Below are 70,011 nucleotides of genomic sequence, written 5' to 3'. Positions count from 1 at the left end.
CCAGCAGCCGAGCATGATCCTGCTTCCAAACAAAACATAAAAAGATGGAATGCCCCTGGATTAAATCTCCAGTACCAAAACCAAGACAAAAGAAAGACAAAAGAAAAATAACGTAAAATGTGAAATTGGACGAAGATTAAAAAAACAATAAGGATCTAGCCTTTAAAAAAAATAAATAACAAGGACCTAGCCTTTTAAGCTGGAAAATTGGTAAACCTTATTCGCAAGGCCACAGTGTATCTGGCCAGACTGTCACCTGACACCTTAGGGTGCAAAATGGTGACAACCCGGCCTATAGCTTGAGAGGAAGGGCAAAAATAAATAAATAAATAAATAAATAAATAAATAAATAAATAAATAAAATGTTGGCCTGAGCTGGCTCTTAGGAATTTCAGCGCTGATCAACAGGGAAGGAATGCACTCAAAACAGAGCTCGCCAATCTGGAAGCAATATACAAAAATAAAGACAGCTGCTCTAAAAACAAGTCCAGTGCCCAGGGCCTGTAATCTGAAGGAGCCCGTAAAACAAACTTCTGCAGGGCTGGTCAGCACATTTCTATCTCCTAAGCATCTCTTCACTCCACTTGCTGCTCACAGTATTGAAAGCTAAGCCGCCGGGCGTGGGGGTGCACGCCTGGAATCCCAGCGCTTGGGAGGCTGAGACGGGAGGATCGCAGGTTCGAAGCCAGCCTCAGCTACTTAGTGAGGCTCTCAGCAACTTAGCGAGACCTTATTTCCAAATAAGAAATAAAAATAGGCCTGGGGGTGTAGCTTGGAGGTAGAAGGCCCCTGGGTCCCATCTCCAGTGCCTAAATAAATAAATAAATAAATAAATAAAATTTGAAAATAGGGTTGGGGTGTAGCTTGGAGGTAGAATGCCCCTGGGTTCCATCCGCTAGATAGATTAGATAGATAGATAGATAAGTAAATAAGTAAATAAAATTTGAAAATAGGGTTGGGGTGTAGCTTGGAGGTAGAATGCCCCTGGGTTCCATCCGCTAGATAGATTAGATAGATAGATAGATAGATAGATAGATAGATAGATAGATAAGTAAATAAGTAAATAAAATTTGAAAATAGGGTTGGGGTGTAGCTTGGAGGTAGAATGCCCCTGGGTTCCATTCCCAGTCACCACACACACACAAGTTAAGGTCTGTGTTTTGTTCCAAGATTATACCCTTTCTTTTTTCTTTGCTGGAACTGAAATTTTCTTTGCATGAAATGACAGTGCTATGCCGGGGGGAAGAGGGTGCACGCTTACAATCCCAGCATTCGGGAGGCCGAGACAGGAGGATCGCGGTTCGTGGCCAGCCTCAGCTACTTAGCGAGGCCCTTCACAACTCAGTAAGACCCTGTTTCAAAAATAAAAAGACCTGCTGGGCGTGGTGGCGCAAGCTTGTAATGCCTGCACTTGGGAGGCGGAGACAGGAGGATGCACAGGTTTGAAGCCAGCCGCGCTGGTTTAAGAGACCCTGTTTCCAAATAAAAAGTATAAAATAGGTTTGGGAGTGTAGCCCGGAGGTAGAAGGGCTTCGAGGAACCCCAGTACCACCAAAATAAATAAATAAATAAATAAATAAATAAATAAATAAATAAATAAAAAAGACCTAAAATATAGGGCTGGGGTGTAGCTCAGAGGTACAATGCCCCTGGGTTCCATCCCCAACACTGCAAAAAAAAAAAAGAAAGAAAGAAAAGAAAAGAAAAAAAACAAATGACAGTGATAGTCAATGGTATTTCCAATTTCTTCTTTTTTTTTTTTTGAGATTGAACTCAGGGGCAATCTACCTCTGAGTTACACCCCTACTCCCAACCCCACTTGTATATATATATATTCCATACTGGGGATGGAACCCAGGGGCATTCAACCTCCGAGTTATACCTCCAGGCCTATTTTTTATTTTTTATTTTTTATTTTTTATTTATTTTGGGGTGGTACTGGGGGTGGAACCCAGAGGCTTTCTACCTTCTGGCTATACTCCCAGACCCATTTATATTTTATTTTGGAAACAGGGTCTCACTAAGTTGCTGAGAGCCTCACTAAGTAGCTGAGGCTGGCTTCGAACCTGCGTGATCCTCCTGTCTCAGCCTCCCAAGCGCAGGGATTACAAGCGTGCGCCACCACACCCTGCTAGGCCCAGTCTTATTTTTTATTCCTTATTTAGAAACAGGGTCTCACTGAGTTGCAAAGAGCCTCACTAAGTAGCTGAGGCTGTCTACGAACTGCGATCCTCCCGACTCAGCCTCCCGAATGCTGGGATTACAAGTGCGTGCCACCACAACCAGCTTCTATATATTTTTTTAAACAGTGTCTCACTAAGTTGCTGAGAACATTACCAAGTTGCTGAGGCTGGCCTGGAACCTACGATCCTCCTGTCTGAGCCTTCCAAGTACCGGGATTACAGGTGTGCACCACTGCTCCCAGCTTCCAGCAATTTGACTGAAGCAGCCAGGTCACGGGCATCACCAAGCAATTACAATTTTATCAACAAATAAAAATGTTTATTGAGTACAAAATTAAAAGGGATAGAGAGTCCTCGGACGCAGGAAGCCCTCGGACACTTCAGTGCTGGCCTTGGGAGGCCTGGAAGAAGTCATTGCTCATGACGGTGACGAGAGCCAGGAAGACAGCGTACTCCTGGAAGTCCACCTGCTGGTCACTGTTGTCGTCCAAATTGCCCATCAGCTTCTTCAGCCCCTCCTCGTCCACCTTGTCCTGAAAACGAGAAGAACAGGAGTCACACCAAGCTGGCCCCGGCCGCCCTCCACACCAAACCCACACCCAGATCCACACACATAAATCGCAGCCCGGTTAACATTGAAAGTTCTCCCCCGCACTGGAAAAACTGGGTAAGTGACAGGGAGCCTCTGCAAGCCACCGAGAGGTCCCAGAGAGCAAGGACAGCTGGACACTCATTGCTGAGAGTCTCAGCGCCCCCTGCTGGGTGGAGGGCACAGGGCGCCCCTCTAAGTGCCTACCAGCTCATGGAAGCCCAGGGAGGTAGATACCACGATCCCTTTTTTTTTTTTTTTTTTTTTTGCTGATGAGGTTATTAAGGCTTTTCAGGAGCCAGGGGAAATAGCTGCAGCGAGAACTCAGAAAAAGCAAAGTTTCTTTGAGAGCCAGACGTGGTGGTTCACGCTTGTAACCCTAGTACTTGGGAGGCAGAGACAAGAGGATCACAGTTCCTGGACAGCCTCAGCTACTTAGTGAGGCCCTTTACAACTCAGTGAGACCCTGTTTCAAAATAAAGAATAAAAAATAGGGTTGGGGGTGTAGCTCGGAGGTAGAATGCCACTGGGTTCCATCTCCAGTACCACAAAATATAAAAATAAAAATAAAAAAATAAAGAAAATAGGGCTGTGGGTATAGCTCGGAGGTAGAATGCCCCTGGGTTTCATCCCCAGTACCGCAAAATATAAAAATAAAAAATAATTTAAAAACTAGGGTTGGGAGTGTAGCTTGGAAGTAGAATGCCCTGGATCCATCCCTAGTACCTCAAAAAGAAAAAAAGAAAAAGGTTTTTGAAATGCCAATCTCAATGATTAGAAATTTATAGAGAAGCAGAGTGTGGTGATACACTCCTGGAATCCCCAGTACTTGGGAGGCTCAGACAGGAGGCTGCAGGTTCAAGCCCAGCCTCAGCAACTTAGTAAAGCCCTCAGCAACTTGGGGAGACCTTATCTCAAATTAAAAAGGGCTAGGGGGCAGGGCGTGGTGGCGCAAGCTTGTAATCTCCGTGCTTGGGAGGCGGAGACAGGAGGATCGCGCAGGTTTGAAGCCAGCCGCTCTGGCTTAAGAGACCCTGTTTCCAAATAAAAAGTGTAAAATAGGTCTGGGAGTGTAGCCCAGAGGTAGAAGGGTTTCCAGGAACCTCAGTACCACCAAAAATAAATAAATAAATAAATAAATAAATAAATAAATAAATAAATAAATAAATAAATAAAAAATGGGCTAGGGTATGTAGCTCAGAAGTAAAGTGCCCCCACGAAGTAAGAGGAGGAGAGACCAGCTGTGTGGTGCTGGGCCAGTCACTACCCCTCTCTGGACTTTGAGTTGCTCAATTCCCCAGAGATGGAAATAAGACAGCCGCTGAGGATACGGACAGCACACAGCTCAGAGATGCTGCAGGGACTAGCCATTAATACCAAACTCCTAGCCAGGAGTGTTGGCGCACGCTGGTAATCTCAGCATTGGGGAGGCTGAGACAGGAGGATCACGGTTCACGGACAGCCTCAGCTACTTAGTGAGGCCCTTTGCAACTCATTGAGACCCTGTTTCAAAATAAAGAATAAAAATAGGGCAGGGGGTGTAGCTCGGAGGTAGAATGCTCCTGGGTTCCATCCCCAGACCCCCCCCACACACACACACACACAAAGCTCCTTAGGTGAAGCAAAGGCCAGGGGAGAGCGCTGGCCCCGCCCCATCATCAGACCTCCATGCTCCCCCTGCCACACTCACCCCCACAAAGCTGGGCAGCTCCTTCTGCAGAAGTTCCTTCATTTCTCCCTTACTCAGCTTGTACCTGTCGCCCTCTTGGCTGGAGTACTTGTGGAAGGTGGAGACCATGACTTCCATCGCCTGCTCCAGGGGACTGGACATCTTGAAACTGGGGCTGCAGATATGGGCCGTGAGGCAGGCAGTGCCAGGACCGCTTTCACTCGGCACCCCAAACTCCCTCCCCACTCCCTCTGGCAACCTTCCCTGTGTGTGTCTGGGCTTGTGTCTCCTCACAACCACACTGAGGGCACACCTTTGAGGGCAGGGCTCCCCACCCTTTTTGGGGGGAGGAGTAATGGAGATTGATTGACCCCAGAGGCATCCTACCTCTGACCTCTACCCCAAGACCTTTTAATTTTTTTTTTTTGCTTTTTATTTTATTTATTTATTTATTTATTTTTTGAGGTACTGGGCATTCTACCTCCGAGCTACACCCCCAGCCCTATTTTTTATTCTTTTTTTTTTTTTTTTTTTCCTGCAGATCTGGGGAAGGTACCCAGGGGCATTCAACCTCGGAGCTACACCCGCTGCCCTGTTTTTTATTCTTTTGTGTGTGTGTGTGGTACTGGAGGTGGAACCCAGGGGCTTTTCTACCCCTGGGCTATATTCCCAGACCTATTTTATATTTTATTTGGAAACAGGGTCTCACTAAGCTGCTGAGAGCCTTACTAAGTAGCTGAGGCTGGCTTCGGATCTGTGCGATCCTCCTGTCTCAGCCTCCCAAGCACAGGGATTACAAGTGTGCGCCACCACGCCCAGTTTTTATTCTTTATTTTTGAAACAGGGTCTCACTAAGTTGTGGGGGGGGGCTTACTAAGTAAGTGAGGCTGTCTGCGAACTGGGATCCTCTAGTCTCAGCCTCCCAAATGCTGGAATTACAACCATATGCCACCATGCCCGGCTCCATCTTTTATTCTTTATGTTAAAACACTGTCTCACTTTGGGAGGCTGAGACAGGAGGAACACACAGGTTTGAAGCCAGCCTCAGCTGGCTTAAGAGACCCTGTTTCCAAATAAAATATAAAATAGGTCTGGGAGTGTAGCAGGCCCTTGGGTTCCATCCCCAGTACCAAAAAAAAAAAAAAAAAAAAAAAAAAAAGCAGTGTCTCACTGAGTTGCAAAGGGGTTCACTAAGTAGCTGAGGCTGTCATGAACTGCCTGGCACATACTTGTAATCCCAGTATTTGGGAGGCTGAGACAGGAGGATTCCCGCAGGTTCGAAGCCAGCCTCAGCTACTTAGTGAGGCTCTTAGCACCTTAGTGAGACCCTGTTTCCAAATAAAATAGAAAATAGGTCTGGGAGTATAGCCCAGAGGTAGAAATCCCCTGGGTTCCATCCCCAGTTCCCCCCCACACACACACACAAACAGGGGCTCACTATTTTGCTGAGTCTTACTATATAGGGCAGGGGATATAGCTCGGAGGTCAAATGCCCCTGGGTTCCATCCCTAGACCTGCAAAAATAAATAAATAAAAAATAAAAAATGGGTCATGCATTGTGGTGCACACTTATAATCCCAGTACTTGAGAGGCTGAGACAGGAGGGTCGCGCAGGTTCGAAGCCAGCCTCAGCAGCTTAGTGAGGCCCTCAGCAATTGGTCTGGAGGTGTAGCATGGAGGTAGAATGCCCCTGGGTTCCATCTCCAGTACCACAAAAATGAGACAGACACACAGTCGGGTATTTCTCTGACTGGTGGGTTTAACACCTGATCTAGAGCAGGTAAATTTATGGGGCTGAAGGCAGGGGATGGTTAGAAGTGTCATGACACCACATCTGCAGTCTTTGTTCTCCACCCCCTCTAGCCAGGCCTCCCAGAAAGACCTCACAGTGGAGAGAGACAGAGACAGGCAAGGCATGCTGTGCCTCGGGAGCAAGGGACAGGAGCACTGATCTCAGAGTCCTCTTTAACAAGACCCTGCCTCTGAGCATGCTGGGACCAGCCTGGGAAAGCTGGGCTGGTCTCCGGAGAAGTCAGAGAAGCTGGTGCCGGAGGCAGGGAAAGCTTGGGTGGATCCTGCAGCCCTGCCCTGCCAGACGCACTCTTCCCTGGTTGAGAAAACCCGGGGCCCAGGCTTGGGCTGAGCTAAGCCACTACTCAGGCCAGGATGCAGGTGGGGCCACGCACCTGAGATCCCGGCCTCTTGCTCCTCAGTCCCTCCAGAATTTAAGACTTTGCAAAAAGCAAAACAAATTCAGGATACTTTGTGTGGGGGATGGAGGGCTACTGGGGAGTGGACCCAGGGGTAATCTACTACTGAGCTACGTCCCCATCTTTTTTTTTTTTTTTTTTTTTGAAACAGGGTCTCACTAAATTGCTGGGGCTGGCCTCCAGCCTGAGATCCTCCTGTCTCAGCCTCAAGTACTAGGATGACAGACACTGCACCTGGCTTATTATCAGGGGCATTCTACCTCTGAGCCACACCCCCAGCCCTATTTTTTATTCTTTATTTTGAAACAGGGGCTCACTGAGTTGCAAAGGGCCTCACTGGGCAGCTGAGACTGCCCGTGAATCTGCGATCCTCCTGTCTCAGCCTTCCAAATGCTGGGATTACAAGTGTGCACCACCACGCCCAGCTCAAACTCAAAAGTGCTTGATAAAACACCCCTTACATATCTCTCACCTAGACCCCAAGCCAGGACCCCCAAAGGAGGACCTCTAGGCTGAGATACCCTAAGCAAGAGGCTCCCCAAGACTGAGAGAAGACCCCAGAGTAACCCCTGAACTGACCTCATAGAAAAACCCAGAAAAGCACCCCTCAACCTGACACTTCACAGGAGGTCCCTCCAAATGAGAGACAGTCAGAGAGGCTAGAGCTGGCTCCACTAAGGAAGTCAGAAAGAAAAACATCAAGATCAGGATCAAGACAGAGGGTCAAGCCGGGCACACGCTTGTAATCCCAGCATTCGGGAGGCTGAGACAGGAGGATCGCAGTTCATGGCCAGCCTCAGCTACTTAGTGAGGCCCTTGACAACTCAGTGAGACCCTGTTTCAAAATAAAGAATCAAAATAGAGCCAGGCGTGGTGGCGCACGCTTGTAATCCCCGCGCTTGGGAGGCTGAGACAGGAGGATTGCACAGGTTCCAAGCCAGCCTCAGCTACTTAGTGAGGCTCTCAGCAACTTAGTGAGACCCTGTTTCCAAATAAAACATAAAAATGGGTCTGGGAGTATAGCCTGGAGGTAGAAAGCCTCTGGGTTCCACCCCCAGTACCACCAAAAATAAAAAATAAATAAAAATAGGGCTGGGGGTATAGATCTGAGGTAGAATGCCCCTAGGTTCCATCCCCAGTATTGCAGAAAGAAAGAAAGAAAGAAAGAAAGAAAGAAAGAAAGAAAGAAAGAAAGAAAGAAAGAAAGAAAGAGAAAGAAAGAAAGAAAAAAGCCGGGCATGGTGGCACAAGCTTGTAATCCCAGGACTTGGGAGGCAGGGAGGGGCAGATCCCACAGGTTTGAAGCCAGCCTCAGCTACTTAGTGAGGCTCTCAGCAACATAGTGAGACCCTGTTTCCAAATAAAGTATAAAATAGATCTGGGAGTGTAGCCCAGAGGTAGAAAATGGCCCCTGGGTTCCAGCCCCAGTACCACAAAAAAAAGAAAAGAAAGAAAGAAAGAAAGAAAAAGAAACAAAGATAAAAGAAAGAAAGGAAGGAAGGAAGAAAGGAAGAAAGAAAGAATAAAAAATAGGCTGTGGGTATAGCGCAGAGGTAGAATACCCCTGGGTTCAATCCTTAGTAATACACACACACACACACACACACACACACACACACACACACACACAAAGAGGAAATGACAGAGACCCAGCCCTCAGGAGGACAGTGTACTCACCAGACCAAGTGGCAAAGAGACCCAGGAGGACCCAGGATGGGGATTTATATGCAGCCCCACGGGCCCCCACCGGGACATTTTCAAGATGGAACCTGCCCCAACCTGCTCTCAGGGAGCCTGGCCTCCCGCCACCCCTCGGACTCCTCCTGTCCCCCTCCCCCAGAGCCTGCCAGCTCCTCTGCCAGCTGGAGGGGGCTTCAGGCCCGGGAGCACGGCTCCCAAGCCCACCAGGCCATGTGGTTAGGAACAATGGGGTAGAGGCTGCCCGGGCCAGGAGCCAGGGGACACAGCCCCAGTTCTGGGGCCTGGAGGCTCAGGCCGGCCTGGTTCCCACAACACATCTGTGAGTCACCACGCTCTCCTGTGTCAGAGGCCCGGGGGACACAGAGCAGGCGGGGAGGTCACAGCCCCGCAGTCACATGTACACTCACAGGCATCCACGTGTGTGTGTGAGAGACAGACAGACAGACAGACAGAGAGGCAGGCAGGCACACGGTGCAGGGCCACCCTTAGAAAGCTGGGAAGCCAGGCTCACAGGCGTGTGTGTGTGTGTGTGTGTGTGTGTGTGTGTGTGTGTGTGTGTGTCAGACAGACAGACAGACAGATAGACAGACAGAGACACCGTCCAGGGCCACCCTCAGAAAACCAGGAAGCCAGGGAGGCATCTTGGGGTATCAGGAGGAGGCTGGGCTCAAGTCAGGGCCAAGAGACATACACGGAGTTTTAATGTAACTTTAAGGTAGTGAAGTGAGTGGGTAAGGTTAACAATGCCACGCCACAGCTGGGCGTGGTGGCGCACGCTTGTCATCCCAGCATTGGGGAGGCTGAGACAGGAGGATCAGGGTTCGCAGCCAGCCTCAGCTACTTAGTGAGGCCCTCTGCAGCTTAGTGAGACCCTGTGTCAAAAAAAAAAAAAAAGACTAAAAAAATAGCCAGGCTAGGGGGCCAGGCATGGTGGCCCACGCTTGTCATCCCAGCATTGAGGAGGCTGAGACAGAAGGATCACGGTTCATGGGCAGCCTCAGCTACTTAGTGAGGCCCTCTGCAACTCAGGGAGACCCTGTTTCAAAATAAAGACTAAAAAATAGGGCATGAGGTGTAGCTTGGAGGTAGAATGCCCCTGGGTTCCATCCTCAGTACTGAAAACAAACAAACACACACAAAAAACCAGAAGAATAAAAAATATATATATATAGGGTTAGGGTTGTAGCTTGAAAGTAGAATGCCCCTGGGTTCTAACCCTAATACTGAAAAAAAATAAAATAAAAAATAGGGCTAGGGGTATAGCTTATAGATAGAATGCCCCTGGGTTCCATCCCCAGTAACACACACACACACACACACACACACACACACACACACACTCATGCCATAAGGGAGCATGTTGATACGCACTTGTAACTCCAATACTTGGGAGGCTGAGATAGAAGGATCCCGGGTTCACCACCAGCCTCAGCAACCTAACGAGACCTTTAGAAATCACCAAGACCCTGTTCCAAAAATAAAGTCAGGCTGGGAATGTTGCTCTGGGGTAGAAGGCCCCTGGGCTCAATCCCCAGTAACACACACACACACACACACACACACACACACACACCCCATAAGAAATGGGGATTGCTGTGCATACACCCACAGCTGGGGCAAAAGGGCAGAGTTTCACCTCGGGCTCCTCTTGGAAGCTTGGGGGGTGAAAATAGGGATATGCACAGCTTCCCAAGCCAGGAGGCCCAGTTCCCCTCAGTGTCGTCTCCTCACACAGAGAAGCACGAATACTACGACCCCGGCCTGGGGGTGGGGGGCTTTCAGGGCAGAGCCCCCCCCACGCTGCCCCTCCAGGGTGCCTTCTCCCGCTCGGCTCTCTGTGCCAACCCCAGTTGGGCACCGCCCTTCCGGTGGTGCTCCCCCCTCCAGATGGCAAGCAGCTCCTTCCCCCTCCTACACCCCCATCCTAGTGACTCACCGCAGTTCCGGACCCTGATGCCCAGGCAGTGACTCAGCGGCGTGCCCTGCACCCCAGGCCCTGAGAGCAGCAGCCAGGAACCCGGCCAAGAGCCAGCTCGGAGACCCTTGCCCAGGGCAGGGGTCCTCGGGGGGTTAGGATGATGTCACAAACCATGAAGTTGACTGGTGTCTTGCCTGGGGGGCTTGGGAGGCAGCCTGAGCAGTGTGGATGACGGGGGTATGGAGCACCAGCATTCTGAGCTACTCTCTTGAACAGGAACCCGGTGGCCCCTCTCCTCGAAGCACCTGACCCCCTCGGCTGCTCCTTTTCCCAATCAAAGCGTCATTCAGTGAGGCATGCTGGCGCACGCTTGTAATCTCAGCATTTGGGAGGCTGAGACAGGAGGATCACAGTTCGCAGACAGCCTCGGCTACTTAGTGAGGTTCTTTGCAGCTCAGTGAGACCCTGTTTCAAAATAAAGAATAAAAAATAGGGCTGGGGGTGTAGCTCAGAGGTAGAATGCCCCTGGGTTTCACCCCCAGTATCCTCCCCACATATACACACAATAAAACCAAGCCGAACTCAATAAAAGTCTTTCAAAGCCAAGGTCAAGTATAAAAGGATGAAAAACACAGGTTCACAGCAATTCAATTCTTACTTCCGTATGTGGGGTGGGTGTGTGTGTGTGTGTGTGTGTGTGTGTGTGTGTGTGTGTGTGTGCAGTACTGGGGATTGAATCCAGGGGCATCGTACCTCCAAGCTACACCCCCAGCCCTATTTTTAAAATTCTTTCTTTCTTTATTATATACAGGGGATGGAACCCAGGGGCATTCTCCCTCTGAGCTATACCCCAGGCCCTATTTTTTATTCTTTATTTTGAAACAGGATCTCACTGAGTTGCAGAGGGCCTCAGTAAGTAGCTGAGGCTGTCTGTGAACCGCGATCCTCCTGTCTCAGCCTCCCACGTACTGCTATTACAAGCGTGTGCCACCACGCCAGGCTTGAGACCCTTGGCTCCTGCTGACCGTTCATCTGGGAATGTGCTACACTCCCACACGGCACCGCCTTCTGCCAAGATCCCATCAACCCTTCAAAGGCCAATTGGAAGCCACCTGCTTTGTGAAGCCTTCCCCGGACCCAGCCAGATTCCGTTTCTACCTGTCTGCCCCACACAGACAGACAGCCCTTGAGGATCATTTGTGTACTTAGGTCATTCCTATCTGGGCTGAGTCACCTGTGGACTTGTTTTCTTTCGCCCGCAAGCATCCCCTCGTGGTGAGCTCACTGAGCTGGTCTTAGTCATTTCTGCATGAGCAAGAGGTCTCGCCCACACCAGGTGCAAACAGCGTCCACGACGGCTGGGGGGCAGCGGGGGTCACTGAGGGTGTGTAGTAGCCAGGAGGTCAGGGGAGGTCCTTCTCGGCTCCTGAAATCACACTACTCAATAACCCGAAAATAGCAGCTTCTCCTCTGGGTCCCAGGAGTGGAACTGAGGATCGGGTCGGAAAACAGAGCTTCTGAGAGTTACAGATCCCCAAGGAGTGACGGCCGGAAACATCCTGCCACCGGGACCAACGAAGGAACTGAGCAAAGCCCCCAGCGGGCAGGGTTGGAGACAGGAAGCAGACAAAGAGGCAGAGAGGCCGTCCAGGCGGGGCCTGGTGAGCACGCTTGGAATCCCAGCATTCGGGAGGCTGAGACAGAGGATCGCAGGTCGAGGCCAGCCTCGGCTACTTAGTGAAGTCCTCGGCAACTCAGTGAGACCATGTTTCAAAATAAAGAATAAAAAATAGGGCTGGGGGTGTAACTCGGAGATAAAAGGCCCCTGGGTTCCATCCCCAGTACCACAAAAATAAAGTCAAAGAGAGAGGACTATGGAAGCAGAGAAAAGGCAAAGAGAAATAGAATAGAGCCGGACACCATAGTAACCAAGGGATGTAATCCTGATGCTTGAGAGGCTGAGACAGGAGGGTCACAGGTTCAGGGACAGCCTCAGCAACTAGACAAAGGGTGAGGAGATTTGGGCTCCATCCCTACTACCAAGGGGACAGAGGAAGCCAGAGAGGGACTGGAGACCAGGATAGAGACAGCTGTGTGGGGCCAGCAGCATCTGGAAGCCTCCGCAACCAGATGTCTCTTCTCAGGAACCAAAGCCAGGTTGTTCTGCAGGTGTGTGTGTGTGTGTGTGTGTGTGTGTGTGTGTGTTGTTGTTGTTGTTGTTGTTGTTGTTGTTTCTGGGGATTGGAACCAGGGACATTCCACCTCCAAGTATTGTTATTGTTGTTGTTGTTGTTTAGAAACAAGTTCTCACTAAGTTGCCGAGGCTGGCTTCAAACCTGTGATCCTCCGGTCTCAGCCTCCCAAGTACTGGGATTTTAGGTATTGCCACACCCGACTCCCAACCTCTTCTTAGATTTTCCAGTTCTCTACAAGGTGGAGAAGGCAGGACACAGGCAGACAGTGGGGACATTCGAGGCAAGAGATGTGGCCACACCCAGTGAGAGAAGCTGGACCCTCACATCCTATGTATCCTGGTGACCAGACTCCAAGCAGCGGCGTGAGTTTTGCAGGAGGGACCAGCTTGGTTTTGGCCCATCTGGCTGGTGCCCCCTGGTGGTGGAGATGCGTTACTGCAGGCCGGTTCAGCTTCCCTCCGCGGCCTGCTCTCATCCATCTGCGGCCAACCCTTCCCATGCCATGTTCCTGACTCACCCAGGAGAGGGCAGTGCTGACTCACCGCCAAGGAGCCTTCCCACACCCATGCGGCCTGCAGAGAAGGGGTTTGCTGGACAGCCCCAGCTGAGAAGCCCAGGCCCACTGAAATAGAAACCAGAAACCTAGGAGCTATTCCAAAAGCCGAGGGAAGTCAGACTTGATGGCGCACACATAACCCCAGAACTTGGGAGGCTGAGTCAGGTTCTAGGGCAGCCTCAGCAATTTAAGGAGACGCTCATCAACCCAGCAAGACGCTATTGCAAAACAAAAACTGAGCCCGGTGTTGTGGCACATGCTTGTAATCCCAGTGCTTGGGAGGCTGAGACAGAAGGATCACAGGTTCAAGGCCAGCCTCAGCAATTTAGGACCTCTGCAACTTAGTGGGACCCTGTTTCAAATAAAAAGAATAAACTCAGCCAGGCATAGTGGCACATGCTTGTAATCCCAGTTCTTGGGAGGCTGAGACAGGAGGATCACGCAGGTTCAAAGCCAGCCTCAGAAGCTTAGTAAGGCTCTCAACAACTTAGTGAGACCCTGTTTCCAAATAAAATATAAAATAGGTCTAAAGAATAAACTGGGTGTGGGGGTGGCGCACTTATCAGCATTCAGGAGGATGAGACTGGAGGATCGCAGTTTGCAGACAGCCTCAGCTACTTAGTGAGGCCCTTTGCGACTCATTGAAACCCTGTTTCAAAATAAAGAATAAAAAATAGGGCTGGGGCTATAGCCCAGGAGTAGAAGGGTTCTAGCCTGGAGGTAGAAGGGTTCTATCCCCAGTACCACCCAAAAGAATAATGATAATAATAGGACTTAAGGTGTAGCTTGGAGGGGGAGAGGAGAAGGAGAAGGAGGAAGAAGAGGAGGAGAAGGAAACTAAGGATGTGAAGATGCAGCTCCAAGTAGAATATACCTGGGTTCAAGCCTCAGGAACCCCCAACACACACACGCGCGCACACACACACACACAGACACACACACATCTAGGAAAAATGGGTATGGTGGCACATGCCTGTAATCCCAGTACTTGGAAGGCTGAGACAGAAGGATTGAAAGTTGGAAAACAAGTCTCAGCAATTTAGCAAGACTCTTGGGAATTTAGTGAGATCCTGTTTCAAAATAAAAAAAGAAAAGGGCTGGGGGTGGCCAGGTATGGCGGCACATGCCTGTAATCCCAATACTTAGAGGCTGATAAAGGAAGATAGCAGGTTCAAAGACAACTTCAGCAACTGAGTGAGGCTTTCAGCAATTTAGGGAGACCTTGTATTTAAATAAGAAAATAAAATAGGAGGTGTGGCTCAGAGATAGAATGTCCATGGGTTCAATCCCCAGTACCGAAAAGAAAGAAAGAAAGAAGAAAGAAAGAAAGAAAGAAAGAAAGAAAGAAAGAAAGAAAGAAAGAAAGAAAGAAAGAAAGAAGACTGGGCTGGGGGTATAGCCTGGAGGTAGAAGGCCCCCAGGTTTCACCCCCAGTACCACAAAAAAAGAAAAAAGAAATGAGGACTAGACACTGGTGCTACCAGTCCACCCAACCCAAAAGAGAAATGGCCTCGGGATCAGGCGCAGTGTATGTCCTGGCGTGACCTCCGCCTCACCTGGGTGGGTGGAACCCAGTGCTGAGCTCAGAATCTCTCATGCCAGGATCGCTTTGATCATCCCCTCCCCCCAAAAAAACACCCTGAAATATCCTTTCTTAACATTTTATGACCTGTTCAGTTCATCAGCCCCGTAAACCACCCCCTGGTGGCGTGATCCACAGGAACCCACCTTCTCGCACTGGGCTCTGGCTTTTCTGCATTTGCCGTTGACAATGGGCTGATGCATTCTCTTTGCTGGGGGACATTATGAGGCACCTACTGTATGCGAGGAGCCTTAACAGAGTTCATCCCATTAATCCACACCATCCTGGGAAGTTGGTACAGTTTTTGTTGTGATGGTGGTGGTGGTGGTACTGGGGATTGAGCCTAGAGCATTCTACCACTGAGCTACACCCCCAAACCGCTTTCTATTTTCTTGGGTTATTTATTCATTCATTTATTTATTTATTTGTTATTTATTTATTTATTTATTTTTAGTACTGGGGAGTGAACTCGGGGGCATCTCCAGCCCTATTTTGGTTTCTTATTTTGAAATAAGGTCTTGCTAGGTTGATGAGAGTCTCACTACTTGCTGAAACTGTCTCCAAACCTACAATCCTCCTGTCTCAGCCTCCCAAGTACTGGGATTACACACTCAGCTTCAGTTTTTGTTTGTGTGTTTGTTTGTTTTTGTTTTTCAGTACTGGAGATTGAACCCAGGAGCATTCTACCCCTGAGCATCCCAGCCCTATTTTATTTTATTTTATTTTATTTATTTATTTATTTATTTCTTCCTTTCTTTCTTTCTTTTTTCAGTACTGGGGATAGAACCCAGGGACATTCTACCCCTAAGCTCTACCCTTAGCCCTATTTTGGGGGGTGGGTCTGGGGATGGAACCCAGGGGCATTTGACCTTCGAGCTACACCCCCTGTCCTATTTTTTATTCTTTATTTTGAAACAAGGTCTCACTGAGTTGCAAAAGGCCTCACTAAGTAGCTGAGGCTGTCCTCGAACCTAGATCCTCCTGTCTCAGCCTCCCAAATGCTGGGATTACAAGCGTGCACCACCATGCCCGGCCTGAGCCCTATTTTTTTTTTTTTTTTTTTTTGGTGGTACCGGGGTTTCTGGAAACCCTTCTACCTCTGGACTACACTCTCAGACCTATTTTTTTTATATATTTTTATTTGGAAACAGGGTCTCTTAAGCCAGTGAGGCTGGCTTCAAACCTGAGCGATCCTCCTGTCTCCACCTCCACCTCCCAAGCATGGGAATTAAGAGCGTTCGCCCCCACGCCCGGCTCCAACCCTATTTTTTATTCTGTGTGTGTGTGTGTGTGTGTGTGTGTGTGTGTGTGTGTGTGTGTGTGTGTGTGTGAAGTGCTGGGGATTAAACCCAGAGGCATTCCGCCTCCAAGCTACACTCCATTTCAGTTTTTTATTCTTTTTTTTTTTTTTTTTTTGCAGTACTGGGGATGAAACCCAGGTGCATTCTACCTCCGAGTTATACCCCCAGCCCTATATTTTATTTTTTATTTTGACACTGGTCTCATTGAGTTGCAAAAGGCCTCACTAAGTAGCAGAGGTTGGCTGAGAACCTGAGATCCTCCTGTTTTAGCCTCCCAAGTACTGGGATTACATGTGTGCACCACCACGCCCTGCCCCAGGAGCATTCTAAATCCATGATACACCCCCAGCCTGTGTGTGTGTGTGTGTGTGTGTGTGTGTGTGTGTGTGTGTGTGTGTTACTAGGAATTGAACTCAGGGGCATTCTACCTCCGAGCTGCACCCTCAGCCCTATTTTTTATTCCTTATTTTGAAACAGAGTCTCATTAGTGAGGCCTTCTGCAACTTAGTGAGATCCTGTTTCAAAATAAAAAATAAGCCGGGCGTGGTGGCGCACGCTTGTAATCCCAGTATTCCGGAGGTTGAGATCAGAGGATCGTGGTTCGCAGACAGCCTCAGCTACTTAGGCCCTCTGCAACTCAGTGAGACCCTGTTTCAAAATAAAGAATAATAAAATAGGGCTGGGGGTGTAGCTCAGAGGTCGAATGCCCCTGGGTTCCATCCCCAGACCCGTAAAAAAAAAAAAAAAAAAGAATAAAAAATAAAAGGGCTGGGGCTGTAGCTCAGAGGTCGAATGCCCCTGGGTTCCATCCCTAGTACCACGGGGTGGTGTGTGTGGTGTGTGTGTGTGTGTGTGTGTGTGTGTGTGTGTGTGTGTGTGGCTTTCAGTGCTATGCATCACAGCCTATACATACACTAAAGAATTTTTTTTATATCCTGATGTCACCAAGAAAAACATGCTTTGTAACTTAGACTAAAGCCAGTAAGTGCTCAATATTTCACTGTCAGATTAAATCTCCTTGGGAGGAGTAGGAGTAAGAGGAGGAGGAGGAGGTGGAGGAGGAGGAGGAGGAGGAGGAGGAGGAGGAGGAGGAGGAGGAGGAGGAGGGGCAGGAGGAGGAGGAGGGGAGAAGCCGCAGCCACACAGCCCTGTTCTGGGCCATTCCCCTGCAGTACCAGATGTCAGGGGTGGGGACGTGCCTCCCCAGCCCAGTCCTCCTTACAGAAAGTCAGTGCACAGGCAGTCGTTCCTGAGTTCTGCCTCCTGACACTCTGGCTGCCCGTTTCCGGTGGCCTCTGACCGCAGTGCCTGGGCAGCCAGTGCGCGGTCCGGGTGTCAGGCAGGATTGAGTCTGCAGCCAGGCTCCACCTCCTACCTGAAGAGATGGCCAAGAACGGCCAGTGTCCCTAGGTGGAAACTGGTGCTGAGAGAAATCATAAATCAGAGCGCTCAACCATTTCCCCAGAAACACCCAACTTGAGCGATGTGTTCCAATGGGCGCTGATAGCCAGGGAACTTCTTGCATCTCAGAAAGGGGCTAAGAGCAACTTCAAAAAAAAAAAAAAAAAAAAAAAAAAAAAAAAAAAAAAAAAGGTGACTCAGGAGGGAGCAAGCAGTGATTTAAAAAATTATAGGGTATTGCTCACGAGGAAGTGGTTTAGAGAAAGATGTTTGAGGAGATCGACTTGTGATACCAGGGAACGGTCATTGCAGGGGAGTTAAGACTCTGGATTCTGGGTTTGAATTCTGACTCCATCCTATTCTAATTCTGTTAATGACAGTCTTGCAGCTATGAGAGACAGATGCGACTCCAGCTTGGGAAAGCCGAAGGGCGTGGTGCTACAAGGCACAAGGTCCTGCCCAGATTCCCAAGATCACCGAACCACAGTTTCGAGGACCCAAGCGGAGAATTCAGCCATCAGCCAGGATGTAGGGCAACACTTATACTGAACACCGCTCTTTACGAGCTAGAATCATCTCACTGTAGCAGAGCAGAGTCTCGTACAGAATGGAAAATGTGGCCACCAAGCTGTGTCCCTCTAGGCTGCAAACCCAATATCCAGCTGTAGAGACATATATACACATATGTTTGTTTATTTTGGGTTTTTTTTTTTTTTTTGCGGTACTGGGGATGGAACCCAGGGGCATTCTACTTCTGAGCTACACCCCCAGCCCTATTTTTTATTCTTTATTTTGAAACAGGGTCTCACTGACTCGCAAAGGGCCTCACTAAGTAGCCGAGGCTGTCCTCGAACCTCGATCCTCCTGTCTCAGCCTCCCAAATGCTGGGATTACAAGCATGCACCACCACGCCCGGCTCTATGTTTGTTTATTTTGTACTGGGGTTTGAACCCAGAGCCACTCTCCCTCAGAGCCGCACCTCCAGCCCTATTTTATTTTAATTTTCAAACATGGTCTCACAAAGTTACTGAGGGTGCCCTAAAACCTGCCATCCTTCTCTATCAGCCTCCCAGGTACTGGGATTACAGGCAAGAGCCACCACACCTGGTTTATTATTTGTATATTAATCCAGGGAAGAGCCCTGATTGGCTTTGCTTGGTTCATGCATTCTGCCATGGGCCCACCCCTGTTGCCAAGGAGACAGGATGTTATGATTAGCCAACATAGATTAGATACTCCACCCAAGGTCAAAAATCAATCTCTTTTCTTTTCTTTTTTCTTTTTTCTTTTTCTTTTTTTTTTTTTTTTTTTTTTTTTTTTGTAGTACTATGGATGGAACCCAGGGGTATCCTACCTCTGAGCTATACCCCAAGTCCTATTTTATTCTTTTATTTACTTATTTATTTATTTATTTATTTATTTATTTATTTATTATTTTGCAGTACTGGGGATGGAACCCAGGGGCATTCTACCTCCCAGCTACTTTCCAAACCCTATATTTTTTTATTCTTTATTTTGAAACAGGGTCTCACTGAGTTGCAAAGGGCCTCACTAAGTAGCTGAGGCTGTCTGCGAACCTCCATCCTCCTGTCTCAGCCTCCGCAGTGCTGAGATTACAAGCGTGCACCACCACGCCTGGCTTTGAGACCTCTTTTTGTCATCGACTAGTATCAGATTTAAGAAAAAATAGTTAAAGGAGGGAAATCTGTTCATTTGCTGCGTCCCTTGCCCCAGTTCAGAAGTGACGGTATTTGTCCCATCGTAATAGGCAAAGTACCTAGGTCCAGCTTCAAAGACAGCAACTAGCTAGGTGACACCTAGCTTCATCTAGTCCAGTGCCTCCCGTATGCCACTGTATAAGAAATCATTCCTACAGCCAGGCGCGGTGACACACACCTATAATCTCAGTACTTGGGAGGCCAAGACAGGAGGGTCACAGGTTCAAGACCAGCCTTGGCAACTTTTGTTTTTTCAGTACTGGGGATGGAATCCAGGGGCATTCTACCTCCACACTACACCCCCAGCCCTATTTTTTAGTCTTTATTTTGAAACAAGGTCTCCCTAAGGTGCAGCGGGCCTGACGGAGTAGCTGAGGCTGGCCGCAAACCTGTAATCTTCCTGTCTCAGCTTCCCAAGCACTGGAATTACAAGCATGCACCACTACATCAGGCTTCGGCCTTGACAACTTAGCAAGACCTTATTTCTTTTTTTTTTTTTTTTGGTGGTACTGGGGTTCCTGGAAGCCCTTCTACCTCCGGGCTACACTCCCAGACCTATTTTTTTATATTTTCATTTTGGAAACAGGGTCTCCTAAGCCAGCCGAACCTGCGCCATCCTCCTGTCTCCGCCTCCCAAGCGCGGGGATTACAAGCGTGCGCCACCACGCCCGGCTGACTTTATTTCAAAACAAAAAGTTAATCCAGGCATGGTGACCCACATTTGTAATACTAGTACTTGGGAGGCTGAAACAGGAGGATCCAAGGTTCGTGGCCAGCCTCAGCTACTTAGCAAGGCCCTCAGCCACTTAGTGAGACTCTGTTTCAAAATAAAAAAATTTAAAAAATAGGACTGGGGGTTTAGCTCTGGAGATAAATGCCCCTGGGTTCAATTTCCAGTACTGGAAAAAAAAAATAGAAAGGGGTACAGGTATAGCTTAGAGATAGAATGCTCCAGGGTTCCATCCCCAGTACTGAAAAGAAGAAGGAGGAGGAGGAGGAGTATCCACATCTATGCCTGGCACTGTGACACATACCTATAATCCCAGAAACTCAGGAGGCTGAGGAAGGAGGATCATGAGTATTGAAGCCAGACTGGGCAATTTATGCAGACCCTGTCTCAAAATAAAAAATGAAAAGGGCAGCCGGGCGTGGTGGTGCACGCTTGTAATCCCCGCGCTCGGGAGGCTGAGACAGGAGGATTGCATGGGTTCGAAGCCAGCCTCAGCTACTTAGTGAGGCTTTCAGCAACTTAGTGAGACCCTGTTTCCAAATAAAATATTTTTTAAAAGGTTTGGGAGTATAGCCTGGAGGTAGAAAGCCTCTGGGTTCCACCCCCAGTACCACCAAAAAAAAAAGAAAAGGGCTGGGATGTAGCTTAGAGGCAGAGCTCCCTGAGTTCAGGCCCCAGTACTGCAAATACAAACAAACAAAGAAAGAAGCAGCCAGGCATGGTGGTGCACTTTTGTAATCCCAGTACTTGGGAGGCTGAGATGGGAAGACTGAGCAGGTTCGAAGCCAGCCTCAGCTATTTAGTGAGACTCTTAGCAGCTTAGTGAGACCTTATTTCCAAATAAAATATGAAATAGGTCTGGGAGTGTAGTCCAGAGGTAGAAAGCCCCTGGGTTCTATCCCAGTACCAAAACAAAACAAAAAACATCCAGTTCCAGATTCTCTCCACCAACCCGGCCCTGGCTTCAAAACAAAAAGTAAATCAAAACAAAAAGGAAACGGTTTGCATTTGGGACTTTCCAGGTAGGAAGACACTGAGCTGATTCTTGGAGTGTTCACATGTACAATGCAGTCATAAGGACGGGCTAGAATTAGTCTCATGGACCAAGTTCATGGATCCTGCCTTGAACTGATTAATGACCTTCTGAACCTGCCCGGCTTCTGGCCAGATAAGCATCTGCTCTTGAGAAGAAACAGGCAGACCAGCAGGCAGGCAGGAGGAAACCAACGTTTAGGGAGTGCTGACTGCAGACACTGCACTAAGGACCGTGCCCACATTGTCTAATTTAATCTCCCAGCCACCCTATAACCTGGCCAGTGTCTGTGATGATTAAATCAGGAGACCAACAGCTTGGGGTTTGGAGCAGAGCTGGTCTCTGAACTCACACGGGCCAGCTGCCCAGCCCTGCAGCAGCTTTGCCCAGAGTCTCTGTCAGGCCGCCTCCCTGTCTCCTCTGTCTCTTCTGGCCCCAGTGGAAAGGCTAACAGTGGTCCTTCAAACATCCTCCAAACATTTCTCTCTTTTCTCAGATATTTCCCTCCGCCTCCTCTCTTTCCCTCTCTCCATTTTTTTTTTTTTTCAATACTGGGGATGGAACCCAGGGGCATTCTACCTCCTAGCTACACCCTCAGCCCTATTTTTTATTCTTTATTTGAAAACAGCGTCTCACTAAGTAGCTGAAGCTGGCCGCGAACCGCGATCCTCCTGTCTCAGCCTCTGGAGTGCTGGGATTACAAGCGTGCACCACCACGCCCGGCATTCTCAGCCCTATTTTTTATTCTATATTTTAAAACAGGGTCTCACTGAGTTGTAAAGGGCCTCACTAAATAACTAAGGCTGTCTGCAAACCGTGATCCTCCTGTCTCAGCCTCCCAAATGCTGGGATTACAAGCGTGCACCACCACGCCCGGCCTTTCTCTCTCCATCTGTCTCACCACCTCGTCAATCCTTAGTGTAGACAACTCCTAAAACCCAAGGATTTGAAGCTGCACTCAGCCAGCTCCACCCTCCCAGTCTCAGGCTTTATGATGACCTCACTGTCCCTCCTCCCCATCGAAGGTCCCCTGGGGCAGAATCTGCCTTGCATGCTAGAACCCAGATCTGACTGAGCTCCAGGCCCAGATCCTCCCTGAGCACACAATTGGTTTTCCCAGGGGCCTCTCCTCCTTGGTCATTTATCTCTGTCCCTGTAGCTAGGGCCTCACCCCAGCCTCCTGACCAATGTCCGCCTGCAGCCCAGGCTCTTACTTCTTCAACCATGATGACCAGAGCTGCCCATCCGGTCATTCACCTGCTCCAGAGCCCTCAGGGAGCTGGGTGCAGTGGCGCACACCTGTGATCCCACTACTTGGGAGGCTGAGACAGGGGGCTCTCAGATTCAAGACCAGCCTCACTCAGTAAATTTTCAAGACCCTCAGCAACTTAAAGATCGTGTTTCAGCCAGGTGTGGTGGCACACACTTGTAATCTCACCATTTGGGAGGCTGAGACAGGAGGATCATGGTTCGCAGACAGCCTCAGCTGCTACTTAGTGAGGCCCTTTGCAACTTAGTGACACCCTGTTTCAAAATAAAGACTAGCCGGGCGTGGTGGCGCACGCTTGTAATCCCTGCGCTTGGGAGGCAGAGACAGGAGGATCACGCAGGTTCGAAGCCAGCCGCGCGCTGGCTTAGGAGACCCTGTTTCCAAATAAAAAAATGTAAAAAATAGGTCTGGGAGTGTAGCCCGGAGGTAGAAGGGCTTCCAGGAACCCCAGTACCACCAAAAAAATAAAAAATAAAAAAAATAAAGACTAAAAAGTTGGGCAGGGGGTGTAGCTCGGAGGTCAAATGCCTCTGGGTTCCATCCCCAGACCCGCAAAAAAAAAAAAAAAAAAAAAAAAAAATCCAAAAATCCTGTTTCAAAAGAAAAAGAGGGCTGGGTTGTAGCTCAGACATAGAATGCCCTGGGTTGGAACCCCAGTACCAAAAAACAAAGCCTTCAAGATCTTTCTAGTGTTCACCATATCATTTAAACTCTTCAGAGGGGCTCTGGAGGATACAACTGTCCTATTTATTTATTTATTTATTTATTTATGGGTCTGGGGATGGAACCCAGGGACATTCTACCTCCGAGCTACACCCCCTACCCTATTTTTTATTCTTTATTTTGAAACCGGGTCTCACTGAGTTGCAGAGGGCCTCACTAAGTAGCTGAGGCCGTCCACGAACCACGATCCTCCGGTCTCAGCCTCCGGAATGCTGGGATTACAAGTGTGCACCACCGCGCCTGGCCTCCCTTTATTTTATTTGTTTTGCTTTGAGATAGAGTGTCACTCTGTTGCCCTGTCTATTCTCAAACCCACGCACTCCAACTATCCTCCTGATCCTCCTGCCTCAGGCCCACCAAGTCGCTGGAAGAACCGGCACGCACCACCGGGCCTGGCTCCAATTCATTATTTATGCACCCAACCGATACTTATTCTCTGTTGCACTAGACCTCGCAAATAGATTGATGAATAAATAAAACAGACATCCTTTCTTTCCTGGTGAAGCATATAATCAAGCGTGGGGGGGGAACAGGAACAAAGTATATAATTAAACATAATAAGTCTGTGAATTATTATTTATTTATTTACTCTGGTGCTGGCAATTGAGCCCAGGGGCATCTACCTCTGAGATTCATCCCCAATCCGCTTGTTTTGGTTGGGTTGGGTCGGGTTTGTGGGAGTGGGGATCCACCTCTGAACTATACCCTAAACCTTATTTTATTATTTATTTATTTATTTATTTATTTTTTGTACTGGGCATTAAACCCATGGGCATCCCACCTCTGAGCTGCCCCCAGCCCAATTTTATTTTCATTTTGAAACAGCATCTTGCTAGGTTGATGAGAGTCTTGCTGTCATAGACCTCTAAAAGTTATTAAAATAAGACGCTAAAGTTTTTCTCTTCCTCTGTGTTGCAGGAGAATGTTCCCACGGCCAGATTTCAGAAACAAAGAAGACCCCAAAGGCCAGGGGCCGATAAGTGGGATTGAGAGTGTCTCTTTAATCAGCCTGGTGGTCCAGGTAGTTCATTCCAGCTTTCCAGCCTCTGGGTGATAGATTATCCCACCTTTGGCCAAGTAACTCAGAGAGGAAGAAGAGGGGGATTGTACCTAGCAGGTCTGTGTTGTAAACTCCTAAACCTAAACCTTTTTTTTTTTTTTTTTTTTTTTTTTTTTTTGGTACTGGGAATTGAATGTTGGGGTAGTCTACCTCCAAGTTACAACCCCAGTCTGATTTTTTATTCTTTCTTTCTTTTTCTCGGTATACTGGGGGTAGAACCCAGGGGCTTTCTACCTCCGAGCTACAACCCCAGCTTGATATTCTTTTTTTTTTTTTTTTTTTTTTTGCGGGTCTGGGGATGGAACCCAGGGGCATTCAACCTCCAAGCTACACCCCCTGCCCTATTTTTTATTCTTTATTTTTGAAACAGAGACTCACTAAGTTGCGGAGGGCCTCACTAAGTAGCTGAGGCTGTCTGCGAACCGTGATCCTCTGGTCTCAGCCTCCCAAATGCTGGGATGCCAAGCATGCGCCACCACGCCCGGCTTCCCAGCTTGATATTTTTATTCTTCATTTGGAAACAGGGTCTCACTAAGTTGCAGAGGGCCTCACTAAGTTGCTGAGGCTGGCCTCAAACCCAAGTCCTCCTGTCTCAGCCTCCCAAGTACTGGAATTACAAGCATGTGCCACCACTCCCAGCTTTAAGCTTAAACTCTTAACAAAGAATGTGACTACAGATAAGCTACTTGCAGGAGGACAGGTATCCAGGCAACTGCTTGTAAAAGACACAAAACTTGCTCTAGAATTTCCCCTCTTGCCCTCGCCATACCCAGCGTCAATCACTGTCACACTCAACCTCTGTAAGCCCGCCTGCCTGCTTCCACACTTTGTCACAAGTGTGTACCAGTATTGGGAAGAGGCATCAAAATGTATTTATGTGCCAGTACTGGAAAATTGCTTTGATAATTTCCAAAGTGTAAAATCTAGTCAGAGCCTAGGTGCTGTGCAGGCGCTCAAGCAGGGAGGGGCTGCAGCGATTACAATGCAGGGTTCCTCTCTGTCTGTGCCCTTCATTCTAACGATTAACCTATGGTAAAGGCCTTAGAGTCAACTGAAGCCTTTAGCCCTAAAATTACAATAGAGGCAAGCGGTGCCTCTGTTTACCTCCTCTCCTCTGGGATCCGGCCTGGGCATAGGGAAGGTAAACTTTGTGTGCGGCTTCAAAGCACCCTAGTTGATGAGCAACCAATACTGCCCAATACAATAGAGCCGAGGGCCAGGTAGATTCTTGACCCTCGCACTTAGGAAGTGCACTGTCCAGAGACAAAGAGGCAGCACCTGGCTATGTTACACCCAAAGTCCAGGATCTCAGGGTGACAGAGACCACCACGTACAATAATGCAAAGGCAGGAAGGGGGGTTTTATTGGGGAACTAGCTGGAGCTCGGGTCCAGGTCCCTCCAACGCAGTGGAGTCTTGACAAGGACCCCGAGTTTTTGCTCCAAGGCGGTTTTATACATTTCAGTCACTCGGGTGGGCTGTGATTTACATTTCAGACACTCAGCTGTGATTTACAAAGGAGTTATCTTTAAACCAAAAGGAACCTTTGCTGCTGTTATTACAAGCAACAGACAGGACACTTGGTGCCTCCCATTTGGTTCGTGCCTCCTGGGGTTGGTTGGGAGTTTTTCATCCTGACCCAGGGGCCAAAACTGACTAAAACTGTTAGTTTCCTGGGAAACTGAAACTCAGGCCTAGCGTTTGCTGTATGGAGGAAGCCTCTCATGGCTCCGCTCTGGTCCTACAGCTAAGGAATAAGTAACTAAGCCCATTGCCTTGGTGACACTGGTGAGAAAGATACCAACACAAAATCTATTTAAAGGTTGGGGTCCCCAAAAGGGCTGGAGTTCCATTTTTGGGCTCTCCAGCGGGTCAGCATGCTGCTTTTTCCTTCTCTTCTCTATTTCCTAATTTTGTAATAAAGATTGGTTTAAGCTGCACTGAACTGCCTATTCATTTTCATTTTTCTATTCAACAAACTTTAGTTGAAGAAAAAGAACCCCCACCGTTCAAACCATAAGAAAATGTATACAACGGAGCTGGGCGTGGTGGCGCACACTTGTCATCCCAGCATTCAGGAGGCTGAGACAGGAGGATCCCGGTTTGCGGCCAGCCTCAGCTACTTAGTGAGGCCCTTTGCAATTCAATGAGACCCTGTTTCCAAATAAGAATAAAAAATAGGGCTGGAGGTGTCGCTCGAAGATAGAATGACCCTAATTTCCATCCACAACACTGCACAAAAAAAAAGAAGAAAGGAAGGGAGGGAGGGAGGAGAAGGAAGGAAGGAAGGAAGGAAGGAAGGAAGGAAGGAAGGAAGGGAGGGAGGGGAGAAAGAAGGGAAGGGATGAGCCTTTTGTATCTGCAAAAGGAAACTGGAAAGCCCCAACTGGAAACTGAAAAGCCCCAACATTATGCAAGGAGTGTCAAAGAACTACTCTCTTGGGAAATGAACAGGCCAATAAAAAAATCTCCCACCAGCAAAAATCATTGCAAGGAGGCTGGCATGGTTTTCCCTGGGTTCTGGTTTGGGGGGGGGGGGTTGTTTTCCTCGAGAATTTTTAACCTTAGGCTTACCTTCATGCAGAATCAAGATTTTAGTTGATAGGGCTGGTCAGATTCAGATTCAGAAACTCCTACGCCAAGAAATTAAAGTAAAATAAAAAATGGTGCTAAACTCATCCTGGCTGTGGGGCACTTGGGAAAAACAAAAGCAAAATTACTTTGAAGGACCACACCCTTAGACCAGACTGACCAGCATCCTCTAGATAAAGCCCAGGTTGAATATTCTTTTTTTTGCCGGGCCTGGTGGCACACGCTTGTAATCCCAGCATTCGGGAGGCTGAGACCTGGAGGATCGCGGTTCGCGGACAGCCTCAGCTACTTAGTGAGGCCCTCTGCAACTCAGTGAGACCCGGTTTCAAAATAAAGAATAAAAAATAGGGCAGGGGTTGTAGCTCAGAGGTCACTGGGTTCCATCCCCAGACCCACAAAAAAAAAAGAATATTCTTTTTTTTGGGGGGTTACTGGGGATGGAACCCAGGGGCATTCTACCTCCAAGCTACACTCTCAGCCCAATTTTTTATTATTTATTTTGAAACAGGGTCTCACTGCGTTCCAAAGAGCCTCACTAGTAGCTGAGGCTGGTCGCAAACCACCATCCTCCTGTCTCAGCCTCCCTAATGCTGGGATTACAAATGTACACCACCACATCCGACTGAATATTCTTTTTTTTTTTCTTTTGGTACTGGGGATGGAATTAATTTATTTATTTACTGCTACTAAGGATTGAATTTAGAGCCATTCTCTCTCTGAGCTATACTCCCTACCCCCGCCAGTCCTTTTTTTTTTTTTTTAACTCTCACTAAGTTGATGAGAGTCTCACTATTTGCTGAGGCTGTCCTGGAACAAAAATCCTCTTGTTTCAGCTTTCCAAGTACTGGGAATACAAATGTGGGCCACCACGCCCCGCTGGTTTCCAAAATTTTAAAAAAAATTTAAAGGACTGGGGATCCAGGTGTGGTGGTACACGATTGTATTCCTAATACTTGGAAGGCTGAGACAGGAGGATCACAAGTTCAAAGCCAGCCTCAGATTCATAGTGAGACTCTCTGCAGCTTAGAGAGACCCTGTTTCAAAATTAAGAATAAAAAAAGGGCTGGGGTGTAGCTCGGAAGTTTCAAAATAAAGAATAAAAAAATAGGGCTGGTGGTGTAACTCAGAGGTAGAATGCCCCTGAGTTCAATTCCCAGTGCTACACACACATACACACATGAAAAAAAACACACTTTTTATCATATACATAGATAGATATTTCTAAGTGATACATTATGTAGCATTGCACATTTTTATACTTTAAAATAAATGGTATCAGAATATACAGGTTCTCTTGTTTGTTTTTGTTTTTGTGGTACAGGGGATCGAGCCCAGGGGCATTCTGCCTCTCAGCTACACCCCCAGTAATCCTGTGATCCTCCTGTCTCAGCCTCCCAAGTGCTGGAATTGCAAGTGCGCACCACCACGCCCGGCTTTTATTATTATTTTTGTTACATGGCCAAATCTGTTCAGTTTTTTCATTGTAATTTCTTACTCTGTGCTATTGTTATTATTTATTTATTTATTTATTGCAGTAATGGAGATTGAACTCAGAGGCAGTCTACCTCCAAGCTTCATTCCCAGCCCTATTTTTTTGTGTGTGTGATGGGGGGTACTGGGAAGTTCTAGTCCTTTTTTTTTTTTTTTTTTTTTTTTGGAACTGGGGATGTGGAACCCAGAAGCATTCTACCTCCTGACTAGCAAAGGTCCTCACTAAGTAGTAGCTGAGGCTGTTCGCGAACCCGGATCCTGCTATCTCAGCCTTCCAAATGCTGGGATTACAAGCATGCGACACCATGCCCGCTTTGAACCTGCTCTTGTCTCAGCCTTCCCAAGTACTGGGATTACAAGCATGTGCCACCATGCAAGACTTTTATTTTTATTTTGAAACAGGGTCATGCTAGGTTAATGAGAGTCTCACTATTTGCTGAGGCTGTCCTCGAACATCCAATCATCCTGTCTCAGCCTCCCAAGTAGTGGGATTGCAAGCATGCACCACCATGCCTGACTTAAAAAAAAAAAAAAAAAAAAAGTTTTTGCCGGGCGTGGTGGCACACGCTTGTAATCCCCAAGCTTGGGAGGCGGAGACAGGAGGATTGCGCAGGTTCGAAGCCAGTCGTGCTGCCTTAAGAGACCCTGTTTTCAAATAAAAATATATAAAATAGGTCTGGGAGTGTAGCCCAGAAGTAGAAGGGCTTCCAGGAACCCCAGTACCACCCAAAAAAAAAAAAAATTTAATGAAGGAAATCAGAGACACGTGTTCAAAATAGTGGCAACAGATGGGGAAGGGTGTGGACACTGCGGGCAGACACAGAGACTGCTCACCACATCAGCATGCTGTATTTATCTAATGTGACCTAAAACAATTGTAGAAAAATATTCAAAATCAACAGAGCTTTTGTTTGGATATTGTGTAATTTTTCATAGCTGTCTGTACACTTGAAATATTTCACCATTAAAATGGTGGGAAAAAGCCGGGCATGGTGATACACACTTTAAATCCCCGGACTTGGGAAGCTGAGGAAGGAGATTTGCAGGTTCGAGGACAGCCTTAGCAACTTAGCAAGATCCTGTTTCCAGATAAAAAATAACATAGGGCTGGGTTCCACCCCCAGTACCACAATAAATTAGGTGAGAAAAGAAAAATTTAAAAAAAATTTTTTTATTTTGGAAACAGGATCTCACTAAGTTGCGGAGGGCCTCACTAAGTAGCTGAGGCTGGCTGCAAACCTGCAATCCTCCTGTCTCAGCCTCCCAAGTACTGAGTGGCTTAGCTTGCACCATCATGCCTGGCCAAGAAAAACAATTGTAAAAAGAGCACCCAGGAAGTCGGGCATGGTGGTGCACGCTTGTAATCCCAGCATTTGGAAGGCTGAGACAGGAGGATCTGAGTTTGCAGACAGCCTCTGCTACTTAGGGAGGCCCTTTGCAACTTAGTGAGACCCTGTTTCAAAATAAAGACTAAACAATAGAGCTGGGGGTGTAGCTCGAAGGTAGAATGCCCCTGGGTTGCAGCCAGAAAGAGAAAGCAATTTGTTTCATTTTATTTTGTTTTTGTGTGGCTGGGAGTGGAACCCAGGGGCATTATATCTCCAAACTGTACCCTAGCCCTATTACTTATTTATTTATTCATTTAGTTAGTTAGTTTTGTAGTACTGGGGCTAGAACCCAGGGGTATTCTACCTCTGAGCTACATCTTCAACCTGATTTTTTATTCTTTATTTTGAAACAGAGTCTCCCTGAGTTGCAGAAGACTTCACTAAGTAGCTGTCCGCGAACAGTGATCCTCCTGCCTCTGCCTCCCAAATGCTAAGATTACAAGCCTGCGCAACTATATCTGACTCCTATTTAATTTTGTATTTAAGTTGCTGAGAGCCTCACTAATTTGCTGAGGCTGGTCTTGAACCTCTGATCCTCCTGTCTCAGCCTCCCAGGTACTGGGACTACAGGAGTGCACCACCACGCCCAGCAAAAGAAATCAGTATGCATATAAGGGGGAAAAACTTGGTTAGTCTGAGAAAATCTGTTTACCTCTCAGTACAGGAAAGGAAATCATCCGGTGGATAGAAAAAGCAAAGGACCCAAGAAGTGTGTTCCCTGCCAAGCAGCAACAGTCTGGAGCTTAAAGAACTCAGGGAACATATGAGCCAAGAGCCCATAGAGAGCCAGCAAACCGAACAATGAATCGGATAAAGGATGCAGGGACGAAGGAGCCGGGCGAAAAGGTCTGTTTGTGAATGATGAATTCAGACAGCTAAGGCTCAACGTAGGTAGAAATCATGGCTGGAAAACAGAATGTAAATTATGTACATGCCAACGTTTTATTTATGTATTTATGTGTCTGTTTCTTTGTTTATTTGCTTGCTTTTTTTTTTGGAGAAACTGTGTGTGTGTGTGTGTGTGTGTGTGTGTGTGTGTGTGTGTGCACTCATTACTAGGGATTGAACTCGGGGCATTCTTCCTCTAAGCTACTACAGCCCCAGCCCCATTTTTCTTTTTTATTTTCCTTTCTTATTATTTTTATTTTTTCCTTTCTTAATTTTTTCTTATTTTTTTCTTTTCTTTTTCTTTTCTTTTCTTTTCTTTTTTTTTTTTTTTTTTTTGGTACTGGGGATGGAACCCAGGGGCATTCCACCTCCAAGCAATACCCCCAGCCCTATTTTTTATTCTTTATTTTGAAACAGGATCTCACTGAGTTGCAAAGGGCCTCACTAAGTAGCTGAGGCTGTCCGCAAAACCGCGATCCTCCAGTCTCAGTCTCCCGAATGCTGGGATTACAAGCGTGCGCCACCGCGCCCGGCCCCAGCCCTAGCCCTATTTTTTATTCTTTATTTTGAAACAGGGTCTCACTAAGTTACAGAGCAACTCACTAAGTAGCTGAGACTGGCCACGAACCTATGATCTTCCTGTCTCAGTCTCTCAAGTACTGGGATGACAAATGTGTGCCACCCACACCTAGCTGGACTCTGAATTGAATGCAGGAACTTTGAGTGTTGAGGGGGGTGGGGGTATTGGAGGTTAACACAGCAGCTTTCTACCTCCAGGCTACACCCCCATACCTATTATATTCATAAACAGGATCTAAGTTGCTGAGAGCCTCAAAAATTGCTGAGGCTGGCTTCGAACCTATGCGATCCTCCTGTCTCAGCCTCCCAAGTACTGGAATTACAAGTATGTGCCACCATGCCTGGCTCAATCCAGGAACATTCTACCTCCATGCCATACCCACCGTGGTTCGCAAACAGCCTCAGCTACTCAGAGAGGCCCTCTGCAACTTAGTGAGACCCTGTTTCAAAATAAAGAATAAAAAATAGAGCAGGGGGTGTAGCTCGGAGGTCGAATGCCTCTGGGTTCCATTCCCAGACCCACAAAAAAAAAAAAAGAAAGAAATCTAGCTACAGGTGGATTTCACAAGCACAACTTTCCGGCTGCCCACACCACCTTGGTCCCAAGTGCTTTGGGCCCTGGCCCAGGCCACGGTGAACACCTAGGCAGAGGGAGTGCGCTAAGGCTTTCACTGCAGAAGCTGTCTGGTCCTGCCCTTTTCTCCCCAGCAGCACTCCCGAGGGAGGCCTCTGCTGAGCTGCCTGACCCCACAGAGCAGCTTTGCTCCCGGGGACAGAACGTCCCAGGATGCCGGCCTGCAAGTTTTCTGTCCTTAGCTGTAGTTCAGTTTCTCCCAAAGAGCTAGAGCTCCTGCCGCTAACAACAGGCTTCTAACTGGACTCACTCTCTCGCCCTCTTTCTTTATGCAAGTTATTCTGTTTTTTTTTTTTGTTTTGTTTTGTTTTGCTTTGTTTTGAAGGGCTTTTTTTTTGGGGGGGGTTGGTAAATATTATATGTTGGTAAATATCAGGATAAGGAGCGCACAGCTCGACAGAAGGAACAGATTTATTTGGGGATGGATCTGGGAGAAGACACCTGACCCGGAGAGAGAGTCCAGGAGAGTCAGGGGCCCCTATCTTATAAACTTGGCGCTTTATATGGGGCATTAGGAAGGAGGGACAGCCCATTGGTGGTCTTGACAGGGGGCCGGACAGGTTTATGGGTAGGTTTATGGGCTGGAGTTCTTCGTTCTCCCCTCTTCTCACAGCCAGATCTCACAGTGCCCACAGGGGGTGCTTTATTTTTACTAGGGATTAAACTCAGGGGTGTTCTACCTCCAAGCTACACCTCCAGCCTTTTTATTTCTTCGTGTGTGTGTGTGTGTGTGTGTGTGTGTGTGTGTGTATGTAGTACTAGGGGTGGAACCCAGGGGCATTCTACCTCCGAGCTACACCCCCAGCCCGATGTTTTATTCTTTATTTTGAAACAGGGTCTCACGGAGTTGCAAAGGGCCTCACTAAGTAGCTGAGGCTGGTCACGAATGGTGATCCTCCTCTCTTAGCCTCCCGAATGCTGGGATTATAAGCATGCACCACCATGCCTGACTCAAAAAAAAAAAAAAAAAAATTTTTAAGAGACTAGTAGGAATAATTGTATGCCAGTAAATTGGATAACCTACAAGAAATGGATAAATTTCTAGAAAAATACAACCTAATAAGCCCAAATCATAAAGAAATAGTAGAAAATACTACATATTGCGCTGAGCGTGGTGGTGTGCACTTATAATCCCAGCATTCTGGACACTGAGACTGGAGGATCGCGATTCGCAGACAGCCTCAGCTACTTAGCGAGGCCCTCTGCAACTCAGTGAGACCCTGTTTCAAAAAATAAAAAGAATAAAAAATAAGACCAGGGGTGTGGCTCGGAGGTAGAATGTCCCTGGGTTCCATCCCTAGTACCACAAAAAAAAAACAAATAAATAAAAATTTAAAAATAAAGAATAAAATATAGGGATAGGGTGTAGCTAGGAGGTAGAATTCCCCTGGGTTCTATCCCCAGTACCAAAAAAAAAAAAAAAATGGCTGAAAGTATAGCTCAGAAGTAGAATCCCTAGATCCTGTGTTCAATCACTTAGGACCAAAAAAAAAAAAAAAAAAAAAAAAAAAAAAAAAAAATTACCATTCATGATAAAGAATCTCAAAAAAACAGGAATAAAATAACAATAAAATAAAGGTCAGATGTAAAATATCCACAACTAACATCATATTCAACAGAAGAAAACTGAAATCTGTCCTTTAAGATCAGGAAGCAGACAATGATGCCTATTCTTAGTACTTTTTTTTTTTTTTTTTTTTTGCAGTACTGAGGATGGAACCCAGGGGCATTCTACCTCCGGGCTACACCCCAAGCCCTATTTTTTATTCTTTATTTTGAAACAGTCTCAGTGAGTTTCAAAGGGCCTCATAAAAGTAGCTGAGGCTGTCCTAGCCGGATCGTTGTGTCTCAGCCTCCCGAATGCTGGAATTACAAACTGGTCAATATGCCTGACCAGCACTTCTTCTTTTTTAATTTTGTGTTTGGTTGGTTGGTTGACTGGTTGGTAATGGGAATTGAACCCAGGCAGGAGTAGTCTACCTCTAAGCCAAACCTTCAGCCCTATTTCATTTTATTATTTTATTATTGTGTGTGTGGTTCTGGGGATTGAACCAAGGAGCATTCTACTCCGGGGCTATACTCCCAGCCCTTTTTATTATTTTATTTATTTGTGTGTGGGGGGGGGCCTCTGGGGGATTGAACCTTCAAGCTGATTTTATTTTATTTTATTTCAGCCTAATTTTATTTCTTATTTGGAAGCAGGGTCTCACTAGGTTGATGGGAATCTCACTACTTGCTGAGGCTGTCCTCAAAACTGTGATCCTCCTGTCTCAGCCTTCCAAGTTCAGGGGCATTCTACCTCTAAGCTACAGTCCCAGCCCTATTTATTTATTTATTTATTTATTTATTTATTTATTTTTGCGGGCTTGGGGATGGAACCCAGGGGCATTCAACTTCCGAGCTACACCCCCTGCCCTATTTTTTTATTCTTTATTTTGAAACCGGGTCTCACTGAGTTGCAGAGGGCCTCACTAAGTAGCTGAGGCTGTCCAAGAACCGCGATCCTTTGGTCTCAGCCTCCCGAATGCTGGGATTACAAGTGTGCACCACCACGCCCGGCTTCTATTTTTTATTCATTTGGAAACAGGGTCTCACTAAATTGCAGAGGGCCTCGCTCAGTAGCCTACGAGCTGGCCACAAACCCGCGATCCTCCTGTCTCAGCCTCCCAAGTACCGGGATTACAAACGTGCGCCACCACACAGGGCCACTAGCTCTTTCTGATGACCATTTCAGAACTTTTCCTCTTGATTCCAACTCTAGGCCTCTTTCTCCCTCCTCCCTCTGATTGAGAAAATAAAAGCCATCAGGAAAGGTCAGCACATACTCTGGCTTCCTTCCTGTCCACACAAACGATGTCTCAGCCCCTCCACTGGAGCCCTGGAGCCCATCCTCTCTCACCTCCTTGCCTTTCATTTTTAATCGGGCAAGGGTTATTGTCATGGGAGGAAAGAAGGCTAGTTGCAGAAGATGAAGATTTATGGCCAATAAAACTCTGCGCTTGGGTATCTTTTGATAACTCAGATCTTAAAAGTATATTGACTGCCTCCTTCAGATACCCCCTGGCCCCAAGCTCGGAGGGCTGGGTTTCCTGCTGCATTCCTCCTGGCAGGCTTTGTCAGAGCAGGAGCAGGGGAGAAACGGAAACGCTGTCCTCGTGAGCAGCTGCCTCTCTTCTCTCTCGGTCTCTCTCTCTTTAGTGTGTGTGTGTGTGTGTGTGTGTGTGTGTGTGTGTGTGTGTTGTATACATGCGTTTGGGTGGTACTGAAATTTGAACCCAGGGGCATTCTACCTCCAAGCTACACCCCCAGTCCAGTCCTATTTTATTTATTTATTTTTTTAAACCAGGTCATGGCTAGATTGATGAGAGTCTCACACCTTGCTGAGGCTATCCTCGCACCTGCCATCCTCCTATCTCAGCCTCCCAAGTTCTAGGATTACAGGCCTGTACCACCACACCCAGTTTGTTTGTTTGTTTTTAAACAGGGTCTGGATAAATTGCAGAAAACCTCACTAAGTCGCTTAGGCTGGCCTCGAACCTGAGATCCTCTTGTCTCAGCCTCTGTGCCTTTGTGATTACAAATGTGTGCCACCACACCCAGCTGGGAGAAAGCCTGGAGCAGAAGGGAAGGAGCTGCTGGCCCAGGGCTGATGACACCTGCTGGGATCTGGAACTTCAGCTTTTTTTTTTTTTTTTTTTTTTGCAGTACTGGGGATTGAATCCAAGGGCATTCTACCTCTGAATTACACCCACAGCTCCATTCCTTTCTTTCTTTCTTTTTTCTTTCTGTCTTTCTCTCTTTTTTTTTTTTTTTTTTTTTTTTTTTGGTGTGTGTGTGTGTGTGTGTGTTACTATAGATAGAACCCAGGGGCATTCTACATCCAAGCTACACCCAAAGCCCTATTTTTTATTTTTTATTTTGATTCAGGGTCTCACTGAGTTGCAAAGAGCCTCACTAAGAAGCTAAGGCTAGCTGCGAACAATAGTCCTCCTATCTCAGCCCCCCAAATGCTGGGATTACAAGCCTGCGCCACCACATCCAGCTTATTCTTTATTTTTTGAAACAGGGTCTCACTAAGTTGCAGAGACCTCACTAAGTAGCTGAGGCTGGCCAACAGCCGGGGTCCTCCTGTCTCAGCCTCCCAAGTACTGGGATTACAAGTGTGCGCCACCCTGCCTGGCTTCTTTGTGATTTCTCTGTGAGATCCTTCCTGGCCTCGGGATCCAGGGCAAAGACCACCAAGGCATGAGAAGTTCCCAAGGAGGTTTAATGAGCATCCTCCAGGGACCAGGTGAGAGGGATACAAACTCCAAATCCAGCCTTTATTGCCATAATTTCAGCAGCTGAGCAGAGGGAGAGGGCTCAGCCACACTTAACGTATCCCCAGACACAGAAGCAGCTGGAGGGGAGGCCCCGCAAGGGTTTCTCTATCCAGCCGAAGGGCTCAGGAGAAGGGGAGAGGTCTCTTCTGCTGCTGCTGCAGACACTGCTGCCGCCACCAGAAGCAGCGAGACCTAAAGCAGCAAGCTGACCTCCAGATGTGAGGACAGACCCGGAATCAGGGAGGAATCAGACAAGAACATCTGGCACTGGAAGGTCGATGAATGAGAAAACTCTTGGGGTTCCCAAACAGCATTGAGATCTCACAGAGGGGCCCCCAGGGGGCCTGCTGGCTCCAAGGACTGAGACCCTCAGGGAGCACCCCCAGACTGAGACACTCACAAAGGGACCCTGACATCTCCCCTTCCTCTGCTCTGCAAGGGTCAGGAGAGGCCTGGAGGGAGGGGGAGGGCAGAGGGGCCTGAGGACGGAGCTGGGAGGAGCACCGGGGCTGGGAGCTGGGAGGAGCACCGGGGCTGGGCGGGCGGCGGCAGGGCGGCGGTGGGAGAACCCTCTAGCTGTTGCTCTGCTGCTCCTGCTGGCGGATCAGGTTGGCAATGGGGCTGGTGATCCCGCCTATCATGGTCCAGTACTCGTCGAAGCTGATGCGCCCATCATGGTTGGCGTCCAGGTTCTGGATGAGCTTGTCGGCCGCCTTCCGGTTCCCCGTGTCCTGCAGAAGAGCCAGGGATGAGCACATTGAGGGTGGCAGCCACAGACAGCCCCTAGACAGGAGGCTGAGTTCCAGGCAAACAGAGCATCCCTGGCTTGACCCTGAGCATCTGGGACCGGGGAGGCAGGAGCAGGTGGCTGGGAGAGGGAACAGAGGGCTCAGCGGGGAAGGACACCCGACAGGTGTGTCCTGGGCCGGCAGGGGGAGAAGCCAGCTGGGGACCCTACCGTCAGCATGTGGTTCAACTCTTTCTGGAGCATCTTCCGGAAGCTGCTCTTGCTAATCTTGTTCTTGACGAGGCTGTGCTTAGACACATATTTGTAGAAGTTTTCCACCAGGACTACGACCGCCTTCTCCAGGTCCGTGTAGCAGTCGGCCATCTCACCGCCTCAGCTCCTCTCGGGGCCTGGGTACCAAGAGGAGGGGAGATGAGAAGAGATGCCCGCAGGAGGAAGCGCCGCCCACGGTGCCCACTCTGGGCCTTGTCCTCTGGGAAAGGGAGGAGGCAGGGGGAGGGAAACACGGGCCGCGGGGGTGGCCCTGGAATGGGAGCTACGGCTCCTCTAATCCAGATGCTCCCCAGTTCAACCGCCTGGACAGGTTCTCCGGGCCCTTCCCCAGCCCGGGGCACTGGGCTGTCAGAGCCCTCGGTAGGGCAGGAGGCTCCCATGGGGAGAGGGGGAGGGTACCTGCCCAGCCCTCCCTCTAGGCTCCACACCTAGCCACTCAGGGACAGGTACAGCCATGAGTCAAGGCAGATGGAGCGGGAGCTCTGGTCTACCAACCCCAGGGCTGACGGGGACCCCAGCCCTAGGATCTGAAGGCCTAGGTGCACCCCAAACCCTTGTCCAGGTCCCAAGACAGTGAGTGAACCCAGAGGCTCACTGTCAAGGTCCTCGTCCATCAAATTCGATTCGGTGCGGCCACCCCCTGCTAGGCTTTCCTTTCATAGCCCCCAAATATACAGCAGGACCCAATGACACCCCCCAACACACACACACACACACACACACACACAATTACCAAAGAAGGAGCCAGGCCCCTTTCAGCCCCAGCTGGAGACAGGCCCTGTCTGCCGGAGGTCACAGCAGCGTCACCCCCTCGCCCCAGGACAAAAGACACTCACATTCCGAGCGGATACAGCCTTCTGAATAACAGGATATGTATGAGGAGAGCAGGCGGATCTGGTCTGTGAGACGCCGCCCAGGCCCCCCCAAGTCAACCCCGGGCAAATCAGGCTCTACTCCCACCCTGGAGCCCAGCAATGAGCTTCAGCCACGGGACGGCCCTAGCAAGGGAGGTGGACACAGCAGGGACAGGCCACCAGGCAGGCATGCGTGCACCCAGGCTGTGGCAGGGGGAGGTGTCCCTCTAGGGCACACTCAGCAGCCTCCAGTCCCTGCAACTTGCTTTCTTTCTTTTTTTTTTTTTGGTGTGTGTGGTACTGGGGATAGAACGCAGGGGCATTCTTCCTCCGACCTACACCCCCAGCTCTATTGTTTATTCTTTATTTTGAAACAGGGTCTCTCACCGATTGGCACGGGGCCTCACTAAGTAGTAGCTGAGGCTGTCTGAGAACCGCGATCCTCATGTCTCGGCCTCCCAAAGGCTGGGATTTGCAACCTGCATTCTAACACCTCCTCCGTGGCCATTCCCAGTGCCCATTCCACCCAGCCAAAGCCTGCCCATCTCTCTGGCCCTGTCCAGGCCGCGCCTCCTTGGCAAGGCTGCTGTGACCCCTGGCCTCTGCACGTTCCTCCTGGACGCCCACAGACATGTCAATCATCACCACGGTGGCCCTGGCCAGGGCCTCTCGCTCCTGTGGCCACTGTCCCTTTCTGACTGAAATCTCAGTCCTTGAGGCAAGCACAGTGTTTCTTAAATGAAGCTGTTATATTTTCTAAACTAAATAAGCAACTTGGTGACAATTTTTGTGGTTTTTTTTTTTTTTTTCTTTTCTTTTGTCTTAGTACTGGCGATGGAACCCAGGGGCATTCCATCTCTGAGCTACACCCCCAGCCCTATTTTTTATTTTTTTATTTTGAAGCAAGTTCTCTCTGAGTTACAGAAAGCCGCACTAAATAGCTGAGGCTGGCCCAGAACCTGTGATCCTCCTGTCTCAGCCTCCCAAATGCTGGAATTATAAACATGTACCACCATTCTTGGCTTAATTTTTATTATTTTTTTTCTAACTGGCTTTGCAAATGCTCTTCTCTTAGTCTCTGGGACTGTCCTGGTCCAGTGGGACCACACAGTACCTTGCTTGAGGGAGATACTTTATAAATATCCTACCTCTTTCCAGCCCTGATACTGGCGTCTTAGGCCCCTGACCACCTTTCTAAACCGCCCCATCCCTTCTGAGCTATACTCCCAGCCTATTTAATTTTTTTTTTTTTTTTTTTTTTTTTTACTTTGAAACAGGTTCTCACCAGGCATGGTGAAGCATGCTTGTAATCCCAGCATTTGTGAGGTGGAGACTTGAGGATCACGGTTTTTGAACAGCCTCAACTACTTAGGCCCTCCGCAATTTAGTGAGATTCTGTTTCAAAATAAAGAATAAAAAATAGGGTTGGGGGGGGGTAGCTTGTAGAATGCACCTGCATTCCATCCCCAGTACTGCAAGAAAAGAAAAAAAAAGAAAAAGGGAAAAAAAACAAAAAAAGGAAAAAAAAAGAAGCCAGGCGTGGTGGTGCACGCTTGTAATCCCAGCATTTAGGAGGCTGAGACAGAGGATCTGGGTTCACAGACAGCCTCAGCTACTTAGTGAGGCTCTTTGTAACTCAGTGAGACCCTGTTTCAAAGTAAAGAATAAAAAATACCGCTGGGATGAGGCCCTCTGCAACTCAGTGAGACCCGGTTTCAAAATAAAGAATAAAGCTGGGCATGGTGGCGCACGCTTGTTATCCCCATGCTTGGGAGACAGAGACAGGAGGATCATACTGGTTCGGAGCCAGCCTTGCTGGCTTAAGAGACCTTGTTTCCAAATAAAAAAATATAAAATAGGTCTGGGAGTGTAGCCCGGAGGTAGAAGGGCTTCCAGAAACCCCAGTACCACCAAAATAAATAAATAAATAAATAAATAAATAAATAAATAAATAAATATAAGGCAGGGGATGTAGCTCGGAGGTCGAATGTCCCTGGGTTCTATCCCTAAACCCGCAAAAAAAAAAAAAAAAAAAAAAAAAAAAAAAAAAAAACGCTGGGAAGCCGGGCGTGGTGGCATATGCTTGTAATCCCAGTACTTGGGAGGCTGAGACAGGAGGATCACACAGGTTCAAAGCCAGCCTCAGCTATTTAGTGAGGTTCTCAGCAACTTAGTGAGAACCTGTTTCAAAATAAAATATAAAAATAGGTTAGCCAGGCGTGGTGGCGCACACTTGTAACCCCCGTGCTTGGGAGGCTGAGACAGGAGGATCACGCAGGTTCGAAGCCAGCCTCAGCTACTTAGTGAGGCTCTCAGCAACTTAGTGAGACCCTGATTCCAAATAAAATATAAAATAGGTCTGGGAGTGTAGCCCGGAGGTAGAAAGCCTCTGGGTTCCACCCCCAGTACCACCACCAAAAAAAAAAAAATAGGTCGGGGTGTAACCCGGAGGGAGAGGCCCCTGAGTTCCATCCCCAGGACCATACACACACTAAAAAAGGGCTGGGGGTGTAGCTCCAAGGTAGAATGCCCCTGGGTTCCATCCCCAGTAATGCAAAAAGAAAAAAAAAGAAAAGTTCTCACTACGTTGTGGAGGGCCTCACTAAGTTGCTGAGGCTGGCCTGGATAACAAAACTAAGCCTTGTTTGTTTGTTTGTTTGATGGAGATTTTTTTCTGAGACCAAGAGGAAATAGGTCAGGAAGCAAGAAGGAAGGAGAGTTGAGAGGGTTCAGGCTGGGGCCTCTGTGTCCGGAAATCCTCCCTCCACTCCCACACCTCGCCCTCCTGACCACTCTGGTCTGTGGCTGAAAGGATGACATATGGCCTGGAGACTGCAGGAAACCAGACTCTTCTCCATACTCTATTTGTAAAATACGTAACTGTGTGGTTCCAAATTTGTGATTTCAGCGGGGCTTGGTGGTGCACATTTGTAATCCCAGTACTTGGGAGGCTGAGACAGGAGGATTGCAGGTTCCAGGCCAGGCTCAGCAACTTAGTGAGGCCTCAACAGCTAAGTGAGACTCTGCTTCAAAATAAAATAATAGCCGAGTGTGGTGGCGCACCTTGTAATCTCAGCGCTTGGGAGGCTGAGACAGGAGGATCGCACAGATTCGAAACCAGCCTCAGTTACTTAGTGAGGCTCTCAGCAATTTAGTGAGAACCTGTTTCTAAATAAAGTATAAAAAATAGGCCTGGGAATGTAGCCAAGAGGTAGAAAGCCCCTGGGTTCCATCCCCAGTACCACTAAATAAATAAATATAAAAATAATAAGGACCAGGGGTGCGAGGGTCGTGGTGTTGTAGGCTTGTAATCTGAGTTCTTGGGAGGCTGAGACAGGAGAATCGCGGTTCACAGACAGCCTCAGCTACTTAGTGAGCCTTTCTGTAACTTAGTGAGACCTTGTTTCAAAATAAAGAATAAGCCAGGCGTGGTGGCGCACACTTGTAATCCCAGCATTCGGGAAGCTGAGACCAGAAGATCACGGTTCGTGGCCAGGCTTAGCGACTTAGTGAGGCCTTCTACAACGTAGTGAGACCCTGTTTCAAAATAAAGAATAAAAAACAGGGCAGGGGGTGTAGCTCGGAGGTCGAATGTCCCTGGGTTCCACCCCCAGACCCACAAAAACAAACAAACAAACAAACAAACAAACAAACATACATAGGGCTGGGAATGTAGCTCAGATGTAGAATGCCCCTGGGTTCCATCCCCAGTACTGCAAAAAAAAAAAAAGTCCAGGGATACAGCTCAGAGGTAAAAATAACCCTTGGTTCAATTTCTAGTACCAAAATAAATAAATAAATAATATAATAAGAACTTTTGTAGCCAGGCATGATGGCTCACACTTGTAATCCCAGCACTTGGGAGGCTAAGACAAGAGGATCACAGTTCCAGACAACCTCAGCTACTTAGTGAGGCCCTTTACAACTCAGTGAGACCCTGTTTCAAAATAAAAGATAAAAATGCCGGGCGTGGTGGCGCACGCTTGTAATCCCCGCGCTTGGGAGGCAGAGACAGGAGGATCACGCTGGTTCGGAGCCAGCCTCGCTGGTTTAAGAGACCCTGTTTCCACATAAAGTTAAAAACTAGGTCTGGGAGTGTAGCCCGTGGGAGTGTAGCCCGGAGGTAGAAGGGCTTCCAGGAACCCCAGTACCACCAAAAAAAAAAAAAAAAGATAAAAAATCAGGCTGGGGGTGTAGCTCAGAGGTAGATACCCCTGGATTTCATCCCAAATACCGCAGGAAAAAAAAATATTTTTTGTAGCCAGGTGTGGTGGCGCAAGCTTGTAATCCCAATACTTGTGAGGTTGAGACAGGATCGATCACGCAGGTTCAAAGCCAACCTCAGCAGCTTAGTGAGGCTTTCAGCAATTTCCTGTTTCCAAATAAAATATAAAATAGGTCTGGGAGTATAACCCAGAGGTAGAAAGCCCCTAGGTTCCATCCTCAGTACCACAAAAAAAAAAAAAGAATTTTTGTGATTTTTTTTAAGATGTTCATACAAATTCTATATAGTTCACAAATAAGGAGAAAAATATTTTTCAACTCAACTTCGGTTTATTCTGCTACCCCTGGGTGCAAGTGACCCAGGTCCACAGCCAACATCTCCAGGGTTTCTGGAAACTGTACCCATTTCAAGGACTGTTGCAAGCCCACTCCCAACAATCCTTGGGCGTAGGGATAGAATCTAGAGACCCTTCCCACAACTAACAATCCCAGACCTGTTCTCCAAGTGAGGAATCCTATAGTAGTAGACAGTGAAGGAGAGAAGAGATGGGTGTGCGGGCCAGTGTGCTGATGCATGCTTATAATCCTAGGACTTGGGAGGCTGAGACAGGAAGATCACGGGTTCTAGCCAGCCTCAGAAACTCGGTGATATCCTGTCCCTAAGTAAAAAGCAAAAGGGCCGGGCATGGTGGTACACGCTTGTAATCCCAGTGCTTGGGAAGCTGAGACAGGAGGATTGCAGGTTCACGGCCAGCCTCAGTAACTTAGCGAGACCCTCTGCAACTTAGTGAGACCCTATTCCAAAATAAAGAATAAAGTCGGGTGTGGTGGCGCATGCTTGTAATCCCAGCGTTTGGGAGGCTGAGACAGGAGGATCCGGGTTCGTAGCCAGTCTCAGCTACTTAGTGAGGCCCTCCACAACTTAATGAGACCCTGTTTCCAAATAAAGAATTAAAAGGGGGAGGGGCTAGGGGTGTAGCTTGAAGGTAGAATGTGCCTGGGTTCCATTCCCAGTACTGGAAAAAAAAAAAAAAGAATAAAAAATCAGGCTGAGCGGGGTGTGGTGGCCCATGCTTGTAATCCCCAAGCTTGGGAGGCGGAGACAGGAGGATCCTGAAGGTTTGAAGCCATCTATGCTGGTTTAAGAGACCCTGTTTCCAAATAAAAATATAAAAAATAGGTCTGGGAGTGTAGACTGGAGGTAGAAGGGCTCCCAGGAACCCCAGTACCACACACACACACACACACACACACACACACACAAAATCAGGCTGGGATATAGCTTGGAGGTAGAATGCCTCTGGGTTCAATCCCCAGTACCAAAAAAATAAAAGCAAAAAGGCTTGGAGTATAGCTCGGAGGGAAGGAAGGAAGGAAGGAAGGAAGGAAGGAAGGAAGGAAGGAAGGAAGGGAGATTCACCACTCCATCTGCTTTTTTTTTTTTTTTTTTTTTTTTTTACTGGGGGTTGAACCCATGGGTATTCTAGCTCCAAACTACACCCCCAGCCCTAGTTTTTATTTTGAAACAGGTCTCAATAAGATGGCCTCAAACCTTCGACCCTCCAGTCTGTCTCCCAAGCCCTGGGATTACAGATGCTCACCACCACACCCCTCTCCACCTGCTTCCTTCAAGTCTCCTTTCCCTGATCAGCGGGTCTTCCTCTCTTCCTCAACACAATGCCCAATCCTAGCCAGCCTCTTCCAGCAGCCAAGCAGGTAAGAAACGGATGAGTGCCCAAGAGTCACACAGCCACCTTGGCTCTGTGGAGTGCGGGGCAGCCGGGAGCAACAGCTTCAGAGCCCCGCGCCCGCCCCTCCTCCCAGGCTCCCACCGGTTCCCCTAAGATAACCATCTGAACCAGCGCTTTTCCAAAGCCTCGTTGGAGGGCCAGGTACCAGAGCTGGACAGTCACACTCCATTACTCTCCTTCCCCAGCCCTCCCCTCGGGGCCAGGAGTCGGGATCTGCCGCCCCACCCACCCCACCCCGCAGACACCCGCTCCGCTGCCAGCCAGGCCTGAGGACCTGCAGGCAGGGGGCGGGCAGGTGTGCCCTGTTGACTCTGCTGCGGGCAGATCTTGACCAGAGAAAGGGGGCACGGGCTCACTGGGGACCACTGGTCCTCCATAGGGACCTCTCCCTTGGGCCTGCCCCTCCCCCACTCCTCCTCTCCCAGGGCTGATTCATCCTTGAGCAACCTGCAGGCTCCCACCCCGCCCACCGGAGCCCAGCTTGCTGACTTCTCCAAAAGCCCAAAAGGTCCTGACTCCAAGCCCCTGGCGCTCAGCCACCTCAGCCCCACCCCCAGATTGTGGGCCCCACCCCCTCCAGAGCCTGCTAACCACCCCCAGCTGCCCAGGCCCCTTCAATCTTGGAACCTAGGACGGTCACCACACCCTCCGAGGGTCATAATCTCTTTCCATCCACACACACTCCTTGACTCTTTTTTTTTTTGGTATAGAAGGTTGACCCTCTGAGTTACACCCCTCAGCCCTATTTGATTTTTTATTTTGAAACACCGTCTCAGCCTCCCAAGTACTGGGATTACAGGCAGGCACCACCACATCTAGCCCCCACTCCCTGACCCTTAAACTGTATCCTTCCAAGCGTTGGGATGTGTCCCCAGACTCCTATTCCTCCGGTCTTTGTCCTTTCCCAGAGTATAGCCCATTTTTTAACTTAGGATTGGTATTTTTTATGTCCCCTCCATCTATCTCAAATTTCTCCGCCCCTTTTTTTTTTGTTTTTACTTTCTTTTTCTTTTTTCTTTTTTTCTTTCTTTCTTTCTTTTTTTTTTTTTTTTGGCAGTACTGGGGATGGAACCCAGGGACATTCGACCTCCAAGCTATACCCCCTGCCCTATTTTTATTCTTTATTTTAAAACAGGGTCTCACTGAGTTGCAGAGGGCCTCACTAAGTAGCTGAGGCTGGCTGCAAACCGCGATCCTCCCGTTTAGCCTCCCGAATGCTGGGATTGCAAGCGAGCGCCACCACGCCCGGCTTTCTGCCCCTTTTTTGACCATTGCCTTGTCAGCTCATTTCCTCCTGCCTCATTCATTCACTCCCATTCATTCATTGACTTGTTCCGTGATGCATTAATTCTCAGGCTCATTCATTCCATCAGTCCCTTCCTACATCACCCATTTGTCCCAACTGCCTTCAATACAGGCAAGGCCTGCGCTGTGCTGGGGCTCTGAACTGGGCTGGGGACTGTTTCCGCCTGGTCTCCCGGCCTCAATGGGCCCATCCTCTGCTCCCCGGCTGCTGGAGGCTAATGTTTCCCACAGCCCCTGGGCCACTCCTGCCCACCCTCACGCACACAGAGCAAGGAACTCTGCCATTCTGGATTCTCTGCTTGAGTAAGTAACCCATTTACCTTTCCCTTACTTCTGCTTTGGATCAAGAGGTCAGATTCCTGGCTTTGTTTTTTCCCAGACAACTCCAGTTGCAAGAGTTTTGTATAGACACACACACACTCACCTGGCCTGACCAGCAGTCCCAGGGCTCTTCACTAGTGGGTGGAGGCAGGCTGAGCCCCCTCATCCTGGCTCCTGCCCTCACCCCCACCTCGGCTGGGCTGGGCACCCATTCCCACAGCACGGGTGGCCCTGCCAAGCCAAGCAAGTCAAGCTGGGACCTGCCTGGGTCCTGAACTAGGGGAGCTGCTGGGATCAAGGCTCGTCCCCTTTCGGTCTCACTCCCCTGGGGAGCTCCCAGGCTTCCCCAGGGCCTCACCCAGGCCCCTCCCAAGGAACAGTTCCCAGAGCACAATGGGGCCTGCATCCGGGACCTGCCTGGGTCTTCAGGTGGAGGAGAAGCCACCTCAGCCCCTGCTTCCTCTCCCTGGCTTCTCGGGGACCTCCCTGGTTCCTCCTGGACCCCATTATGTCCCCAAGACAAGACGGAGGGGCCAGAGTCTGACCGCCCCCTCCCCACACCAACACACAGCTGCCCTTTTCTGTTGAGAGAGCCGGGAGCAGCTGCGGGCAAGACTCCTAGTGTTCTGCCCGGGTGTCCCAGCCCCTGGAAAAGAGCCCATTCAGCTGCTGGGCCGGGAGGGGGGTCTTGCCACCGCATTCTCTCCTCTGGGGGACTCACCCAGCTCCCAACCCCACCAGGACGCCCCAATCCCAAGCCTGCCCTTGGGGGAAGTTAATAATTAACAAAAATCATGCTGGCAGAGTCTCTGGAAGGTCCTTCTCCCCAGGCCCCACTCGCGCCCCTTTTCCTGGCCTCCCAAGCCCGCAGGGTCCCTCCTGCAGCCCCAGACTCCCCAGGCTGGGCCTGGGGTGCTCACCTGCCTCTGCGGTCCAGCTCTTCCCCTGCAGGGCTCTGGGGCCTGGACTCTGGCACTGCCAAACAGCTTCCCCGCTGGGCCCAGCCAGGACTCCTCCCCACCGCACTTCAGAAGCTGTCCCACTCCCTCCTGCCTGGCTGAGCTGGCTCGGTGGGGAGGTAGTGACTGAGCTCCCTCTTGCTGGGCCCTGGGGTTGGGCCCTTGTTAAAGGGATATACACCTTTTTTAACACCCCTCTACCTCCACCCTAGAGGGAGTGGTAAAAGTTGGCACTCCCCAACCTCACCCTCCTAACCTCCCGCAGGGCCTGAGCAGAACCTGACCAGGAGGGGAAAGGAAAGGAAGGACTGGACCGTCACCTGCCCCTCTCACCTGGGTCACTGAGAGCCCAGTTTCAGGGGGCCCCAACAGACAAGTTCAGTTAGCATTCCAGGCCAGCCCTCGCTGGCCACAGAATCTTCCCAGACGTTGGCATTTCAGGAGTAACACCTGATTTCTGGTGAGGCTGACTCTGGACCTCTCTCTCTCTCTTTCTCCAGTTCAGCCCAGCCTGAGCGCCCCTGAGACCCCTCCCCAAGACCCCTCATGCACAGCAGAGGACGGCCCTGCACAGTCCGGCCCCCCACCACCACACTCACCATTTTCTCAGGGGCCCACAGAAGCAGAGGCTGCAGCTAAAGGCAGAGCAGACCCTGTCTCCCACTCCCATGGAGACCCCTGGCACACTCTAATTAGGCACAGGCTGGGCCCCATCATGCCCCTGGCACTCTTGCGATTCACATTCCCCACTCAAAGTTTCAGGGAAGGACTGACAGACGTATGGTATGGAGGTGCCTGTCATCCCAGGACTCAGGAGGCTGAGACAAGAGGATTGCAGGTTTGAGGACAGCCTCAGCAAGTAGTGAGACTCTTCATCAACCAGCAGCGGGACCCTGTTTCTAAATAAAGACAAAATACGGGGAAGAGTGGAACTCAGAGGTAGAATGTCCCCAGGCTCAATCCCCAGTACCATTAAAAAAATAAAAAAAAAAAAAGCTGGGCGTGGTGGAGGCTGAGATAGGAGGATCCGGGTTGGGGACAGCCTCAGCTATTTATTGAGACCCTTTGCAATTCAGTGAGACCCTGTTTCAAAACAAAGAATAAAAAATAGGCTGAGGGGTGTAGCTTAGAGTTAGAATGCCTCTGGGTTCCATCCCCAGTAGTGCAAAAAAAAAAAAAAAATAGGGCTAGGATGTAGCTCAGAGGTAGAATGCCCCTGGGTTCCATCTCCAGTGCCTCTAAAATAAAATAAAATAAAATATTTCAGGGAAGTGAACTGGCAAAGAGCTAGGGTCCAAACCCAGCAGGCCAGACTCTTTCTCAGCTCACACTTTCTTTGCCATTGGCCAGCCGGGCCCAGGACACCTGGGTTCACATCCTTCTCCCCAGGTGCGCACACATACTCTCCTCTCTATCTGAGGCCCATCCCACTAGCAAGGAAAAGCCTCTCCCTCAGCGAGGACCAGGTCTCCCTCCTTTGGGGCCGGTTGCCTCTCTCAACTCAAATCCATGGGGAAAAGTGATCTGCCAACCAATCCCAGCCCCCTCTGTCCCATCCCACCCACGACTCAGCCACTCAACCCAAGAGCCCCTTACCCATAGACCCTGGGGCAGGTGTGTCCAATCAAGGAAACAGCGTTCACTTTTTCTTTTCTTTTATTAATCAAACAATACAAAACAACCATCATTCTGAAAATGCTCAAGCACCCAGCTAGTCCTCTCACCCCAAAGGCATACCCTTCTCCGCCTCTTCCCCAGCCCTGCTCCCCACTCCTCTTCTGCCCTGGCCCAGGAGAGAGTCTTGGGAGGAGGGTGGGGCAGAGCTGCAGACCGACAGGAAGGGATAACTGAGGATGGAAAAGAGAACTACAGTTTGAAGATGGAGAAGAGATTAGGAAGGGAAGCTTCTCAGAGACCCCTTTAAGTACAAGTTCCCAGCCATACTCCCAGCCCCATTATTCAAATCATACCCCATAGCCCAGTTTCTCTCAGCCCTTCCACGCCAGCATCCCTCCCTCCAGCATCCCTCTACATCCTCCCTGGTCCCAACCTGTCCCCTAGCTCCCATCGGTGGGCACTCAGGGACCAGTCAGCCCCGCGGGCCACCCAGAAAAATGCACAGAACCCCTGGGGAAGGGTGTTGTAAACCCAAATCGTGCAGAGGTGACGCTGGAGAACAGGGTGCTGGTGGTGGTGAGAAGTTTTATTGCCAGGCTCAGGGTCTCTAAGGTCCCCTCTTCCCGGCATCCCCCCAAGAATTCCAGCGGGAGGCCCTCAGCTCCTAGGGGCAGCACTCTCCAGCTTCACACCCTTGGCTGCTTCTCCGATCAGCTCCCAGAAGCTCCCGAACTCCAGTCGAGAGTCGTTACAATTGCCCAGGTTGGCGATTTTCTCTTCCAGCCCGCAGTTGCTCTGGGTAGAGAGTAGACACCAGGGCTCAGCCAGGCAGCACCCTCAGATGTCGCCGCCCCTCCCTGCCCCGGGGCAGGCGGCAGCACCTGAGCCTGCCTGGCACTGCCCAGGGGGAAGGGCTTAGGGTGGGTGCCGGTGTGGGTGGGGTCTCAGAGCCCTTGCTTGGGTGGGAAGTCAGTGTGTGGGGGGGGCGACGGGGCGGGGTCCATCCCTGTCGTACCGGCATAAGGTGGGGCAGCTGCTGGGTGACCAGGTCCCGAAGCTCGGAGGCGGTCAGCGTCTCCTTCCCACCCTCCACCGAGTACTGGTGAAAATTCTTGATAAGGGTCTCAATGGCTCGCTCCACATCACTGAATTCTTGGGCATCCTGAGGGGGCAGGAGACAGGGCCCTGCTCAGGGAGGCTCCACCCACTCACAAGAAGGCCCCTCTCCCTCACCCCTACCTCAGCCCCCAAGGCCCCAGCAGCCTCTGCCCTGAGCCACTGGTTGGACAAGGTCCCCTCCCCCTTCCCCAGGCAGGACAGGTCCCAGCAAGATCCCAGTCCCAGGAGGGCTGCATCCCTATCACCCTGTGCAGGGCTCAGGGAGAGTGTTTAGGTCTCAGTGGGCGCAAGGCAAGGCCAAGATGGGGGGCAGAGATCAGCAGGGGTGCATAGGCCCTCAGGGTGGAGGAGAGAGCGTGGAAAGAGGAAACAGGCCCTGGCAAAGGGTCCCACCTCTGCGTTGGCCGACCGGCATTGCCCCATGGTGCCTGGTGTGCTCGGTTTGCTTGGTCCCTGGTCCCTCCGTGAGAGTTTTCTTGTCCTATGCCTTGCCGGGCAGGAGCCGATGGCTCATGATCTGCCTGGGGGAAGGAGAGAGTTCGGCTTTCGGTCCCCATTTGATGGCGCCTGGCGAGGAGGTCCCTTTGAGTTCCATCCCAGGTGCCTCCCATGCAGCCCACCTGGATGAAGAGCCCTGGGTTTCCTTACCTGCTGGCAGGGCTGAGACCAGACGGGAGGAGCTGGCTCACCTCACAAGGCTCTTATACCTGGGGGAAGGGCGGGGAGGCCAGGGGCCGGGCCTCACCACCCCTGCTATTGCAGCAGCCTGGGCAGTGAGCCAGTTGTGTGGGCCCCACCTTCCACTGGCCAGAGCTCTGGAGCCTGTTCCCCCTCCTGCCACGAGGAGGAAGCCATGGAGGGCTGGGGCCAGGGTGCCCCTGGCCCTCGAAGAAGGGGAGGAATGCTGGAGGTGGGGAGCTTGGAGATATCACACCTGGGAGGTAGAAGGGCCAGAGAAGTTGTGAGGTGGGGGGGGTTGTATTAGTCATCAGCAAAGGAGAAGCTGGGGGCTGATCAAGGCAAGGTTTGCGGGACAGAGGGATGAGGAACTTAAGAGAGATACTTGGGTGGGGGGTCTCTATACTTTTTTTTTTTTTTTTTTGGCGGTACTGGGGATGGAACCCAGGGGCATTCGACCTCCAAGTTATACCCCCAGCCCTATTGTTTTATTCTTTTGTGTGTGTGTGGAGAGGTCTGGGAATGGAACCCAGGGCCATTCGACCTCTGAGCTACACCCCCTGCCCTATTTTTTATTCTTTATTTTGAAACAGGGTCTCACTGAGTTGCAGAGGGCCTCACTAAGTAGCTGAGGCTGTCCACGAACCGCAATCCTCTGGTCTCAGCCTCCTGAATGCTGGGATTACAAGTGTGTGCCACCACACCCAGCTTTATTTTTATTTTTTTTATTTTTTATTTTTTTGGTGGTACTGGGGTTCCTGGAAGCCCCTCCGGGCTACACTTCCAGAGCTACTTTATACTTTTCATTTGGAAACAGGGTCTCTTAAGCCAGCATGGCTGGCTTTGAACCTGCACTGATCCTCCTGTCTCTGCCTCCCAAGCGCAGGGATTACAAGCATGCACCACCACACCCAGCTATTTTTTTATTCTTTATCTTGAAACAAGGTTTTACTAAGTTGCAAAAGACCTCACTAAGTAGCTGAGGCTGTCCACGAACCCCAATCCTCTTAGCCTCCCAAATGCTGGGATTACAAGCATGCGCCACTACGCACTATGCCATCTGGTAGAGACTACTCTTCTTTGTGGCACTAGGGATGGAACCCAGAGGCATTCTACCTCCGAGCTACACCCCAAGTCCTATTTTTTACTCTTTATTTTGAAACTGGTCTCACTGAGTTGCAGAGGGCCCCACTAAGTAGCCGATGCTGTTTGAGAACCCAGTCCTCCTGTCTCAGCCTCCCAAATGCTGGGATTACAAGCATGCGCCGCCACACCAGGCTGGTCTCTGTACTTTTGATTTCTCCCTCTCACTCTCTGTCTCTCCTACTATTTATTTATTTGTACTGAAGATGGAACCCAGGAGCATTCCGTCTCCAAGCTCTACCCCTGGCCTATTTATTTATTTATTTTAATTTTGAAACAGGGTCTTGCTAAGTTGCTGAGAGTTTCACTAAAGTGCTGAGGCTGGCCTCCAACCTGGGAGACTACGGTGTTGGCTTCCCAAGTACTGGGATTGTAGGGGTGTGCCGTCCAAGCCCCCCCTTCCCCCCCCCCGCCCCTTCTCAATTAGGGCCGGGTCAGAGAAAGGCAGCCTGGGAGCAGGAGCCACACTAGGTGTTGACCTGACTTCCAGTCAGCTCCCCTGGGCAGCTCAGAGTATACCTGTGCAGAGCCCAGGTGAGTTACCGGGCAGCTAAAGGCCTCTCCTTCCCTCCGGAATCCCCTGCCTTCCCGAACCCACCAGCTGCATAGCAACACCCACCTTCCAACTCAGCACCCAGGATGTCACTCCAGGGAGCCTAGGACTGAGCCCAACCCAAGTGCCCACCCCCACACCTAAAGCCACAGGAAGAAAGAGGGAGATCAGGCAGCGGGTCAGCATGGGTCAGGGCCAGGACAGAACGGTGCCCACAACCCATCTTCCTGGGCTTCATCCCAGCACCTCTCCCTGTGACACCTTCCAGCGATTCCCTGTATTTTCTGCTCTCCGTCAGAGACCCTCTGTAAGTGGAGAGGCCCTTCCACAAGGGTCTCCCGGAAGGTCCTGGGAAGGGCTTCTGTCTAGGGGCCCCTCTCTCCAGCTGACAGCTGCTCTGCTCTGGGTGTGCCCCAGCCTGGACTCCCTCCTAAGAATCCCAGGCCAGGGGTTCCCCCAGAGCATCTCTTACCAAGAGCCCCCCTTGTGGAAGCCCCTCTGGAATGTCTTTGCCATGGCCCCTCAGAGTCCCAGTCGTAGGTAGGCGGTGTCCATTAGGGACCCTTCCGTGGAGTAGGATAGGGAGCACGTCCGAGTTGGCTGACCTGCAGCGCCAGCCCCAGGAGTCGGCCGGCCCGCCCCTGCTCTCTCTAGTGGCAGGTGAAGCGAACCACAGGCGTCTCAAGCCCATAATGACTAGGTGCTGCTGCCCCCAAGGGGTTCTGCTTCCTGCATCGCAGGGCCAGCCCTGGAACACAGCTTCCACAGTCCCTCCTCCTGCTTCATACCTGCCTTGAAGGGAGGGCTGGGAGGAGGGTCTAGTGCTCCCAAGAACACATCACAGGGGCCTCCTCTCTCCACCTGGCACTCAGCTTCTTTAAGTCAGGACTCTCCTAAATCAGAGGCTCGAGAATTTCTACCCAGTTCCAGCCACTCTTTTTCTTGTTAATTACCCTCTTTAAAAATCCATTTAGCCGGGCATGGTGGCAGCACACGCTTGTAATCCCTGCGCTTGGAGGGCTGAGATAGGAGGATCGCACGGGTTCGAAGCCAGCCTCAGCTACTTAGTGAGACCCTGTTTCCAAATAAAATATAAAAAAGGTCTGGGAGTATAGCCCGGAGGTAGAAAGCCTCTGGGTTCTACCCCCAGTACCACCAAAAAAAAAAAAAGAAAAAAAATCCATTTCCAGCCAGACATGGTGGTGCAGGCTTGTAATCCCCGCCCTTGGGAGGCTGAGACAGGAGCATCGTGGTTCTCGGACAGCCTCAGCTACTTAGTGAGGTCCTTTGCAACTCAGTTAGACCCTGTTTCAAAATAAAGACTATAAAATAGGGCTGGGGGTGTAGCTCAGAGGTAGAATGCTTCTGGGTTCCATCACCAGTATCCCAAAAAGAAAAAAATAATCCATTTCCAGCCAGTTGAGGAGGTGCAAGCTTGAATTCCAATACTTGGAGGCTGAGACAGGAGGATCGCACAGGTTCGAAGCCAGCCTCTGCTACTCAGTGAGGCTCTCAGCAACTTAGTGACCCTGTTTCCAAATAAAGTATAAAATAAGTCTGGGAGTATGGCCCGGAGGTAGAAAAGCCCCTGGGTTCCTGTCCCAGTACCACCAAAAAGAAAAAGAAAGAAAGAAAGAAAGAAAGGCATGGTGGCATATGTTTGTAATCCCAGGATTTGAGAGGCTGAGACAGAAGATGTTCGAGACAACCTCAGCTATTTAGTGAGGCCCTTTGCAACTCAGTGAGATCCTATTTCAAACTAAAGAATTAAAAAAAAAAAATAAGGCTGGGGGGTGTAGCTCGGGGGTATAAGTTCCATCCCTAGTACTGCAAAAATTAATTAATTAAAAAATTACATAAAGAATAAGAAATAGGACTAGGGGTATAGCTTGGAGATAGAATCCAGGGGTATTCTATCTCCAGTACCAAAAAAAAAAATTTTTTCCTAGTCAGGCATGGTGGTGCACACCTATAATCCTAGTATTTGGGAGGCTGAGACAGGAATATTGCAAGTTCAAGGACAGCCTCAGCAAGTAGTGAGACTCTCGTTAACCTAGTGAGACCCTGTTTCTTTTTTTTCCTTTTTTTTTTTTTTTTTTTTTTTTGCGGGTCTGGGGATGGAACTCAGGGGCATTCTACCTCTGAGCTACACCCCCAGCCCTATTTTTTCTTTTTTTTTTTTTTTTTTGCGGGTTTGGGGATGGAACCCAGGGGCATTTGGCCTCCGAGCTACACCCCCTGCCCTACTTTTTATTCTTTATTTTGAAACCGGGTCTCACTGAGTTGCAGAGGGCCTAAGTAGCTGAGGCTGTCCGCGAACCGTGATCCTCCAGGTCTCAGCCTCCCAAATGCTGGGATTACAAGCGTGTGCCACCACGCCCGGCTCCCCAGCCCTATTTTTTATTCTGTATTTTGAAACAGGGTCTCACTGAGTTGCAGAGGGCCTCACTAAGTAGCTAAGGCTGGCCGCAAACTGCAACCCTCCTGTCTCAGCCTCCCAAAGGGGCTGGGATTACAAGTGTGCGCCACCATGGCCAGCATCTCGGCTCTTCTTTCTTTCTTCCTTTCTTTCTTTCTTTCTTTCTTTCTTTCTTTCTTTCTTTCTTTCTTTCTTTCTTTCTTTCTTTCTTTCTTGGTACTGGGGATGGAACCCAGGGGCATTCTACCTCTGAGCTACACCCCCAGCCCTATATTTTTATTCTTTTTTTTTTTTTTGGTGGTGGTACTGGGGTTCCTGGAAGCCCTTCTACCTCCGGACTACACTCCCAGACCTATTTTTTATTTTTGGAAACAGGGCCTCTGAAGCCAGCACAGCTGGCTTCGAACCTGCGTGATCCTCCTGTCTCTGCCTCCAAAGTGCAGGGGGGGGGGGATTACAAGCTACAAGCGCGAGCCACCATGCCCGGCTATTCTTTATTTTGAAATAGGGTCTCATTGAGTTGCAAAGTACATCTCTAAGTAGCTGAGGCTGTCTGCGAACCAAACCCCTGATCCTCCAGTCTCAGCCTTCCAAATGCTGGGATTATGTGTGCACCACCACGCCTGTTTCAAAAATAAAAATAAAAATAAAATAGGGCTTAGGATATAGCTTGAAGGTAGAATGTTCCTGGGCTCAATTCCCAGTACCACAGTAACACACACACACACACACACACATCCATTTCCTCTCTCTTTCTCGCTCTTTTTTTTTTTTTTTTTTTTTTGGTATTTGGTATTTGGTATTAAACCCAAGGACCTTCTGCCTCTGAGCGAGGACCTCAAACCTTTTGTTATTTCTTTTGTTATTGTCTTAAAACAGGATCTCACAGCTGAGACAGGATGACTGAAGGTTGAAGGACAGCCTCAAGAAGTAGTAGACTCTCAGTGGCTTAGCAAGAGACCCTGTTTCCAAATAAGAAATAAAATCAGGCTGGGGGTATAGCTCAAAGGCAGAATGCTTCTGGGTTCAATCCCTAGTACAACAAAAACAAAAATCAGGGTCTCACTGAAACGGGGGTTTCTTGAGAGAAAACTCCGGCGAGTTCTTGTCTACAGAGAGCGAAGAATGACACCCACAGACCTCAGGAAGGGGAGTAAAAGGTTTACTGGAAGCAGCAGGGAATGGGGCAAGGGTGGCTGAACACCCCCAAGGGGACTGGAACTCTGGGTACAGCAGCTGCCTTCAGGACAATACTTGAGAGTAGCCCAAGCCGAATTGCCTTCAGGTGCAGGCTGCTTTCTTCTGGAGTCCGCACGATCTGCCAGAAGGGAATAGAGAAAAGTGGCCGAACACCCCATAGGGGTCCAGTAGCTGCCTTCAGGGTCACTACCTGAGTGTCCCCCGAGCCAAGTGCCCATCAGTTGCAAACTACTTTCTCCCAGAGTCCAGGCGATCTGCCAGAAAAGAGGTGCAGGTCACCCCTAGGGGCCTGGTCAGCCATGATGTCCAGCAGAGGCCTTCAGGTCACTAATCGAGAGTCGCCCGAGCCACGTGCCCTCAGATGCACTCTGCCTTCTCTCAGGGCCAACACGACCTGCAAGAGAGAGAACAGCTCCCCAAAGGGGGAGGGGGTCCCGAGTGGGAAAGTGCCCCACTTTTGCCATCTGACTGGCCAATGCCTGACCGCTTGCAAGTCCGTTTGTGGTTAGGGTGACTTTGAGATTCCAAGGAGAATTTGCATAGGACATTTGCAAGTTCTTTGAAGGGTCTCCTTCCCAGACTTGTTCGGTGGGTTTGTTGGTTAGAAAAACTCAGGATGACTTTGTGAATCTTTGACCTTCTTATCTCTGAATCTTTGGAGTTTCAGGTATCTGTTGTCTCTCAGGAAATTCAGGATGGCTTTGTGAAGCTCTGGCCTTCTTATTTCTGAGCCTTTGGAGTTTCCTGCATTTGTTGCCCCTCAGGGAATTCCGGAAATTAGCTTTTTTCTACCGAGGCCTTTTCCCTATCTGCCTATTTCCTTTCTATCTCCTCATCACTAGGTTTCTAAGAGTCTCTTTAAGTTGACCAGAGTCTCACTAACTTACTAAGGCTGGTCTTAAACCTGTGATCCTCCTGTCTCAGCCTCCCAAGTACTGGGATTACACGTGCACCACCACACCTGGCTTCATTTCCTTATCTTTAATACCAGATGTAAAAAATTACCCAAGTAGTGTCCCTAGGTGAATGCCCAAATGGGAAGCCACAACCAAGCAACTGAGCCCCAGGAGGTACCTGGTAAGTACCTGCCCCAGATATCTGTGACCTTCATATATTCATTCATCAACCACTTCTTCATTGAGCACCCATTCCATAGATGCTGTGGGATATTTGAAGATGAACAACATTCCCTGTCTTCAAGGGGTTCATAATTTTCAGATATGCCCTCAGGTCAGAGCAGAATTTCCCCAGGCCCTGATTTCCAGAAAAGAAATCAGGATGGGAAGGAATCAGTCCCAACACCAGTAAGAAACATCTGTTTCGCCAGGCATGGTGTTGCATGCTGGTAATCCCAGTGCTTGGGAAGCTGAGACAGGAGGATTGGGGTTCTCAGACAGCCTCACCTACTTAGTGAGGACCTTTACAACTCAGTGAGACCCTGTTTCAAAATAAAAAATAAAAAATAGGGCTGGGGGTATAGTAAAATGTCCCTGGGTTCCATCCCCAGTACTGCAAAAAAAAAAAATTAAATAAATCAATAAAGAATATAAGCTAGGCATGATGGTGAATGCTTATAATCCCAGTACTTGGAAGGCTGAGACAGGAGGATCATGCAGGTTCGAAGCCAGCCTCATCTACTTAGTGAGGTTGTCAGTAACTCAGTGAGACCCTGTTTCCAAAAAAATATATTAGGTCTGGGTGTGTAGCCCAGAGGTAGAAAGCCCCTGCGTTCCATCCCCAGTACCACAAAAATAAAGAATTTTTAAAAATAGCATTGAGGGTGTAGATCAGAGGTAGAATGTCCCTAGGTTCCATCCCCAGTACTGCAAAAAAAGGTAGAAAGGAAGGAAGGAAGGAAGGAAGGGAGGAAGGAAGGAAGGAAGGGAAAAAAGAAAGAAAGAAAGATAGAAAGAAAAGATAAAACGAAGCTGGGTATGGTGGTGCACACTTGTAATCCCAGCATTTGGGAGGCTGAGACAGGAGGATCACAGTTCGAGGATAGACTCAGCTACTTGGTGAGGCCCTTGTAACTCAGTGAGGCTTTATTTTTGTTTTAAAATAAAGAATAAAAAAATAAGGTTGGGGGTGTAGCTCAGAGGTAGAATGCCCCTGAGTTCCATCCCCAGTACCGCAAAAAAAAAAAAAAAAAAAGTAAAGAAAGATCTGTGTTTTAAGGGGGAAGCTTTATTTGGGGGTGGGACCAGTGGGTCTCCTGGGCCTGCCCGCCCACCCATCCCCAGCAGCAGCCTTCACTTCTTCCGGATCTCCAGGGCCTTCTCCTTCCGGATCTCCTTGGCCAGCTCCCCAATCAGTCTCCAGTACTCACTGAACTTGAGCTCGGAGTCCTGGTTCACATCCAAGCTCTTCATCTTCTCGTCCAGGTCGCCCACGTCCTGTTGAGCGAGGCACAGAGAGAAGGGCAGGCTTGGCACCTGGGCTCTGGAGCCCGAAGAGAGAAAAAATGGCCAGCGACCCCTCTCCGAGGGCCCTTGCCTCCGAGAGCACTAGCCCCTGTCCCTGTCCTAAAGGAAGAGGCCGCAGGCACAGGACGGCACGGCCTGGGTCCCAACTCCAAGGCCACCACGGTATAAATACTCCCACCGTGGCTGGTCAAAAGCGACAAACACGGCATCACGGAGTACAGATGTGGGGCGGAATGTACACAGTCTGCGTCACCAGCAACCCCTGCCCCAGCTGTGTGCATCTGCTCAGGAATACTCCAGCAGCCCCCAGATCCCTCTCAGGACATCCTCCTCCTTCAAAGTTTGAGCTGTTCCTTTGATATTCAGTTGGGCCAGTGATCAGGGGGATGGCAGAGATATGAGGTATCTGGTTTCCTAGGGAGCCCTGAACATAGGCTTCCATCATGGGCCTGTGAAACCCAGGGATACTGTAAGGCCGATTTCAAAAGAGAAGTTGCCAGACAATCGCAGGCAAAAACTTGAATGTTAGTTGGACGTGGTGACGCATGATTGTGATCCCAGTGCTTGGGAGGCTGAGATAGGAGGACCACAGGTTTGAGGACAGCCTCAGCTACTTAGTGAAATTCTGTTTCAAAATGAAAAGAGGAAGCCAGGCTTGGTGGCACATGCTTGTCATCCCAGTACTTGGGAGGCTGAAGCAGGAAGATCACAAATTTGAGGCCAGCCTGGGCAATTTATTTATTTATTTATTTATTTATTTATTTATTTATTTAGTGGGTCTGGGAATGGAACCCAGGGGCATTCGACCTCTGAGCTACACCCCCCCGCCCTATTTTTTATTCTTTATTTTGAGACAGGGTCTCACTAAGTTGCAGAGGGCCTCACTAAGTAGCTGAGGCTGTCCGCGAACCACAATCCTCCAGTCTCAGCCTCCCCACATCCTGGGATTACAAGCATGTGCCACCATGCCCGGCTAGCCTGGGCAATTGAAATAGAATTTTAAGAAGGGTTAGGGAAGCCGGACATGGTGGCCCATGTTTGAAATCTCAGCATTTGGGAGCCTGAGACAAAAGGATCTCGGTTTGCAGTCAGGCTCATCTACTTAGTGAGGTCCTTTGTAACTCAGTGAGACTCTGTTTCAAAATAAAGAAAAAAAAAAAAAAATGACAACTGGGAGTTGGGTGTGGTGGTGCACACTTGTAATCCCAGCATTCGGGAGGCTGAGACAGGAGGATCGCCTTTTGCGGCCAGCATCATCTACTTTGTGAGGGAGACCCTTTGCAACTAAGTGAGACCATGTTTCAAAATAAAAAATAAAATAGGACTGGGGGTGTAACTCAGAGGTAGAATGCTCCTGGGTTCAATCCCCAGTACCAAAAAAAAAAAAAAAAAAAAAAAAAAAAAAAAAAATTGAGCTGGGGTTGTAGCTCAGAGATAGAATGCCCCCGGGTTCCATCAACCAGTACTGGGGGAAAAAAAAATGAAGAGCTGGAGATGTAGCTCAATTTGGTAGAGTGCTTGTCTAGAATGTGAAGGTCCTGGGTTCAATCCCCACCACTGCCCAGAACAAAAAACTAGTATCTAAGATCCAATAGAGAAGGCAGTTTCTTTTGGTGGTGGTTGTGCTTTTTTGTTGTTGGTGGTGGTGGTGGGAGCTACACCCCCAGTCCCATTTTTTATTCTTTATTTTGAAACAGGTCTCACTGAGTTGTAAAGAGCCTCACTAAGTAACTGAGGCTGTCTACGAACCGCGATCCTCCGTCTCAGCCTCCGGAATACTGGGATGACAAGCGTGCGCCAACACGCCCGGCTCAGTCCTATTTTTGATTCTTTATTTTGAAACATGGTCTCACTGAGTTGCAAAGAGCCTCACTAAGTAGCTGAGGCTGTCCATAAATTACAATCCTCCTGTCTCAGTCTCCCAAATGCTGGAATTACAAGTGTGCACCACCACTCCCTCGAAAGAAGGCAGTTTTGATAATGCAGGAGAGGGAACAAGACATTGAAGAGGCATGCCTTTTAAGGAGGTGAGAGAGGATGGGATCCAGGGCTCCAGTGGAGGGGCTGAGGCAGATCATTCATATGGATTGGAAAGAAGTCAGAATATGTGCTGACCAGCTGGTGGACTTTTCCTGATGGCTTTTATTTTCTCAGTCAGGGGGAACAGGGAGAAAGAGGCTTGAAAGCAAGAGAAAAAGTTATGAAATGATCATCTGCAAGAGGTGGCCGGGCGTGGTGGTACACACTTGTAATTCCAGTACAGGAAGGCTGAGACAGGAGGATCGCAGTTTCATGGCCCGCCTCAGCTACTCGGTGAGGCCCTGTTTCAAAATAAAGAATAAAAAATCAGGCTGGGGTTGTAGCTCAGAAGTAGAATGCCTCTGGGTTCCATCCCCAGTACTGCAAAACAGAAAAAAAGAAAAAGTTAGTGGATTAGCTGGGCGTGGTGGCGCACGCTTGTAATCCCTGTGCTTAGGAGGCTGAGACAGGAGGATTGCACAGGTTCGAAGCCAGCCTCAGCTACTTAGTGAGGCTCTCAGCAATTTAGTGAGACCCTGTTTCCAAATAAAATATATATTTTAAAAAAGGTTTGGGAGTATAGCCCGGAGGTAGAAAGCCCCTGGGTTTTACCCCCAGTACCACAAAAAAAAAAATAAATAAATAAATAAATAGGTCTGGAAGATTAGCCCAGAGGTAGAAAGCCTCTGGCTTCCACCCCCAGTACCACCAAAAAAAATAAAAATAAAAATGTTAGTGGATGAATCACCCAGGGAATACAGGGTTGCCAGGCATTGCCCAGGGTCTCCTTGGAGTCTGTGGTTAAGGTTCTAGAGACAAGTCAACATAGCTATGTGTTTTTCTCCAAGCATATCCCACTACACAAGCGCAGGCATAGGGGGTGGGTGTAATAAGCAAGTCAGCGTAGGTCAAGTGTTGGATTCCACCAGGGTGGAGATTCTGCCAGACAATAAGGACAAAGAGACAGAATCTCTCAAGGGTGTTGAGGGAGCGATGGTAGTAATGAATCTTAGAACCTGATCTGAGGAGGAGGAGAAATGAGGTGATGAAAGACGAAAAAGCCACGAGTCAGTCACTGAAGGTCAGCAGGGCACAGTGCCATATGCCTATAATCCCAGGATCGCAGGTTCAAGGCCAGCCTCAGGGCTGAGGATGTAGCTCAGAGGTAAAAATGCTCTTGGGTCCAATTTCCATACAGAGAGAGAGAGAGTCCCAGTGGGATAAACTTGATTGAGGTAGAAAAGTGACTGAGGAATAAAGTCCGAATGGCAGGGGGGAGCCAGATATTAAGATTTTGAAAGTGGTGGCTTCTTTTCATGAGTCATAAATAAAGGCATGGGATGCTAAAATGGCTGATTTTTTTTTTTAAATTTTTTTGCAGTACTGGGGATGGAACCCAGGGGCATTCTACCTCTGAGCAACACCCCCAGCCCAATTTTGTATTCTTTATTTTGAAACAGGGTCTCACTGAGTTGCAAAGGGCCTCACTAAGTAGCGGAGGCTGGCTGTGAACCGCGATCCTCCGTCTCAGCCTCCCAAATGCCGGGATTACAAGTGTGCGCCACCACGCCTGGCCAGGACAGATCTTTAGAAGTGAGGAATATAAGCCAGGCATGGTGGCACATGCCTGTCATTCCAGTACTTGGGAGGCTGAGACAGGAGGATCACAGGTTCAAGGCCACCCTGAGCAACTTGCAAGATTGTGTTTCAAAATAAAAAGGGCTGGGGCTGTAGCTCAGAGGTAAAATAGTTTAATGAGAGCACAGCTCCCAGTCACACACTCCCACTTGCACAAACACAGCCTCTTTGCCTGCCTTGTTATACACGCACATTCATGCACGCACACATGCGTGCACACACACAGCCAGGCAAAAAAACCCAAGACCATCTACATATTCTTCTTTCTTTCCTTCTTTTCTTGTACTGGGATGGAACCCGGAGGCATTCTGACCTTCGAGTTATACCCCTAGCCCTATTTTTAAAAATATTTATTTTGCCGGGCGTAGTGGCGCACACTTGTAATCCCAGCATTCGGGAGGCCGAGACCAGAGGATCGCGGTTCGCGGACAGCCTCAGCTACTTAATGAGGCCCTTGCAACTTAGCGAGACCCTGTTTCAAAATAAAGAATAAAAAATAGGGCTGGGGGTATAGTTCGGACATCAAATACCCCTGAGTTCCATCCTCAGACCCGCAAAAAAAAAAAAAAAAAAAAAAAAAAAAATTGTTTTGAAACGGTGTCTCCTTAGGCTGCTCAGAGTCTTGCTAACCTGCTGAGCCTGGTCTCGAACCCGTGATCTTCCCGTGCTGGCTTCCCACGTACTGGATTACAGGCCTGCACCACCACCTCTGACTTCATCTTTTCTTGTGGCCATATTATGTACTCGGCAATATCGGCTCACCTAGACAGTATCCCATAATCACCATCTCAATAAAATCTCAGTCCCAGGGACCTGGGCCTACCTTGAGCAGGTGAGGCAGCTGCTGGGTGACCAGCTCCTTAAACTCATTGGTGCTGAGGCTGCCTTTCCGGCCTTCCCGCCCTGCAAAGGTGAAGAAGGTGGTGACCACCGTCTCGATGGCCATCTCCAGCTCGGTCAGTGGCTCAGCCGCCATTGGGACCCAGAGGTTGGAGCCGGGGTCCTCGTGGCACTGACCTGCAGGATGGGGAACGATACAGAGGTAAGAGTTAGGTTACCTGGGGCTCAGGAATGGCCAGGGTCCCCCACAGTGGTGCTGCCTCCTCAGACCTCTCCCTGGAGGGCACATTATAGAAAAGAGGGAGAAGAGAGACAGGACAGAGGTTGAACTTGGGGCTGGGGACCAGGTAACAGTTTAGGGTCAATTTCAGAAACCCCTTATTCTGTGGGTTATAGGTGTCTGGGGGTCTTTTTTTTCAGTACTGGGGATAGAACCCAGGAGCATTCTACCTCTGAGATACATCCCCCAGCCCTAATTTTTAATTCTTTATTTGGAAACAGGGTCTCACTAAGTTATAGAGGGCCTCACTAAATAAGGCTGGCAGCAAACCTAGAATCCTCCTGTCTCAGCATCCCAAGTACTGGGATTACAAACATGTGTCATCACACCCAGCTCAGGGATCTTTTTAAGTATCTGACTAGGCGTCGTGGCGCACGCTTGTAAGCCCAATACTTGGGAGGCTGAGACAGGAGGATCCCATGGGTTCGAAGCTAGCCTTAGCTACTTAGTGAGGCTCTCTGCACCTTAGTGAGACCGTTTCCAAATAAAAATGTAAAATAGGTCTGGGAGTACAGCCCAGAGGTAGAAGGCCCCTGGGTTCCATACCCAGTAACACACATACACACACACGAATCTGTCTTGGGGAGCCCTGAGTGGTGATCCCCCAGGTTGGATATCTCTCTATCTGGGAAGAGATTTCCAGTTCGCAGTTACTTTTTTTGTTGTTTTTTTCTTTTCACTTATTTTTCCTTTTTTGACAGTCCTGGAGATTGAACCCAGGGGCCTTCTACCTCTGAGCTACACCCCAGCCCCTTTTTATTTTTTACTTTGAAACAGAATCAGTTTACTAAGTTGTTGGGGCTGGCTTGGAACTTGTGATCCTCCTGTCTCAGCCTCTCAAGTACTGGCATTATGACACTTGGCTTTTTTTTTTTTAATCTTAAAACAGAGTCTCACTCAGTTGCTGAAGGTCTTGCTAAATTGCTGAGGCTGGCCTTGAACCTGCAATCCTCCTATCTCAGCCTTCCAAGTACTGGGATTACAGGCCTACGCCACCATACCCAGCTCTGCAGTTCTGTTTCAGTTGTGTGTGTGTCTGGCAGCCCCTCCCTCCCCCATGGGGTTCCTGTCCCAAGGGCCCCTTCTGGTCATCTTGTCCAGCCTCAAAGGGTCAGAAGGTTGTCTGTCTCCAAAGCTTGTTTACAGTGGGACCTGGGTCTCCACCCGTCCACACTCCACCCGCCCACACTCTGACCGCTAGCCAGAATTGGCAAAGGCCCAGCCGTGGTCAGAGCTGTCTCAGACTGGATTGCCTTAGGTCCTCTGGCCCCCCACCTTACACTCTGTTCTGGGGGCAGCTGGACAGAGAGCCCAACCCGGGACCCCGCCTGCCCTCCCCACTCCTGTCTTTGGGTGACCGGGAGTGACTCCTAGAACAGGAGTTCTGATTCCTCAAGCCCACGAAGGGCTCGGTCCAAGAAAGGGCACTGTCCCCAGGCAAGGCTGGACGTCGGGAACATGCCCACTCATCCCTCTCATTTTCATCCACCCACATACGCGCACACACTCCTGCCGGGACTGAGGCTTGCTCTCCCAAAGCCACTTCCTGAAATCCCTGTCGGAGCCCGGATCTAGGGGAGGGACTTGGGCACCAAGAGAAGAAAAAGAATTCCAGAAAGAAAAGCTTTCCCTAACGGGTAGAGGGGTGAGGGGGCGGGGCGGGGCAGGGAGGTTGAGACTCACCAGGGTTAGGAGATGGGGCGCTGCAAACAGGAGCCTAAGGGCTGAGGTTTATAAGCCCGGAGAGGGAGGAGCCAGCTAGCGTCAAGTTTCCAAAGCTGATTCGGAAGAGAGGGGACCGCCCAATCTCATCTCCTGTGCCAGCTTCGGGCAAGGATTCCAGCCGACCAACCCAGGCCTTCTGTGTCCCCCGACTTGAGAGGGGGGCTGCCTAGACAGATCCCATTCAACAGGGGATGCTGGGGACTGCTGCGCCGCCACGCCCCAAAAGCCAATCAGAAGTGCCTGTTGCTGTGGGGCGGGGGGGGGGGGGGGGGTGACATCTGCTGATTGAAGAAAGAGCTCGTCACTGAGGGGCCCAATCAGAAACAGTACAGAGACCCCGCACACCAAGGCCCCTTCAGGGACCCAGGCTGAGGCTCCCACAAATAGAAGATCCAGGCTGAGGCTCCCAAAGAACAAATCCCCAGCTCTCAGCGAGACATCCCAAAACTAACTCTGCACAGGCTCACAGGAGCCCCAAACTGGGACCCCAGTGGGGTCCCTGCTCAGTGCCTTCAGGGACCGCGCAGCGGGCTGCGATTGGGCTATCTCGTCCCTCCCAAGGCCACCTCCTTCCCGCTGGTGCCCAGCAGCCGGTCCCCAGCAGCGGAGGGGAGGGGAGCAAGGCCAGAGAAGAGACACAGGGCAGCCTGTTCCAGCCTGGGAGACAGAGGGCGCCTCTGTCTGCTGCTGGCTCCTGGCCCCTGGCCCCGTGGTGTCCGTGAAGGGGTGGAGCCGGTGGGGAGGGGGGTCGGCGGGGGGCCGGGAGCACTGCTAAAGACAGGTCTCACGCAGCTCCAGCAGCCACAGCTGCAGCCTCGTCCACCTCTCCAGAACCTGCCCCACCTCAGCCTAGGCTGACTAAGTGAGTATCCTGCCTCGTGGGGCCAGGTCTCTGGCCTGGCCAGCTTAGGGGAAAGGGGGCTTCAGGAGGACCACAAGGGTCAGGGATGATGGCAGTGTGATCTGAGGGTCTGCCAGGAAACAGTCAGATGGAGGCAGTTCAGGATTTGGGGGAAAGGGAGTTTGGAAGGTGTTAAGGGGAGACAAGTGAAGGTCAGGGGGCGCCCAGAAACTGCCATCCGACTTTCAGGCTACCAGGCCCTCCCTGAGTCCCCTGCCAAGGCCCCCAGCCACCCCAGGTGTTGGGGAAGAGATGTAACCCTCGACTAGCTTCCCGTGGGGTAAAAAGAAAGAATAGAACAGCTGTTCCTGCCCCCCCCCCCGACTCACTCCCCGCCACCCCTGCCAGCCTTGCCAAGGTCCCAGGGAAGTCTGGGGGTAGCTGAGTGTAGGTCGTGTGACAGGAGGAAGACAGGACCCTAGGGCACTGTGTCCTCTCCAACCCTGCCTCCCAAGGACCTCCCTTCTTCCCCTTCCCAGCCCAGGTCCCTCATTTCTTCCCCCAGGCTTTTCCTTTTTGTATATTTACCATTCCAATTCCTCCCAGAGCTGTTCCCACATAAAACCCTGGGCTGCTGAGGGCCCTGGGCAGCCTCCAGGCACCCCTCCTGGATGAGGCTGGTAACTGAGCCTCCAGCACCCCTCCCTTGTGCACCCCTTATCCCCTCTATCAGCCCCGGCTTGGGTTCCATCTCCCCAGTGTCTCTGTGACAACTGCTTCTCAAGTCCGGAGTTCAGGTGACGCTCACAAGGGCCCCATTGAAGAGCTGGGGTATCATCCGATCAGGGCCCATTGTCCAGTGCCCCAGACCTGGGGAAGGATGGAGACATCTGATCTGAGACACCCGAGCTGCCCCCTGGGGCATGGGGGACTTGACTGTCCCCAGGGCCAAAGGACAGAGGCCCCCTGCCTTGGGAGTCTTGTCTCCCTGACAGACTTCTCCATTTTTTGCTCTCTACAGCCCCTGAACTCAAAAGACTTCATGCGCTCAGTGGGTTCTCTTCCCGGGCACATCCCAGCCACCTCCTCTAGCTGCTGCTTCCCACATCAAACAGCATCAGGGACAAGGCCTAACTAAGGGGTCTTCTCTTCTACCTGAGAGCCCTTCCTATCAGGAAAAGGCTCAGTAAGGCTCACCGTGGTGGCGCATGCCTGTAACCCCAGTACTTGGGAGGCTGAGACAGGAGGATTGCCAGCCTCAGCTACTTAGACTCTCAGCAACTTAGTGAGACTCTGTTTCGAATAAAATATAAAATAGGTCTGGGAGTGTAGACCAGAGGTAGAAAGCCCCTGGGTTCCATCTCCAGTACCACAAAAAGAAAAGAAAAGGCTCAGCGCCAGGCGTGGTGGCGCACGCTTATAATCCCAGCATTTGGGAGGCTGGGACAGGAGGATCTCAGTTTGCAGACAGCCTCAGCTATTTACTGAGGCCCTCTGCAACTCAGAGATAAGCTGTTTCAAATTAAAGAATAAAAAATAGGGCTAGGGGTGTAGCTCAGAGGTAGAATGCCCCTGGGTCCCATCCCCAGTACCACACACACACACACACACACACACACACACACACACACAAAAAGGCTCAGACATTCTTTTCTCCCTTCCTGTTCCCCATCTGCTGGAAGGGCTAATTTTGCCCAAAAAAAAAAAAAAAAAAGGAATCAAATCAGATGCAAGGGGACACATACCCCAGTGAAGCCCAAATGACATTCAGGCTGTTTTCAGGAAGCTCAGAGGCAGGAGGGAGACTTCCCAGCCTTGGGTCAACCCTTCGGGCTGCCACCCCCTCAATCAGGCTCACTGGGGGCACCCAGCTTAGTCTTTGCTATGCTGAGCAACAGAGTCCAGGCTGTAGAGACCCCAACCCACCGCCCCCAACAGCAGACCTTGGCTGAGCTAGGCCTGCAAGGGCCAGGGTAAAAATAGAACCAGGAGAAGCCACCCCAGTCCGGTGACCCTGCCTGCCTGCCCCACCCTCCTCCGTCTGCCCTGGCGTCCGGGAGGCTCTGCAGACTCCACTGCAGGCCTCCGGAGCCAGCCAGCTCCGGCTGCTGGCTCTCCACGCCGCCCCACCCTGAATCCCTCTGCCTGGGACCCGATTGAATGTGTCTGGATTTAGGTGTCCTGGGGTTTCCTCCATCCTGTAACATCTCAGTGGAAGGTAAAGTGCAATGTGGCGCCCATCTCCTAGCTGTGGAAGCGGGGCCATGTCTAAGGGCTGCCCTCGGCTGGACCCCAGCTCACTTCTATGATGGGGGGGTAGGTGCGCTGCCAGGATGGGCTCAGAGCTGGAGACTGCCATGGAGACCCTCATCAACGTGTTCCACGCCCACTCCGCCAAGGAGGGGGATAAGTACAAGCTGAGCAAGAAAGAGCTGAAAGACCTGCTGCAGACGGAGCTCTCCGGCTTCCTGGACGTGAGCACCGAGAGGGATTCAGGGTCCAGTGGGCGGCTGGAGGGGTGGGGACCTCCCTGCCATGCTTTCCATCCCTGCCCTGCTCGGTCAAACCATCCCGGTCCTCTCCCAGGCTCCCCTGCTCCTCCTGGGCCAAAGGGAAATGCCAGAGTTTATTGATCACCTCTTAGGTGCTAGCCCTTGTACAAATTCATCAAATTTATTTATTTATTTATTTATTTATTTACTTATTTATTTATTTTTGTGGTACTAGGGATGGAATCCAGGGGCAGTCTACCTGCGAGCTACCATCACCAAGTACCCAGCACGGTTTTTTATTCCTTCTTTTTTTATTTTTTATTTGCGGTTCTGGGGATAAAACCCAGGGGCATTAGAACTCTGAGCAATACCCCCTGCCCCATTTTTCTTTTTTCTTATTATTCTTTTTTTTTTTTTTTTTTTTTTGGAAACAGGGTCTCCTAAGCCAGCTTGCATGGCTGGCTTCAAACCTGCGCGATCCTCCTGTCTCCGCCTCCCAAGCGAGGGGATTACAAGCATGCGCCACCACGCCCGGCTATTATTCTTTATTTTGAAACAGGGTCTTGCTGAGTTGCAAAGAACCTCACTAAGTAGTAGCTGAAGCTGTCTGCGAACCGCTATCCTCCTGTCTCAGCCTCCCAAATGCTGGGATTACAAGTGTGCGCCACCACGGCCGGCTTTTTTTTTCTTTTTTCTTTTATTTTTCCTTATTGGTGCATTGTGGTCATACATCTTAATGGGGTACAAGATGGTGGAAATATACATACACACATCACTCCTGTCCCATTACCTCCCCTCCCTCCTTCTCATCTTTGGCTTAGTGATTTGACTTTGATATGTTTGTTAATGTACATCTTGTCCCAGCCCTACTTTTTTGTGTGTGTGGTTCAGGGGTAGAACCCAGAGGCGGTCTACCTCTGGGCTATACTCCCAGACCTATTTTTATATTTTATCTGAAAACAGGATCTCCCTAAGTTACTAAGAGCCTCACTAAGTAGCTGATGCTGGCTTTGAACCTGCACCATCCTCCTGTCTCAGCCTCCCAAGAGTGGAGATTACAAGCGTGTACCACCACTGCAGGCTCCAGCCCTACTTTTTATTCTTTATTTTGAACAGTGTCTCACTAAGTTTCAGAGGGCCTCACTAAGTAGCAGAGGCTAGCTACAAACTTGCGATCCTCCTGTCTCAGTTTCCCAAATGCTGGGATTACATGCCTGCACCACCATATCTGGCTGGCCCTGCTTCTTTCTAACTTTAACACATTGATTTAACCAAAACCATCCATTTGTTTATTCTCTAGAAGGGAAGCATTGAAAACATCCTCGTATCATTTGTATTAGACTGAAACTAGACAGCCGGGGTGTGGTGGCGCATGTTTGTAATTCTAGCATTCATTCGGGTGATTGAGATGGGAGGATCCAGGTTCGAAGCCAGCCTCAGCTACTTAATGAGGCTATTTGCAACTCAGTGAGACCCTGTTTCAAAATAAAGAATAAAAAATAGGGCTGGGTTGTAGCTCAGAGGGAGAATGCCCCTGGGTTCCATCCCCAGTATCACAAAAGAAAAGAAAAAAAAATAGGGCAGGGCCAGGCATGGTGGTGCACGCTTGTAATCCCAGCATTTGGGGGGCTGAGACAGGAGGACAGCAGTTTGCAGACAGCCTTGGCTACTACTTAGTGAGGCCCTTTGAAACTCAGTGAGACCCTGTTTCAAAATAAAGAATAAAAAATAGGGCTGGGGGGATATAGCTCGGAGGTAGAATACCTCCGCAAAAAATAAAATAAAATAATAAAAAACAGGGCTGGAGGTATAGCTACGAGGCACAATGCCCCTGGGTTCCATCCCCAGTGCCACAAAAACAAACAAACAAACTAGACCATGTCTGTAAGGCTCCTGGAGCAGTGCTTGCCACATTGTAGACAATCAACCTATGGCACCGGGTGCCATTATTAACTCTGCCAGATTAAGGAGTTTGGAGTTTGTCTTGTAGGCAACAGGCGCCCACAAGTGTTTTCAGGGAGGAGATAGGTCTATCGTTAGGTATCACTTGCGTTTCTGATTTTCCTTGGCCCTCTTGACTCGGTGGTAGACACCTGTCTGCTCATCTCCATCTCCCTCTCTCTCCTCCACAGACCCAGAAGGATGCAGACGCTGTGGACAAGGTCATGAAGGAGCTAGACGAGAACGGAGACGGGGAAGTGGACTTCCAGGAGTACGTGGTGCTGGTGGCCGCTCTCACCGTGGCCTGCAACAACTTCTTCTGGGAGAACAGTTGAGCACATAGCCCCAGTGGGCGGCGCCCTTCCCCCGGACCCCTCCACACCTGCCCCTTCACCCTACTTTCACTTCACCCCACTTCTACCTCTCTACACCTCTCTGCTTGCCCCACCCCCCTCAACCCACAGCAAGGGCGCAAGAGTAGCAGTCCAGGCCTGCCACTCAGCATTCATTAAAGGCTCCGCTCTCGCCAGCCATCAGTGTCTGCCTCCTCTGGGGTCTGGGAGTGGGAGGAGGAGAGGGGAGGGTTGCTCACTCCCCTTTCCTGTGGAGAGTGTTCGAAAGCTTTCCCTCTTCCTCCTTGAGGCCCGCTAGTGGCTCAGAAATGTGGGCATCCCGGGTTCCAGCTGGAGATGGAAGTCGTCTTCTCAACCATACAACCAGAAAGAATCTGTTTTCAACCTTCAAGCGCTATTTACTGAGGTCCCACCATGAGCTAGACACTGTAGGAACTGGGGTTAGTGCAGTGGGCAAAACAAACGCCATGCTTGCCCTCACCTAAATAAAGTCCAGCAAGGACGTAAGGCAGTTAAATACACCCCGACACGTGTAAGTGCCAGGAAGGAAAAATGAGGATTCC

At 49.7% G+C, this 70,011-nt stretch overlaps 5 protein-coding genes across 5 annotated transcripts; 1 reads left to right on the top strand and 4 right to left on the bottom strand.

Annotated features, from left to right (window-relative positions):
• Positions 1-2,563: 2,563 nt before the first annotated feature.
• LOC308260279 (protein S100-A2-like) lies at positions 2,564-4,603 on the bottom strand (the record flags this gene model as incomplete). Its single annotated transcript, XM_080691587.1, has 2 exons — positions 2,564-2,716; positions 4,463-4,603. 2 exons carry the CDS (start codon positions 4,601-4,603, stop codon positions 2,564-2,566), a joined length of 294 nt encoding a protein of 97 aa, XP_080547713.1.
• A 31,147-nt stretch (positions 4,604-35,750) lies between these two features.
• S100A16 (S100 calcium binding protein A16) lies at positions 35,751-36,843 on the bottom strand (the record flags this gene model as incomplete). The annotated part of the gene is made up of 2 exons (XM_080690510.1): positions 35,751-36,463; positions 36,691-36,843. The coding sequence occupies 2 exons, from the start codon at positions 36,841-36,843 to the stop codon at positions 36,305-36,307; spliced, it is 312 nt and encodes a 103-aa protein (XP_080546636.1). The 3' UTR covers positions 35,751-36,304.
• Positions 36,844-48,441: 11,598 nt separating this feature from the next.
• On the bottom strand, positions 48,442-49,326 carry S100A14 (S100 calcium binding protein A14; the record flags this gene model as incomplete). Its single annotated transcript, XM_080692679.1, has 3 exons — positions 48,442-48,579; positions 48,800-48,946; positions 49,297-49,326. 3 exons carry the CDS (start codon positions 49,324-49,326, stop codon positions 48,442-48,444), a joined length of 315 nt encoding a protein of 104 aa, XP_080548805.1.
• A 7,819-nt stretch (positions 49,327-57,145) lies between these two features.
• On the bottom strand, positions 57,146-61,952 carry S100A13 (S100 calcium binding protein A13; the record flags this gene model as incomplete). The annotated part of the gene is made up of 2 exons (XM_080690515.1): positions 57,146-57,289; positions 61,800-61,952. 2 exons carry the CDS (start codon positions 61,950-61,952, stop codon positions 57,146-57,148), a joined length of 297 nt encoding a protein of 98 aa, XP_080546641.1.
• A 5,043-nt stretch (positions 61,953-66,995) lies between these two features.
• On the top strand, positions 66,996-69,561 carry S100A1 (S100 calcium binding protein A1; the record flags this gene model as incomplete). The annotated part of the gene is made up of 2 exons (XM_080690886.1): positions 66,996-67,136; positions 69,287-69,561. The coding sequence occupies 2 exons, from the start codon at positions 66,996-66,998 to the stop codon at positions 69,428-69,430; spliced, it is 285 nt and encodes a 94-aa protein (XP_080547012.1). The 3' UTR covers positions 69,431-69,561.
• Between the last annotated feature and the right edge of the window lie 450 nt (positions 69,562-70,011).

This window comes from Muscardinus avellanarius, assembly GCF_963383645.1.
Source record: "Muscardinus avellanarius genome assembly, chromosome: 3".
Taxonomy (NCBI): Eukaryota; Metazoa; Chordata; class Mammalia; order Rodentia; family Gliridae; genus Muscardinus; species Muscardinus avellanarius.
The sequence above is the reverse complement of the archived record's forward strand: the minus strand, read 5'-3'. Positions and strand labels throughout refer to the sequence as shown.